Source organism: Rosa rugosa, chromosome 4, assembly GCF_958449725.1.
Source record: "Rosa rugosa chromosome 4, drRosRugo1.1, whole genome shotgun sequence".
In the NCBI taxonomy this organism is placed as follows: Eukaryota; Viridiplantae; Streptophyta; class Magnoliopsida; order Rosales; family Rosaceae; genus Rosa; species Rosa rugosa.
The window spans coordinates 19,508,909-19,579,187 of record NC_084823.1 but is presented as its reverse complement, the minus strand read 5'-3'; the positions used below and the strand labels follow the sequence as shown (position 1 = coordinate 19,579,187).

General features: G+C 38.8%; 6 protein-coding genes across 11 annotated transcripts in view; 3 read left to right on the top strand and 3 right to left on the bottom strand.

The window, feature by feature from the left end:
* Nucleotides 1-2,549, bottom strand: part of LOC133745735 (uncharacterized) — a 5,443-nt gene extending 2,894 nt beyond the window's left edge. The window contains exons 1-9 of one of the 3 annotated variants that reach the window (XM_062173853.1): nt 2,445-2,549; nt 2,225-2,304; nt 1,647-2,095; nt 1,242-1,418; nt 1,008-1,132; nt 790-925; nt 422-571; nt 280-339; nt 1-13 (exon numbers count right to left, since the gene is read on the bottom strand). The exon at nt 1-13 is cut by the window's left edge and continues 83 nt beyond it. In XM_062173853.1, the coding sequence (XP_062029837.1) occupies nt 1-13; nt 280-339; nt 422-571; nt 790-925; nt 1,008-1,132; nt 1,242-1,418; nt 1,647-2,051 (1,066 nt within the window). In that variant the 5' untranslated portion in view covers nt 2,052-2,095; nt 2,225-2,304; nt 2,445-2,549. The remainder of the gene's footprint in view (nt 14-279; nt 340-421; nt 572-789; nt 926-1,007; nt 1,133-1,241; nt 1,419-1,646; nt 2,096-2,224; nt 2,305-2,444) is intronic. The other 2 variants (XM_062173854.1, XM_062173855.1) reach the window with 2 other exon arrangements.
* Nucleotides 2,550-5,718: 3,169 nt separating this feature from the next.
* Nucleotides 5,719-7,362, top strand: LOC133745736 (ADP-ribosylation factor-like protein 2). 2 transcript variants are annotated; one of them, XM_062173857.1, is made up of 4 exons: nt 5,719-5,832; nt 5,932-6,093; nt 6,565-6,645; nt 6,960-7,362. In XM_062173857.1, the coding sequence occupies exons 2-4, from the start codon at nt 6,064-6,066 to the stop codon at nt 7,095-7,097; spliced, it is 249 nt and encodes an 82-aa protein (XP_062029841.1). In that variant the 5' UTR covers nt 5,719-5,832; nt 5,932-6,063; the 3' UTR covers nt 7,098-7,362. The 2 variants fall into 2 exon arrangements, with proteins under 2 accessions (XP_062029841.1, XP_062029842.1); XM_062173858.1 differs by having other exon boundaries at nt 5,720-5,829.
* Nucleotides 7,363-8,406: 1,044 nt separating this feature from the next.
* LOC133743702 (uncharacterized) lies at nt 8,407-13,759 on the bottom strand. 3 transcript variants are annotated; one of them, XM_062171733.1, is made up of 7 exons: nt 13,704-13,759; nt 13,498-13,593; nt 12,260-12,794; nt 11,363-11,673; nt 11,202-11,258; nt 9,724-10,187; nt 8,407-8,924 (listed from the first exon to the last, which is right to left on the bottom strand). In XM_062171733.1, exons 3-7 carry the CDS (start codon nt 12,676-12,678, stop codon nt 8,661-8,663), a joined length of 1,515 nt encoding a protein of 504 aa, XP_062027717.1. In that variant the 5' UTR covers nt 12,679-12,794; nt 13,498-13,593; nt 13,704-13,759; the 3' UTR covers nt 8,407-8,660. The 3 variants fall into 3 exon arrangements, with proteins under 3 accessions (XP_062027717.1, XP_062027718.1, XP_062027719.1); XM_062171734.1 differs by having other exon boundaries at nt 9,724-10,178; XM_062171735.1 differs by having other exon boundaries at nt 8,721-8,890.
* Nucleotides 13,760-17,550: 3,791 nt separating this feature from the next.
* Nucleotides 17,551-21,592, top strand: LOC133706873 (uncharacterized). Its single transcript, XM_062132422.1, has 8 exons — nt 17,551-17,699; nt 18,077-18,242; nt 19,428-19,518; nt 19,605-19,663; nt 20,187-20,247; nt 20,392-20,482; nt 20,588-20,664; nt 21,217-21,592. The coding sequence occupies exons 1-8, from the start codon at nt 17,672-17,674 to the stop codon at nt 21,331-21,333; spliced, it is 690 nt and encodes a 229-aa protein (XP_061988406.1). The 5' UTR covers nt 17,551-17,671; the 3' UTR covers nt 21,334-21,592.
* Nucleotides 21,593-23,643: 2,051 nt separating this feature from the next.
* LOC133742088 (WAT1-related protein At1g25270-like) lies at nt 23,644-34,271 on the top strand (the record flags this gene model as incomplete). The annotated part of the gene is made up of 7 exons (XM_062169776.1): nt 23,644-23,885; nt 23,982-24,098; nt 24,178-24,445; nt 24,539-24,697; nt 25,061-25,212; nt 25,348-25,417; nt 34,215-34,271. Coding segments are annotated over exons 1-7 (1,050 nt in total), but the record flags the coding sequence as incomplete, so codon positions are not given.
* Nucleotides 26,560-30,099, bottom strand: LOC133744003 (partner of Y14 and mago). Its single transcript, XM_062172103.1, has 4 exons — nt 29,813-30,099; nt 29,591-29,719; nt 27,461-27,706; nt 26,560-26,894 (listed from the first exon to the last, which is right to left on the bottom strand). The coding sequence occupies exons 1-4, from the start codon at nt 30,008-30,010 to the stop codon at nt 26,769-26,771; spliced, it is 699 nt and encodes a 232-aa protein (XP_062028087.1). The 5' UTR covers nt 30,011-30,099; the 3' UTR covers nt 26,560-26,768.
* Nucleotides 34,272-70,279: the final 36,008 nt, after the last annotated feature.

Sequence of the window (70,279 nt, the reverse complement as noted above, 5' to 3'; positions counted from 1 at the left end):
TCATCATTTTGACCTTCAGTAAACATAAGATAATAGTCAAAACAAATGAGAAATGCACTTTCCAGTGTCAGTTTTACAACAAACTACATAACTGTATAGAAAGAAAAGAAACACAGAATTGTTATACAACAAAGTGGTTTGTAACTGAATCTCTTCTTTACAGGTATTATTGAAATAAGACGGTGTTCCAATAATGGTGAGCAATAACTTTCTCTACAAGTGAAGCATGTCTGTGTACTTTTTGAATTCTACAAATGTAAAACATCAATAGTTATTTACCTCAAAGCGTTCAACTCTTGTACTATTTTGAAGACGGGAGAATAGCTTCTCAGCGAATTCCTGTGGAGAATGAGATCTTAAATATCCTTAATAAATCACAGAAAGAAGACAAGCAAGATGTAGATAATAAAAATAGACAAACCTGTGGATCTCTCAAATGATTAAGTGGCGTATGATAATTTGAAGTACTTTTTTCTGATGTTACGCGTTGCTGTTTTTTCAGGCTACGGATGGCACGCTGCAGTTTTGCTTTCTTTTTCTTCTTGCTAGCAAGTGTACCCTTATGGTGTGCCTGAAAGTAGTTTTATTTTTAGTTTTGTACAAAAAATTACCATTTGCAAGAAATAATGAAATTCATCCTATTTACCTAGAACAGATGGGATACTGTAGTATACAGATTATCAACAAGCATGTGGTAAATGTACAAGCATCAAAGTAAAACTCTTGAAGTATCATTTACCATGATACAAACTAGCTAGAAACAATGCTCATTAATAGAGAAAAACTGACCTTATATATATCCTCTCTATTAATGGCTAGATGAGATTTAATAGGAGTGTCCTCATCACTACTTGACGTATCACTATCATCCTCCTCCTCAATCTTCTCGTAATCAAGCAGAAATGAGAGACAAGCAATCATTATCCTGAGACATTCAAACAAAAAATGTTATCGGTTAAACCCATGATTGGAAATGACACAGAAAATAACAAAAGAGCAATGAGCACCTCGACGATGGATGAAAACATGCAGAGCAGATTGCGTTCGCTGTATTTTCATCAAACCACACCTTTCTCCGGTGAAGCTCACGCAGAGTGATAAGTGCTCTCTTTGCTTTTGTTTCATCCTCTAGCTACAAAACAAAAAGAACACAAACATTCACCAATTCAAGCACTCAATCCCCTGAAATTTTAACAATCATATGGCAGCTTGTGAACGTCCAGAAATGCATTATCACGCACCTGTAGCATCCGAAACAAGACATTCTGAAGCACCCGATTCTTAGCTTCGTTCTTATGCTTCATATTCATTCGCTTTATGCTATGTATGACATGATTGTATGCCAGGGTCTTTAAAGCCTTATCGCCATAAGTCTGTATCTCCATGAACAAACCTAGATTGTCTGCAATATCCACCATCTAGAAGACCACCAAAAAGCACACACATTATAATCAAAACCAAAAACTAGTCTACCAAGCAACTTAATTCTTATACTCCAAAACTTGGTCTGCAATCAAAACCCAGTTCATAATAAAGTTCCAACCTTTCTACACATTGAATAACACCCTTTTAATTCCAATACTCCACATTCATTGAAATCGAAAAAATGAATAAATAACACCATTCAATTCTGATAAAGTTCATACCTTTCTGTTCATAAGAAGAATGAGAGCTTGCGCAACATGCAATCTGAGACCAGAGGGAAGCGTTCGGGCGGAGGAGTGCAGAAACTCGGAGAGCTGTGAGGGGAATTGGGCCAATTGGGCCAGGTAAAAGGGGGTGACGTGGGCGAGAAACAATGCCCGGTCGGCGAGGTCCTTTGCCACGGTGGGGTCGCTGCCGCCGCTGCCGGTGACGGACTTGAATCCGAGATCGGCTTGTTGCTTGAAGAGCTCCAGCGACGACTTGAATTGGTTGTACACAAGGAGGAGCTCCGTCTCGTAGCCTTCCGGGTCGCACTTCATCTTGGATTGAAGTGTCGGCAGGCTCATCTTCTCGGAGCTCCGACCCGAGGCCGAGAGTGGCTCCGGCGTCATGTAGTGGGAACTCATTTTTTGGGGTTTTAGTTTTAGCGCCTCTTAAAATCTGATAAACCCTATACAAGTTTTAGTGGTTTTATCAGTCAAACTTGATATGGCAAACCAATGTTAGTAATAGTTCTTTCTACACCACCAGAAAAATTTCATTCCTTTACAAAGTGCTTAGTGGCCAAGAAGAAGATCACCTTTGGTTGAATGGTAACACTATTTGAAGTAAAACCTGATTACCCAAAAACAGTAACACTTCTTTTCACTATTGACACACCTGTTCTAAACAATAAGCTCATTATAAATTTTCTCTTGTTCATAATTCTTCCTTTTTCTTCTAATAAATCTGCAAATACAAAAGAAAAAAAAACACCAACCTTGACTTGGCAGAACTGGAGAAAGCAACAAAACACATACCTCTTTTACTCCCAAAGCCCGTCTCCTAAACTCGATCACAATCTCAGCACACACCTCTTCCAAAACGAACCCAAGCCTACCTCGCAGAGATATCCAACCAGCCCTATATCCACCAGTAAAAGCACATTAAGTTCATTGATTAAATCAGAAATGTAATTAGTTTAGGACAAATGGTGACCAATAGAGTGTCTACAGCTTTACCCTAAACAATGGAGATCACTTGGATCTTTTATGAAAAATAAGGATCCAAGTTGGCTAATCATAAATTGAAAATATCTACTACATAGACCGTGTCCAAGTATAATGCAGTCTTCACCCCTGACAAAGAGTAATGTATATGGTTGACTGACTATCAAAACAAAGAGGAATTGAGAACTGAACCAACTTGTCCCAAGCTCTAACACTCGGTGAAAATCTTTAAACACTAACTTGGCCTTGAAATTCGGTTTATAATCACAGGTATGATAACCTCTACACAGGTACTTGGACTTAAATTTAAAGAATGCGGCTATTAACTAACTTCTTTGTTCACCAGCAAAATCAACCGATCAATCATTTGATATCTCTGTGATCTTTTTGTTTCAAAAAATCCTTGGCATAACTCAGAAAGAGTAGTCACATTCTTTAGTACATCATGATGAGGTACATCAGACTCATAAATGATCAGCTCGCTTCTCAAAAATCCTTGGCATAACTGACATGATGTTGCTCATTAGATGCAAGGGGTGTACTGTTATTCTAATCTTCTCTTATTTTCTTGAGCCATGAATCAAGAGTTTTTGCTTTCTTGGTTGGTCGATTATGATCAGACATTATATTTAAATACCTAACCATCACCAATTGACAAATGCAACAATAAAATCAAGTAAGCAACTACCTAATATAAAATCAAGTAGCACACAAACACTACTCTAACAACGCATTAAACGATAAAACGAAGAGCCAATTGATCAGCAAAAACAAACAAACCCATAATCCCAAACCTTAATTGGAAAAGAAAAATACAATCTAAGAAACTGATTCAAAGCCTTTGAAGAATTGAAGATGCCGCTGGGGTTAATTATATATGTATATATACCTAATATACCAACGCATCTACGCCTTTCAAACAAAGTCAGAAAGCTAATATAGTATATTAATAAAGTAGCAATAATGTGATGGGACTCATGGATTTGATTACGCAATTGTGAACTAAAAACAAAAAAAACATATCAATTAAAAGATGAAGAGGTGCAAAAGATCATAAAACCAAGAGGAATAGAGGATGAGCTTGTACCTGCAGAGTGAAGAGGTCAAGAGGGAGAACGGCGGTCGACAGAATGACCAAATTAGCTTTTCATCTGACGTTTGGGACTAATTGATATTGGAGAAACAACGAGAGAAAAAAGAGAAAAAAGTTGACCTAATTTACTTTAAAAAACGAGCTTTTTATGTGACTATATCTTTTAAAGCAGAATAAAAAATAAAATCAAATCAAATACTTCAAGAAAAGAAATAATATATATCTGACTAAAAGAAGAAAAAAGATAATATATGGACCAAGTTTAATAATATATGGGCTAAGTATAAAAATTTGGGGTGGGCTAATTTTTAATATTTAATTTTTTTTAACTAAAATTAAGCTACTAAGTAATGTTTTTTCAAAATTTAAGGTGGGCTGTAGCCCACCGGAGCCCGTGTGTAGCTACGCCTTTGGATGGATAATTGGCTATGTCAGTCTGGCGAGACAAAAAGCTACGTGTAGCCAGGGCTGATGTGTTTTTGCTTGCATTTGTGAAGGTTGCTTTTCTTCACCAGCTAATGCAACCGCATATTTCTCCACATATAATCTTCCGTGCTATTTCTGTTTTTGGATACACTTTGATGCGCAACTTCATGCGATGCCTTTATGTTTATTTTGCAACTAGTCAAACACAGCATTTAATAAATTCACTGAACTATGATGTCAATTGCGATTTAAAATATCAGAGTGTACGTGGAAAACAATTGATAATTTTTCTGTACTGTCATTAAACAGCACATTCAAGAAGAAGGCTCCTAATGCCATGAAGGGAGATTAAGAAGTTCTCCCAGAAAGCCAAGGGGACAGATGACATTAGTGGATGTGAAGCTGAACAAGCACATCTGGAGAACAATGATGAAGCTATACTCTCTTGTTCTGAGTGTTGTGAGAACAAAAGACTTCGTATTGTTGTTTCGATATTTTGATGTATTTTGTTTGCCTAAAGATTCAGCTTCAGTAATGTACTTTTGGTTTTAAATGATGTGGTCTTTTGGTCTCGTAATTGCCCTCCCTGTTCAGTGAATTATGTTGAATGGGTGATTCCAGAAATGAGTTAACTGATCAGAAAGCCATGTTGGTAGGAGGATTGTGTTCCTTAAGCTGTTTTCAAGTTTTGAAAACGTGAAATGACAGCGATAATGAATTTTCTGTCACATGGTCACCTCCTTCCTGGAGACCAACTCAGGTTAGCTGTTCCTTCTGCTTTACCCAAAAAAAAAAAGAAGGTTTATTTGAAAATCATTTCCCGCCTTGTTTCGTTGGTGTTGTTTTGGAAGAGAGATTTGAAAAGGCTGTCAAAGTCTGTAAAAATCCTATACAATTCCCAATCCTCTATTACCATCTCCCTCAGCCAACTCTCTTTTATGTCCAAAACAGACTAGTGGTGCCCTTGTTAGACCGGTACATCCCATGGTTTTGACGCAAACTATTACACCAAGGTATGGGATCGTGACTTGAAATGGGAGCAAAGTTTTTTTTTTCTTCTCAATGCACTTATTTCACAAAGACTTGCCATTCCCTCGCAAGACCAAGCGATCAGCCTTGCTACCCCAAGTCATAGGAGCACTGATACACGAAAATGAGAGCGAATCCCATATCAATAAGGCATACGGGTTGGGACTGACCCTCGGTTTCAACATCAAGACCCTCACTTACTAAAAGTAACTATATGCCTATCAGCTATCATCTGGTTTCTGCTATCTTAGTTCCATGACTTCCATCAGCTGTCTCCGGCAAAAATAAATGAAAATGCTGATGCTGTTTCTTCATCTTTTAGTTCTATAGTGAAAAAGTTCACATGAACTAGTCTAACAATGACTCCAGACTCAAATTGTTATTGCGTTTTCTAGTGTTGTGGGCTCAAAAGATGAAATGTAGTTTTGTTGGTTATTCAGTTATTCTTTTAGATCTAGGTTGCAAACCCCGATCAGTCTATGATCTAGCAGGGAACTATAGGAGCTGCACTCCGACCTGCAGAACAACTACTGCGTCTTAGTAAGAAAATTGGGAGCTTATTTTAGATTATTCGTTTCTGACTTGCTATGGCAGGAATCAAAGTATAATATGCTCTTACCCTTGCAATTTCACTGGAGCTGTTATATAGTGGTGCATTGTTTCATCTCCCAGATCATATCAAATTATGTTCAAATGTGGTTTCCAGGTCTCATACTTTCTGTTGATTGAATTTCTATTTATATGATTTAGGTATACACTCAATATATGGGATGGGGGGGTCAAAAAACAATACGATCTTATTGGAGAAACTATTTTGAGCAAACTGATGGTCTCGTATGAGTAGTTGACAGTTCAGATCTTAGAGGATTAGATGACTGCAAAATGGAGCTCGATAATCTTTTAAAGGAAGAGGTAACTGCAAAGTGGATCTTTGCTCATTAGTTAACTGTGCACCGTAATGTTTCCAACTGCTATATCTAGTATACAATACGACCTGTGTGCTGCTTTTCATATTCTTATAATGTTTTTCAGTAGTTCATCTGTGTCTCATATTTGTGTATGCTGTGAGGGGCTTTCTACGAAAGTATTTATTTGTTGGAGCAAATTCCGTGATACCTCTCAACTAATGGATTCATGTTGAATATCCTGAAAACTTAGTTTATCTCAAGTATACCTATCAATTTGTTTGGCTATTAACCGATTACTTATATTGAGATGCACATTTTGATCTCCTTGCCAGTTCAGTTAACCTATGATAATTCATAATGTTGCTGGTCTAAAATCCTGATACTAGTGTTGTGTTTTCCTTGTTTCTGACTTGTCATTTGTAACCACTATTTTAGTGAATTGTTCTAAGACACGGACTTTTTGCTCATATGACAGAGGCGATCAGCATCATCCTTATTGATACTAGCAAATAAGCAGGACATAAAAGGTTCCCTTACTCTAGAAGAAATTTCCAAGGTAAGGCTCTAGGCCAGCTTGTATTGATTGGTGAATGTAGCTTTTGTTAGAATGTATGTTGGCTTTTGTATGCCTTGACCTAGAAACAGTTTCGTTCGTTTTCTGCCTATGTTTGTGTCCACTGTTATGAAATTAAAATGCGCCAGTATGGTCACTCATCATTTCTATGTAGTTTATATGCAGCCATACTGTGTGAAATCTTTCGATATTTTTTCTTCATCTGGTTGAAACCAATTTGTATGTAGATATATCGATGTGAATTTTCATTTTTTCAATCAGGAGTATCTATTATAGTTTATATTATACTTGTCTAGGTTTTGAACTTGGAGGCTATGGATAAAACTCGACACTGGAATATTGTTGGCTGCAGAGCATACACGGGTGAGGGACTGCTTGAGGGATTTGATTGGTTGGTCCAAGACGTTGCCTCTCAGATCTATGTGCTTGACTAATGCCTGGTCTCAGTAATTCTGATTTTGGTAGTGGGCTTGAGTCATCTTTTCAGTGAACACTAGACAATCATCCACCAGCAGTCAACTTTCCAGTTTGTGTTACAGTAGTATGGGTGTGTGTATGTGTCTGTGTCTTTACACATAATGAGTCATTGTTTCAGAAACGGGATCAACTGTGAGACTCATTACTGACTGAAAATTGCAACTTTGTTACCATTTTGAAGTTCAAAATTTGAGTAGTAATCAACATTTATTCTTTTTCTCAGAGTTCCATCTCATTCAGATAGGATGAGGTAATGTTTGTTAAATAAGATTGTGAGTACTACTTTTGGCAACAAGCAAACTTGTCTTAAATCAACACTATTCACTCTTGAAAAAGGAAAAATTTGGTGTTGAACCTTCCACTATAATGATGCTTGAATCACAGTCCAATGTAACAACTCAGCATATATAACACGCCACAATCCTTCAGGTTCGTTTATACTCTCCCTCTCTCTTGCTCTGTCTCTCTCTCCCTCAACCTTTTTTAATCTCTCATTTCTCTATTGACAGTGTATTTTCTTGATTTTCATTTTATGGCTTGGTTAAGGGTTGTGCTTTTGTTAATTGCTTGATCTGCTAAGAGCCTAGAAATAATTACTGTATGGCTTACACATGTTTGTTGTTTTCATTCATTTTTTTTTTATCCAGTTAAGGGAAATAGGGTGGATTGAATTATGATTGTCCAACAAGGTTTGATTATACTAAGCACTGATCTTAGACTGTAGCATAGTTTCAAGAGCCATATGAATGTAAAGGGAATGGACTGTACATATGTGTGTGTGTGTGTGTGTGTGTATTGGATCAGTCTTTTTCTGTATGCTTGATGAATTAGACCATGGAGCGTAATAAGTCTCGAGTAATCTGTTGAGATATGAGTAATTATTAATCGGTAGCTTCGTATTGCAGCATGATTTATTTATTAAGATATTATTAGTTACAAAATAATTTCATTATACTACAGCTTAGAACATACAACAAACAGTTTTTGAGTTAAATTTAAGACATTTCACCTACAAATAAGCACTTATCCCATGAGTTTTCGAGCACACTGGGCATTTAAGCATTTTTCTATATCGAATGAGCCAAGGGTGAACAGCATACCCTTGCTCGAAGTTTTATTAATGGTGATGAATCTGATACAAAAGTGGTCTGTCGAAAATACATCAGTTTTCTCGTTGTGGCCTTACGAGGGGAGAAAAGTTTTTGTGGCCTGTTCTTACACCCAGGAATTAGTGAGTTGGATCCCTACTGAAACATAGTGCAAAACTAAAAATAAAAAGTTACATTAGAAGAGAGAAACCAATGGGAACAATTTGTGCCTGCAAATTTCTTTTTGTTCAATGGAACCCCAATTGCTGACCTCTTTGAAAACGTCAGCTACAACGATCAGTTTGTAGACTCCACTAGCACTAAATCTAGAAACCAATAATCCAACATGACTGTAAACAAACATTTGTATCAACTTATGTGAAAAACTACTGGGAAGAACTCCATAAATATCCAGCAAAGGAGATGCAACTCTCATTGGCTACCAGGCTCGCCTGAGCATTTCTTGCTCCAAACATCTGAACCGGTTCTTCGCTCCCCTCTTTTTCTCTTGTTTCTTGGAAAATTTACATCTAATCCTAAACATGATTCAACAGTTGATGAAGGAGTTGCGCAAGGCCCTTCTTGTTTGCCTTCCTCTGGTTGCTGCTGATGATTCTCTTTGGGCTCGTCAGTCATCCTTTGGAAAGTGCGCTTCTCTCCTTCTGCCGCATTATGTATCAAGACATTATCCACAATCTGTAAATTATAACGTAACATAGCCAAGATTTTCAAATTAGGTAAATAACGGAGTGTCATTAAGATTTTGGGGCTAAGGTTGGGAAATATATCAGGTCCTAGGTTTCAAATCTTGTCAAGCAAAGAAACAAAATGTAATTATTGGGTTCATATGTTACTAATAAGAGTATTCTCACCGCTATTTATGCAATTACTGTGTTAAGGAAAATATAGTGAAATTGCCACAAGGGAACTGATCAATGGGGGGATGTGAACAAAACAGCATAATTGGTATATGAAATAACTATATTCCCAGAAGTAGCTACATATGCAAACAACAATTTGCAGTATCTATTTTTTTCCAAGGAAGAGATTCTGACATCGCCTCAAGGGAACTGATCAGTCAGAAATGAAAAAGGAATGCAGATTTAAAGAAAAGTATCTTAATCTGGTTCAAGAAAGGTCGGTGTGTGGCGGTTGTTGAAGACATGGCATCCAGTATGTCAATCCTACCATATTTCATACTAGAAAACTAAAAGATTTGATCACATATGTACCATGATTGAAATTTTCATAGGATGTGGAAGAGAGGAACGGATAAACATAACAAGGTCATAAAAATGGCATAAAGCAGATTTTTGCCCTCTCTATGTTAATAGAGAGAGTTCTATTTATATAAGAACCCATAATCACACAGTAAAACATTTTCCAGTATATTTTAATTTTTAAGTAATTATCTGAAATTCAGTGAAAAAGAATGTGGAAAGGCCATGAAGAGTTGGGTGAGAATGATAATTTATGCTTTGTTGCGAATGCTTACATCTTCACTTGATTCGCTAAACTGCGGCTGATGGAAGATGGCACCAGTAGCAGACAGTAGTCCCACAGAGCTTTCTATTATATCAGGAGCAGGGATAGCGTCCCCGAAACTGGAAACTACACTTTCAGGCATTACCAGATCCCCAATATTGAACTCTGAAGTTTGCTGAGTTGTAGCATACATTCCGTCTCCATTGCCGGCAGAGAATGCTGGACTATGGGCAGAGCTGGTCTGTCCATCACAGGGTACGATAATGCTCAAATTCTCGGAGGAAGAAAATATAGCAGCCGTTTTGGGCATCACCACATCAATTTGATTCTTCAGCTTGTGAACCCAAGAGTGCAGTGTCTCGATTTTCCAAAGGACATGCTCCAAGGACTTATCACCATCTCGAAACTCAAGGAGCGACCACTCATCGGCTGTGCTGAGTTTATCATTGTAATCAGCACTGTGTTCTGTGATGACTACGCCCACAAGAATGGCAAAATAAGTTTTGAGTAATTACTGGGGAAAACACTTAAACATTCCAATTAAACAAACTAAACAGAAACATCGTAGCTTAATAAGGAATTAATATGGTGCACAGCAACACTGATTTGATCAAGATTGGAAAGAATAAAAGTATTCATGTAATGTAAGCTATCTAATGGCACGTTTACTTACTTGGAATGGAAAATAATCATGAATCGGAGACAAGTGGAATGGGAGAAGAAAGGAATCGGTATTGATTCCGGAGGAATGATTCCTAAACCCATCTCCCCCCTTCGTAATCGAATTCCTGAGTATTCAGGAATCGATTCCTGATAAATAGGTGGGACCTACACCAATTCCCATTCCTTCATGTGTTAGTAAACACAGGAATTCTTTTACCTGGAATCATTCCGATTCCTTTATGTGTTAGTAAACACAGGGGTATTTTTACTCCGTAATCATTCCATTACATTCCATTCCATTCCAAGTAAGTAAACGTGCCCTAAGAGTAAATAGTTGAAACGAATTTTGGGTTTTAAAGTCATTAAATGGGTTTTTTTTTTCATTCAGTAAAAAAAAAAATCCCCACTGTGGACCATTGCTGTTGGAGTGTTGGACAATTTTATATTTTTGTTGGAAAATAATACTATCAGAAAATAATTTTCAGAATTCAACATTTTTAAGCATAGTTATGCTTGTAACATGACCCAATGGTTAAAAATTTAAAAAAAAAAATTATTGTCTTACAGGATACTGCACATTCATTTTCACTATCAGACAGTAATCTGACCGCTTGGGAATAAGAAAATTGACTTGTCTAAATGGGAGTTTTTTGAAAAATTGACCTCATTGATTATTTTCCTTAGAACCCATGGATCACAGACGTTATCTCACCATGACCGCCGTTTCTTTTTTTGGTATATTAGTGAAGAAAGTAAATTAGGATAGCTTGATATGTCATTCAAGTGATTCAATCAATAAGAACAATACAAGGCAAAAACTATTACCTGCATTACTAAATTCGTCAGCCAGAGATGTGCTATCAGGATCGGATCTCTTATTTTCTGCAACATATACAATATTAGTCAGCAATCTTTGTGAGGAAGACTCTGCGAGGAGACCAAATGAACAAAAATATTTTGAATTACTATAAAGAAAAAGCACCAACCGAAATAGGAAAACGCGTTATGATGTGATATATACGATGCAATATCAGTTGTCTCTTCAATTCTCTTGCGTTTCCTCCGCTTGATAGATTTTTTTCGTAGGCCCTGACTAGAAAATGGCAATGACTTTGAACCAGATTCTTCTAATATAAATTGGTCGAATGCTGAACGTTTTCTTTGATCATATGCTGCAAGCGCTCGGGAATAATTCAATTCTTGTGATTCAATTTCTTTAATTCTCAATTCCATCCATTTGCACCGCCACATCACAGGACGTATAAAGGTCCTCCAGTGATTTGTCAACTTCTTCTTCCTGAAATAGAAATACAGGCAGTTGGGATTGTAAGTCAACTGAGATCCTGTTGCTACATGTCTACGTTAGTCTGAATAAGTTGAAACATAATCAATCAATTTACTAGAAAACAAAATCAACTCTTCAAATTCATATCTTAGAGTAAATGGGAACCAGAAAATTCAGTTTGCTTTCTTTTTCCTCCCTCTTATTCTAATGATGATCGTCAACATGGGCATCAATCCTTAAGGAAAGTGGATGGTCATGTCTGTTTCAGTGCACACTCAGTTATTCATGTATGCTTAACAATCAGACCAACTTGTAATATTATCTAGCTACTGAAAGAATTTAAACGTACAAAGTAGATTGCTACTCTTCAAGATAATGCAAAGAACTACTGTTCATACCAAAGCTTCACTGAAATGATTTCTACTAACAGTTTAGGTATGTTTCAACAAGAATACATGTTACAGCTTGTAACATACAAACAAAATAACAACTACACATATACTAAAAGGAAACAAACAGAATTTGATATTAAGAATTTTCATTTAGATGCTGAATAAGAAATTAGAATGACTAAAATGCAGTAAGAACTTTGACATACCTCATTTGAAATGCACTACTAAATGCATCAAAAGCAGATGTCAAACCGTTCTGCGGAAAGGACTGGGATTCCACTTCACCTTCACTAAAATTCTCAGTGTCAGACACAGTGTCAGCAAAGGAGCTTGAATATTCAGTTGCATCAGGGTCTTCAGTTTCAGCCTTCAAGCTGTGGTTATGATTATTTCCACATTCGATTATGTCAACATCCACATCCGCAATGCACATTAAAGCCTCATCTGTTCCATCCAGGACAGATTTCATCCTGATGCAGTTGTCGTCACAGTTACTCATGCACGGTATGTCCTCCAAAGATGAGTTTTCTAGGGAATTCCTGTTCTCTGTATGTAGTTCAACTTTTCCATTTACACATGGTTTACAGTCTTGGTCAATGTCTGTAAATGGTTGGGCAGGTGCCATAGCAGGAGATTCCTAGAATCAGTCTGTTTGTATTGATCAATGATGCTCCAAAACATTCCCTTCTAGCTTTCCCCAAAGGTGATTCAACCAGTTCATGCTAGCAGTGCGCCGGAGTCCTGAAGTCAAAAATAAAAATTTCATGTTCAGTCCAAAATCAAATGCAATTCAGAGTCATTCTAATTTTAAAGTTGGAAAGAAACATCACTAAAAAGATATGAACCCTAAGTATATCAGTGTGGATTACTGGAACATCCAGAGCAAAGATTGGAGGTTTGGTCATGCTTGCTAAAGGGAAGACAAAAGGTGAGTTGTAGCAACTGAATGCTTGCTACTGAGTGATACAGTGGACATATTGTGGGTACACCTCACACAAATGCTGATAAGAATGCATATTATGATTGTACAACTATTAATCGCATGTTATGAGACTCAGCAAGCGAATTTTCATTAATATATAAACAAAGAAGAATCTACTTTATTGTGCGCTCAAAAATAGCAAATGTTAACTCAAACATGAATTTTGGTATCTGCATATATAACCTTGTGTTAGAGTAGTCATCAGGTCTTGAATATGAACAACAGCATTGAAAAGAGTGCCAAATCAGACATAAACGAGTTTGGAAGTCATTTCGGTTTCAAGTGTTCTTCGTGTTCAAGTCTTGTACACTCTGTTTCATAGACTAAAGCATTTTGTAGCCTATAAAAAGTGGCAAATTTGAATCCTAAACTTGGTAAAGACAGAAGTTACTTAAGGTTGTGACTTGTGAGATTCCAAAGTTTTACTAAGAATTCATGTACACAAGCAAGAGTTGATGTTACCTGGATTGTTGGTGGGTGAATGATTATTCGAAATTGGGTGGTCTAGCTCAGCCAGCTCCTCCTGCGTTTTCCTCAAACTTTCCTTTTCAACTGAGACTGTGAAGAAAAAATTGCAAGACAGAGACAAGGATCACAAATTCAGAATCAGAATGATGATATCATTGAGAAAACAATGCGAAATTGAAGAACCTGCTACTTGCTCTTACCTTTGAGAGAGAGTAGTGATACTATGAAAGCTTGGCGGCCTTAGCCCAACTATGACTATACTTGCTTATATACTATTTGGGTTTTTTTTTTTTTTTTTTTTTTTTTTATAATGTATTTGGTTCTCTTTGATACAGACGAAAAAGAGGGAAAGACATCAGACACCAAGTCTCAAAAAATATTAATTCAAGACAAAAATACCGACTACTGTTTAAAATTCAAAAAACTTTCTTTTTCAAAACCCTAGCCCCAACGTTGCTGCTTTTGCAAAACCGTTTGTACATGCCCACTCCATTGAACGGGTCTTTTATTTGGGATTCATCAAGGTTGGTCGGAAGGTAAAATTGAAAGCGACTCTACTCTTTATTTGCTGCCCTTAATAGAGAAGTGGAGGATTGCTCAAAAGTAGGTCAAGTTTTGGAAGATTGTAAAGCTTATATGTCTACTTTTCAATTTATCTAAGTTCGACATATCTACCGAGAAACAAATAGTGTTGCTCATTGTTTAGCACATCTTGCTAGTGTTGGTGAGCTTGATAATATTTGGTTAGGAGAGACTCCTGCTTATCCAGGACGTACTCTACGAGGATATCTATAATATATAATCTGAGACTTAGGGTTTAGTTTTTATGTTCCCCCCGAGTCCTAATATTTCTATTATAAATAATAACGAGCGTGTGGTTGATTCTTCTAGTGAAGCTGAGTTCCAAACCCCTATTTCAAAAAATAATAAATAAATAAATAAAAATCTAGCCTTGGCCACCAAACGGACCATCCATTTGAGATTTTTTTTTTTATGCGACCATCCATTTGAGATGTTGCATCAATTTGATGCAATTGCTGTTATAGGTGATTTGCAAATGAAGAGTGGAGTGTTAGAGAGAGAGCTATTAAGATCGATGAATCTCCACATTTGGTTTGCTTTATAGTTGGAAAGCTCTAAACTCTTGAAAAGAAACATCACCAACAAAAAATTAAAGGGTAAATTCCTCCTATGGTACCTGAGGTATTACTACTTGGACAGTTTGATACCCGATGTATTAAAGGGGATAGTTTGGTACCTGAAGTTAGACTCTGTTTGACACTTTGGTACTTCTGTTAGTTTTTCTGTTAAATGTAAGGATAAAATTGACATTTAGAATATATGTATAAAAACATAATAAAAAAACATGAGTTTGTGGGTTGATTGCCATTCTTCATAATTTTATAGATATGAATTAATGTTTATGAGTTATGTTGAAGGTGAAATATTCAAATTTTATGTTAAAGAAATATAATAATCAGATATTTTTTTTGTACTATTCTCTATGAATCCACTGATTTTTCCTCCAAAACTTGGATTCTTCATAAACACAATGCGATGATATTATTTGGTATTATTTTAGGTCTTCATCATTTTTTGGGTCATTTAGGAGAAAATGAAAATGAATTAATGCTTTTGGGTTATGTTAAAGTTGACATAATTGAATTTTATGTTTAAAAAAATTTAGTTGTACGAGACTAGTTTCAATAGAGTACTCTCATGGGTGTTCACTATATGATTTCTATATTTCTTAAACATAAAATTTGAATATTTCACCTTCAACATAACCCATAAGCATTAATTCATACCTATAAAATTATGAAGAAAATCAACCCACAAACTCATGTTTTTTTATTATGTTTTTATACATATATTCTAAATGTCAATTTTATGCTTACATTTAACAGAAAAATTAACAGAAGTACCAAAGTGTCAAACAAAGTCTAACTTCAAGTACCAAACTGTCCCCTTTAATACATCAGGTATCAAATTGTCCAAGTAGCAATACCTCAGGTACCATAGGAGGAATTTACCCAAAATTAAATCAAGGTTGCATTTAAAGCTCAAAACATAGGGCAAGTTGTGGCTCGGTTACCAAATTTTTGGGCCTGGGTGAAACTGAAACGACACCTATCGGTTAGCCCAAATTCAAAAACATTACCGAACCCAAAATGTGGGAATCGATAATTTATAAAACCGACTGTTACAGTCGATTACAGTTCGCTTTTTTTTTTTTGAAATGACAGTTCGCTTAATATTCAACCGATCTAAATTCTGGGCCTTGACAGCCCAAATCCCTTTTCTTTTCTTTTTTTCTTTTTTTCTTTTTTAAAATTTTCATTAGAAACCACATTTTCATTTAATTCTTATCAAATACTAAAAATCACCAATAAATTCTGAAATATGCATGTTCATCGAGTATAATCCTCACTTTCTTAGTTCTTTGTGAGTTCAGACTTTTGATGTTTTTCTCTTTATAATAGTTTTTGTCCTATTTGATAATGGGTTTAGTTATAGTGGGAGAGCTTCTAATGAAAACCACTAAAATGAGGACATCATGCATACTTTCTTGTGAGATCTACTTTTTTATCACATTTTTGAAAATTAAATGTTAGATGTTTAAATATTCATGTGGAGATCATTTATGCAATTTTTCAACCAAATTGACAATCGTTAAGACATTCATAATCATGATTTATCATTTATAAACATGATCGATTTAGGTTTGACAGATTTGATTCATCCATTGATTTAATATAGTTTTGTACTTTAACGATTAGCAATTTAGAAGAAAATTTCAGAAGTGATCTACTCATGCATACATGAATATCGAACGATTGATTTGCGGTAATGTAATCGAAAAGTGGGTCTCCCAAACCGTTTATTATAAAGTCCTCATTAAAAGCTCTCCTTAGTTATAGTTACAAAAGTTTCACATTACAAGTTCAAAAATGACTGATTCCTAAATCACTAACTAGTTTTTTTTTTTTAGACAAGACACTTGATTACTAGTTAACTATTACATGACTTCAAAATGTAAGTTAAAAATTATATAAACAAAAATATGCTTGTGTAGTCTTTATTGCAGCACTTGTGATTTGAAAATGACTTCAAATCTTCAATCACTTAAAAAACAAAAATAGCAGCTACACAAGGGCACTAATAATTTCCACAACGAATTACCCATATAAGTGCCATTTTAGAACATGGATTATCAATTAAGCCACCATATAATTTTATCCCTCATTTTAGTCATAAACCACCAAAAGATAAGAATGTAAACAATTACAAAAATGCCATTGTATTTTTACTTTTCATTATTTACGCAAATACCACTACATCTAAACAACTAGAGGCATTGAGGTCAACAGCGCTGGAAAGACTCATTATCTAAGTGTTCTTTGAAATTTTTTTTGTTCAAGGGTAAAGGAGAATTTTAAAATTTCAAAAAGGCTAGGAGATCTAAATATTAACATTAGAGGTATGAATAGAAACACTCTTTCTTCATTTCTCATTAATTTTTAGAAGAACAACTTTCGGTTCATAACTCCATATTGGTCATGTCAACACTCTAAGATGACTGAGCATTTCACATCATTGCCAAATCATAAAAAACTGGGTCTAATTTATGACACGTCAACACTTAATGGTTAAAATTTACACGGATTGATTTATGGTTGGATTAGACTGATCAAATTGGTTAGTGCAGGGGTGTTGCTTATTAAATTAAAAAGTCAGGGACTGACATTGTTTCCAGGATAGGTTCAGGGTGGTAAATTGAATTTAGTCCTTCTATTCGTTATTCAGGTGTTCACTTAGTTTTTTTTTTTTTTTTTTGATAGAGTTCTTTGAGTTTTTTGGTTCAAGGATAAAAAAAAAAAAATTAATTTCAAAAAGGCTAGGAAATTAAGGGTATAAATTAAGGGTATATGAGGGAAATTAAGAATTATATAGAGATCTTTCACTTGTGATTTCTTTTAATTTTTTTGTTTGTTATAGTATGGGTTTTAGGCACTAAACCCTAAAGTCAAAATGATATATCGTAACGGGGCATACCCGACCCGTGCTTGTTGTGGTTTTAGTTAAAACCCTAGTAGCTGGGTACGAGAAACTCCTTTTGCCGCTCGTCGCAGAGAGCAAACCAGAAGCCGCCGAAACCCTAAACACCATGCCGAAGTCTAAGCGCGATAGGCCAGGTAAGGACAACAACCAATTCCAATCCTCCTTTTACCTAATTATAATTCTTGGTCTTGTATATTCTCTACAACAAGGGAGATTTTGGGTCAAAGTATTCAACTTTTGTCCCTGCAATTTGATTCTGGTTAGTTCAAGGCTGTACTGATTTTCATGGAAGCAAGGAGTTGAGGTTCCATAATTATTATCTGTGTTTTCTCTTTTAACAAGTTCACAACTTTTGACTGAACATTTCAGAAATTAAGATTTGGATGAATATATACTAGCTTGAACTTCTTCTTAACTCAGCAATTGAATGATTATGAATCTGAGAATGGTATGAATGATGTTATGCTGTTTTTTTTTTTTTTTCCTGATTGATTGGTGGTTTTGTGTGCAGTTACATTGTCCAAGACAAAAAGGAAGGGAAGGGAACACAAAGAAGCTGTAGTGAATACGATCAAACAGGCTGCCGAAGATTACAATTCAGTGTATGTGTTTTCTTTTGAGAACATGCGAAATCTCAAATTCAAGGAGTTCAGAGACCAGCTCAAATCAACCAGCAGGCAAGTTTCGGTTTTCATGTTTGCCTCGTTTTCTTTACTGGTAAATTTGGATGGGGAAATAAAACTCATGTGCTCAAGTTTCCTGCTTGTCGTCTGTTTGATGCTGAAATTGGCTTTGCAGAGTTAGGTCAATTGGGTTGATTACATAGTATGTTCTGGTTTAATATTTACTTGTGTTTGGCTGCTGATGAGGTAGAATATTGTTCGTTTACTGTTTGTTTGGCGATTTAAGCAAAGGCTGAAGAGATATGACAAAGAAAAGTAGGCAAGAGAACTTTGACTTACTTTTGATTTGCTTGGTTTTCCCAAAAAAAAAAAAAAAAAGAAGTAGAGAAGTTTCTAAAACTTTTTAAACAGAGGTGAAATGGGAGGCGACAGAAAAGTTGCAACTGATTTCTGTATGTTTTTCTTAGTTGATCACCACTATTTTTGTCTTTTTGGTCAAATAATGTATCACCTCCTTAGTTATCCAAACAAGTATCAAATTAGGTAGCAAAAGTTGAGTTTACTTTATGTCTTTGGGGATATCTGTAGTAGCTGGAAGATTTTGGGAGGTTTTCAAAACTTAAAAAAGGAGTCGTTGGCCGAGAAGTTTTCTAAACACAATTTCACAAACTGTTAATTTAGATGTTTATTGGGATCTTATATTGAGTTTAATGGCATTATCTTCCAATTTGACCAACTTTAGGGAGGCTATGTATTGTCTTAATGGCACCGTTTAACTTTCAATCAAGGTTTGAAAAAATATATCTTGTATTTGGAGCAAACTGTTCTCCTTGTATATTTTTTAGCTTGCTTGTATTGATGTAAACAATTTCATTCAGATATTCCATCACACAGGGTATGTGTTGTACTACTCATCCTTGCACAAAGATGTTTTTGTGGGGTTTGATGTCTGCACTTTCATAATTGTTGAGTATGAGTAATATGACTGCCTGCGGTTATACTTTGAGTGAATCCTCACATCAGAGTCCTACTATACCTGTCAACACCATTAAGTGTAATGGTATTTTACTCTGATAGCATGTCACTGTTTCTCTATAATAAAATTGGATGTTCTTTAAGTCCTCAGCAGTAAAGTAATTTTGCCAACTGGGAAGTCTAAATCTGACATTCTCTAAAATTTCTTATTCATGGAGTCTTCAATATGAGCACATTCTCATGATTGATTTTCTGATTGCTCAGATTTTTCCTTGGTTCTAACAAAGTCATGCAAATTGCTCTTGGTCGATCTGAATCTGATGAGATCAAAATCGGCCTTCACAAGGTTTCCGAGGTGAGACTTTTGTGCAGCTAATATCTTTAGTTTCCTCTTGAATTGGTTGCATTTCTTTTCTTATACTGTTTGTTGATCTTCCTTAGGTTCTCCATGGAAATGCTGGACTTTGCTTTACTAATTTGCCAAAGGAGGAGGTTGAAAGGTAGGAATTTAAGCTTCGTTCTGTTGTTCACTTTTTTTTTTGGGATTCCATGAGGACTCTATAGTAGATTCCAATGATTTACATGGTTACAAGCTTTGAGAATATGTTTGCTGTTATCCACTTTTGTGGTTACTTTTTCCCCCTTTGTGACTTACTTTCATGTATAAGAATAATTTATAATAGGGCTCTTTATAATATTAAAGCATTTTGTTTAAATGATTATGAAACAATGTTAATTGAGGAGTTGCTTGCGATTAGAGGAACTTGATGCTCCCTAGGTTCAAGTCTATAAAACCACAAGCTAAGACCAACTAGAAACATGGTGACGTGGTGAAGAACTATGGTACTTAAGTTATTTTTCAAAACATAAATTATCTGATCTGGTAGGGGTGACTCAAGCTTTATTAAGATTAAAGACTTGCATCCTTGCTCATGTTTAAGTCTCAAATTTTCAAGTATAATTTTCTTCAATGTGCCTATATATTCTGGTTTAAATTTCTTAATGCTTAATTTTTTCTTGCAGGTTGTTTAATGAATATGAGGAATATGACTTCGCAAGGACAGGAAGCATTGCAACTGAGAAGGTTATTTATTTTTTTGTGTAAATTGTGTAGATCAGAGCAGGCATATAAGTTTGTTGTGGTGTCTGGTTCGGAACTACTCTACTTGATAGCTTTCAATTATCCCAGCATGATCTCTTGAATTGAGCCTCGATTCAAATCTTTCAGGTCGAGCTTCAGGAAGGTCCTCTGGAGCAGTTCAGTCATGAGATGGAGCCATTTCTACGAAAACAAGGGATGCCTGTTCGTTTGAACAAAGGTACCTATTTGCATTTTGTTTGCTGGTCCTTGCATGCATACTGGTCCTTGCATGCATATAACAAAAGACTAATCATAAACCATTCTTTGTTTTTCATGCTTCCAGGTGTTGTGGAGCTTGTTGCAGACTACGTTGTTTGTGAGGAAGGAAAGCCTTTGTCACCCGAGTCAGCTCGTATACTGGTTTGTTTCATGCTCAAATTGCTTGACTATGAAGTTACATTGTTGATGTTAGGTTCCCTATGTGGAAAGGATAATTTTTAGCCTGACTGTTTACTGATGTTCTTAGCAGTCTTAATTCCTAGTTATATTTACTCTTGTTAGTGTGGAAATCCTCTGTTAGTTTACTTGTATGGCTTTATGTTATTTTATTTGCATATCCTGCCCATTATTGTTGTTGAGTCCTACAATGAATTGGCCCAAAATGCTTTTGTACACGCTGTAATATTTTACATTGGCTGATCCATTGACCATGGGTTGCTCTGACTGATCAGCCAATGTAAAATTTCATGCTGCACCTCATCCTACCACTGCCTGTGTTATGCATAGAGTTTCAAGCCTGTGTTATGCATAAGAGTTTCAAGTACGTCAAACTTTTTCCTTTTAGATTTTGCTTTCAATTTCTTGGCCATGGGTTGCTGATGCTGACATTGCCCTGATTTTTCACTAATTTTGAAATTTGTTGAAATTTGATATTAGAGAAACTAATATGCTGTAATGGTAATTTATGTACAGCGTTTGTTGGGATCAAAGACAGCAACCTTCCGTCTCCACTTAATTTGCAGATGGAGCCCTGGTGAATTTGAACTCTATGTTCCCGGACCTGGTGATTCAGGTGTAGAATCCTCATAGATGCTGATATGAGATCGACATGTATTTGAGTGGAAGGCAAATGGGAGCAGTTTTGGGGAATGTTGTGTTTGCACTACTATGATATGTAATGGTACTTCCTTTGGCCATTTTTGACCTGGGTTTATTGTTTTGGTTTTTGGCCGTACTATGTAACACATTGTACTTGACGGTTTGGTGCATATGATTTGGCCTAATGTAATATCAGGATTTTGTGAAAGTTTTAGTTGCTAGTTATTATAAGAAATATCGGTTTTGTGTGTTTTCAAAATTACTAAATTATAATCCATATGTGATCAGCTCGTCTAATCGAAAATCTGATTATAATCCTTCGGTGAATGCTTGTAGTGAACAAACGAAGTTGGTTTGAACCTAGTCAAGTTGTGGACTGTATGTAGTTAGTCTGTTTGTGGTACATAACATCCAATTTGCTCTGAGCTGAAAGGTTGGCAATTGATTTTCCCATCAATACAACGCATCAAGTAGCATTCGCTGTTTTGCTGCTATATGGCTCTTATTTTGAACAACCTTTTGTTCCAAGGTTTGTTGCTTTTAACAAAATTCCCTTGGTGCTTGGAGAGATCAAAAATGAACATTTGCTGTTTCCTTTGCCTTTGGAGCACCCAACACCAACAAATAAATATGCAAATTTCGGATTATGATTGAATGACTGATTAATGGTAAAACAAGTCACTAAACAAAGTAATCATTCAATCACTAAACAAATTTCGGATTAAGAAAAGAAAAGGATATATGATCAATGCACACCTTCGAGCTCATTAGTCTTGTAGTTGTATATCGGAAAATGATTGTTGGCATCAATGAGGCCTAAAATATGTGATCTCAATTCTAGGTGTCATGCCATGTTATACACACATATTACTTATTTGCCAAATCATGTATTCATGTTATGTAATATATGAAGAAAAAGACCATCTTATCCTTCTAAAATCTAATGACTCTAAATTAGTTTGGTTTTCTTAAAAAAAAATATATATTTTTTTTTGACTTTTTTTTATTTGTACATTTCAATACATTAATGGTACTGTAGATTATTTCTATATTTAAACAACAATTTTTTTCTTCAATTTAGAATAGAAATATTTCATGTAATTCAATCAATAGATTTGCACATACATTTCATCAATAGATTTTCATAACACATGTATGTGAATTCGAAGCTTGTTGGGTCGGTTCCTGCAAATTATGAAAATATAATGTGGAAAATATATATATATATATATATATATATATATATTTGAACGTCATATTGAGTTTATTATTTTTTTTGTTTTTTTGTTTTTCCTTATATATACATTGAATGAATGACTTCTACTAAATGAAATATTTTCTTACCTCTTAATTTGGAAATAAGTATCTCTAAATTCAAGTTATTAATACTAATTTTTTTTACGAAATTAATTCATATTTAGACAAAAAGTTAATGCCTATTTCTTGTCACCTAACTCTTTGCTAATTGGTGCTTGTTAGAATACATAGATTTTGTGGAGAATCCCGGTTTTATTCTAGGATGTTCTCTCTATGCTTATTGTAATTTGGGGTTCCGGCTCTATGTGCCCCCATTGTATTCTGCAATTTCATTAATCAAGGCTTGAGGGCAGCCGCACCAGCCCCACTTCAAAAAATAAAAAAATAAAAAAAAATAAACTCAATGTATTAAAGGGAAATTATGGAAAAGGTCAAATTAGAGTATGAAATGATAAAAAGGTCACCTAGTTTCCCACTTGATAAAAAGGTCTATCATGAATTGTTAGTAATATTAATTTAGTCCTTGTTAATAATGAGGTAATGGTAAAAAAGGTCAGTTTATGATATTTTCGTTTCCGATTTTACCCCTATTAGTAACATACCCGATTTGTGTTTCAATTTCAAAACCACATAAATTTGAAAAGAAAATTTATAGAAAATAATTTAATTAAATGAAGAAAAATATTGGTCAAAGAGATTTGTTGCCTCGTTAAGGCCCCTACCGTTGCCCTTATATATCAAAGACGAAACACGAGTATCATCCTACATGTCTTCGTTGTTACCAAAATGAAAAGGGGAGTGAGAAAAATAATTCAGATTGAAGGGCATAACAGTAATTTAGAAGCAGCAGAACATCAGTAACTGACCTTACTAACTCTGGAAGTCACTCATTTTTCAGAAAAAAAAAAACTGTGGAAGTCACTCGGTCGGTCTCTCACAACTCTAACCAAGCCAGACTCTCTCTCTCTCTCTCTCTGCATTTTGAAGCCAGTAACACAAATGGGGCAGCAGGGTGGTATTGAGATTTCTAGCAGTCCTAGTAGTGTAGTAGATGGCTTAATGAAGCCGGTGATATCGATGGTGATCGTTCAGATTTCATATGCAGCAATGAATATATTTTGCAAACTTGCTGCAAACGCTGGAATGAATCTCAATATTCTCGTTGCCTACCGTCTCATGTTTTCCTCTGCCTTTATCGTTCCTCTTGCTCTTATACTCGAAAGGAACAGCAGGCCCAAACTCACTCTAGTCGTACTCTTTCAAGCTTTTCTCTGCGGTTTGTTTGGGTACTAATTCATAATTTCATGACTTAATTAGTATTCTACCTAGAACTAATTCACATAACTCGTACAAGTTAATATATTGCACGATCAATATTGCAGGGGAACATTGTCACAAAATCTATTCGTAGAGGCACTGGTCTTGACATCTTCGACATTTGTTGCAGCCAGTGCAAATCTGATTCCGGCGGTCACCTTCATCATGGCCATCTGTTTCAGGTTTCGATTTATTTTCATTTTTTAATGAATTGATTTGGAAGTATATGTGTGGTTAATTAATTAAGGAATTAATTCACAGGTTGGAGAAGTTGACACTAGGAAGCCATGCAGGGAAGGCAAAGCTTGTGGGGACAGTGATGGGTATCGGTGGTGCTATGATCTTTACCTTCGTCAAAGGACCAGAGTTCTCCATCTGGTCAACTCACATTGACCTTCTTCGAGGTCACCAGGCGGCAGCACCATCACCGTCAACGTCCTCCTCCCACAGAAGCACCGGTAGTTACTTGCTGGGCTGCTTCTTGGCTCTCGGATGCACCGTTTCCTTTGCAATGTGGCTCATACTTCAGGTTCGATCGAGCATATATATTTACGTAGTAATTTTGTCGAGTGTACGTTTGCTTTAATTTTGAAATAATGAATTGGGTTTGATGGAGTTTCAGGCAAAAATGAGCAAGAGATATCCATGCCATTACTCGAGTACGGCTCTAATGTCGGTTATGGGATCGATTCAGTCGGTAGTTTTTGCACTCTGCGTGGAGAGGGATTGGAGCCAGTGGAAATTGGGTTGGAACATCAAGCTTCTTGCAGCTGCATATTCGGTAAAATCATCACTCATTGAAAAATAATATAGTAACAACTTGGTTTTATTGTTTTAGCTCGTAGGGCGCTAACAATTTAAGCTTTAAAATAAGTACATATTGTTAGTGTTCTAGGTAGCAACTCTATCTATACCACGTATCCAAATAACAATTTCTCGGATACACCAGATGATGAACATTCTCACATTGTATCCGATTGATATAAAGATACTAAATATCGTAGCATGATTGGGTAGAAATTCCATCATCTATGACAATCTACGACAATTTTGATATTTAGTGAGCATTAATGAAAGATTAACAATGCCTATTCGATCATGTATACGTATGTAAATTATTGTGTCGTGTGATCAATCGATGTAGGGAATTGTGACTTCGGGGATGGCGGTGGTTCTTGTCTCGTGGTGTGTACGCAAGAGAGGTCCATTGTTCGTGTCAATTTTCACTCCGCTCTGCTTGGTGATTGTGGCCATTGCTAGTTCTTTGTTGCTCAATGAAAAGTTAAGCCTAGGAAGGTAAGCAGCAAGCTTTTCCATATTGCATATCATGCATGCAGGCCTCAAATAGATGTAGCTAGTGTATGTAAAGCGAATTTCAGAAATTAACATGTATTAATGTGTTCTTGCTTGTTTGGTGATGATCTTTGACAGCGTATTAGGAGGGATTGTAATTGTATTGGGGTTATACATGGTGCTCTGGGGAAAGAGCAAGGAGATGAAGACAATTGATAATGTGAACAGTGATCAAGAACAACCAGCCGCAGCAGCAGTACTACGATCTTCAACGAGACTCCAAGATTCCCAATTCATTGAAATTTTTGCAACAACTCAAGCACCGGACACTAATACCTCCGGTGACAATAACAGCAACACAAATGTTGTGTCTAGTAGTTGATGCAATATTAGTCTCAAATATTAATTGTATTTGCTAGTTTATCTAAATAAGTATTAGGAGATCATATGAGAGGGAGTGAGTCAGTGAGAGATCAAGATGACTGTTTCCTTTTTTCATTCTTTTTTTTAGGTGTTAATCAACTCTGAAATACATGATCCGATTGCTAAAGAATGTTCTCTCTGTGGTGCAATTTACACCAGTCATTTTTGTTCTATCTCTGTGGTGCGATTTCTAAAAATTGAAAATTACAATTGTGGGCAAAAAGGTTTACATGAGCAAAAATCATAGTACTATTCCAATAAGGAAACTTTAATTCAATTAATGAAGAAAATCCTCTTTAATTTAGTATAGAGCCCAAAAGTAGGCTTGTTTTCAAGACACTGATTACAGATAAGAGAAACAGTCAGTAAAAAATTAGATATTTCTTCAGCACGACCAAAAGATCATAAATACTCTCGAACTGTAACAAATAAGATATTGCTACTATCTCAAAGTGAAACAAATAAATACTTCTACTGATGGTTAGTAATAAATAAATACTGTTACTGACTCTCAGTAGTACTATGAAAATTTATCTACTACCAAATATAAGCTGCCTCCATAAATCAATATTAAACAAAATAACCAATTAAAATTAACAAGATGAACTGTTAATGCGAGCCTTCAGAAGCTTATAAGAAATAATGATATTCACACTCAAGAACTAAGATGCAATTGCTATTGAGAGTCAGTATATTGACTTAATCGATATACTTATTGACATTGCTACTGACAGCTACGAACATTTTTATTCAGTGTACTTAATGACATTGCTACTGACCATCAGTATACTTGGACAACATTTGCTACTGAGAATCTGTGCTTGCTAAAAAGCCATAACAAAGACTATAAAGCATTCAAATTAGTACTTACTGCTTCTCAATCACCACTTGCAATTGATTCCTCAACAAAGATATAATGCCAAAAAATGAAGAGAACAAGCAGATGAAGGCACTAAAGAGGAGCAAACATGGTACAGCACATATAAGGGGTGGATCAGGTCATATAAAGCACATAATGTAAGCTGATTAGAAGATATTAATAGATGAACCTCTTTCAACAATTACGCATCCATGTATTCCTCAGAAAAACATAAATGGAAACAACATGGATTCATGATACTAGCACAAACCCTCATTCATGATTCAGCTTTCTTTTTATCCTCCAAAAGCTTTAGCTCCTGACGCCATCCTTCAAGTTTCGTTAACTTTTCCAACTGCTCTGGCTGATGAGTTTTCTGCTGTTGAGCTTCTGCAAGTCGAATCTGCAAAAGTGAACCATCAAGTAATAAGATACTGCATGACTTTCAAAATCATGTTAAGAAACAGTAACTTCTAATGTCTTGACACTAAATAGTAGACTAACGAGTGGACAGAAAACTTTAATTACTGCAGTACGAGGAATACGAATAACTATATAAAAAGGGAGTGAAATCTGGCCACGTATTGTTATGAACCCAGAATTCCTTCATCTTATGCTCAATACTTTAAATTATGGCATCCGTTTCTCTTCATTCAGATTCTTGTTTAAAAGAAGAGTTTAAAACCTTATGATCTTAGATTCTTACAACTTACTAATGCTTAGTTGGCATAACTGTGCTTAAGCAATAACAAGCACGCCAAAGCTTCTCAATCAAAAGTTGATACATAGGATTTGTTACTGACATCTCAACGTAAAGAGCAGAAAATTATTTTGACAAAATTATGGGATCCAAAAGGAAAGGCTACATATTTCCTCACCGGCCAAAGCAACTTCATAGTCAGATTGGAATGCGGAACACAGATAGCTAATAATGTTTCCAGGCAAGGCTAAATAGTTAATAAATTATACCTTTTTTTTTAGAGCTCGGATTTTTTTATCAATATCTTGAACTGGAGCTCCTGGATTTGAATCCTCTGTTGAGTCAGAGGAAGGGGTAACTAGAGCAGAATTAGAAGAAACACCAAGCTCGTTCATCTGAGATGTCAATGACTGGACTGATGCTGGTGCATGACCTACATCTTGAGCAGGTAGCTCTTCCTCCTTAGTATCCCCAGTTTCCGCTTCTTCTGAGGTTTTCTCCTTTTCAAGAGCAGCCTGCATAAGGAGATGAACAAAGTAAAACAAGCAGCTTTAAATAGAAGTAAAAACTTTGCAAACTACAAAGAAATTTCTGTTTTGCTGTTATTTCAACTGATGCCAAAACCATAAGTAGTGACAGACATGATCGTGTCAAGAGCACAAAAGTACTGGAAAAAGGGGCCATTTTGTTCTCCTTTCTTCTTTCTGTCATTTATCGTGCACATTATTACCACCCACACTCTTTATTTTCTTAAAAAGCATCACTGTTTCAGATCACTTTGCAACCCAAATCAAAGCTCTTTTTGTTATCTCATTTAAAACCAAACCTTGCCTCTGCAATCATTCGATTGAAAATCCATTCAAAAGCTGACTTCAATGCCATCAGATACCCGGCAACCACTTTTAATAAGATCAGCTTCAAATATAGCTCCAAACACAGCATATTTTACAAATTCAAAACTCCTTATTAAACTTGCTATTACTCCTTAATTAAGGGGATTGAAATTGGCACCCCTTTTTTTACAAACTACCATCCCCCTCCATGAGTAATTTTCCAATGGACATGTGCATGGAGGTGTGTTTTGTAGAAAAGGGTGGGCTAATTTCACAAACAAATTAATTAATCTTCATGAGCACCAACAGTGAAATTAAAGTTCCTCAAGACAAGAAGTATAGGGAAACATAATCAACAGCCATATGCTTCATAAAGTAAAAAAGGGGGCCAAAAGAAAGGAAAAGCAGAGAGAAAAGAAGGCGAGTGTTAATTGGAATTGTTGTTAACAGTCTCTAATAGTCAGTCTACTCCTTTTCCTTTTGTTTTAGTCTTATGAACAACTTTCTCATTTCAATTCCCATAAAACCCTCCCTTTTCTTGTCAACCATGAAAAGAGGGAGGTTACATAAAACAACCAAAGATAAAAGGGGAGTGTAGATTGACGACTGGGGAGTATTAACAACCCTAATACAAAGCAAAAAGGGAGGGCTACCCTATTGAAATTCCAGGATGAAAATACCACAAAATCAGTTGAAGAAGTAGGCTCCAGTATTTGAAAGTTTCTACATGGGACATTTTACATACAATAAACAGTGACTGTGATCTTCAAAGCACATCCATTACAGAACTGTTAAGAATACTTTTAAAAACTAGAGTGCGCAATATAAAATTTATTTACCACTTCAAGTTGGTTTCCCTAGAGAGGAGAAAAAAAACACTAAATAGATACCCCCAATCTCCATTTCAAAGGAAATGGAGTAATAAGTAGTTTACAGTTAGTCTCCTTTGCATACTACACAAACACCACATGCTCTCTCTTGACAAATTATCCAAAGTTAAGGTCTTTCCAAAGGTCTCCAAATAGAAAACGCCACATTGGGTGGTGCACCAAATTGCCTTCCAAGAGAAAGGACACAGATGTCATAACAAGACTTTAACATCTAAAACTCCCTATTACTCAGTCTCCACAGACTGGTAATCTAACAAAGGACAACCTTATATTTAGGACATGTACCATTTCTAAGGGACATGCCTACTTGTAAGACTAATCCAAGAGAGCTCATTCAATCCACACAGGATTATTAATTACAAACTTAGCATATGCCTCGGTACTTCCATACGATGTCCAACTAATGCAAGGGGGTGGAAGACAGAGAAATGTAAAGACTACCTTTGCTTCTATATGAAGGGAAAAAGAAGACTTGTATATAATCTGTCAGTCTTATAAAACCCGTCCTCCCCATATATAACATTCATTGTAATTCCAAAAAAGTTGTGGTTCTGCACCAAATAGATGATGGCAAAGAGCCCAAATAGAGGAAACCAACTATAAGAGTCTAGTTACCATTTCAATCATTCCACCAAATAGATTCCATCCAACAAATAACACTACTCCACTGACATACCTGCAGCCGCTTCTCCTTCTTTCTTTCATTCCTCTTTACAGACTTGGTCTTGGGTTTGGCATCGGCGGCGACGGGAGTAGTATCATCAAAACCTGGGGGACCAGCCTGTGAGGACATCTCCTTTTTCCACTGCATTACAGAAACAAAACCCAAAACCTTTGACTTCCCTCCCAAACCGAAGCATGAAATTAAGAGAGTGAGAGAGAGAGAATGAAATCATACCAAAGCACCTTTGGATTGGTAAATGGCGACTTCCTCCTGGGGAACATAACCGGCGCGAATGCGGATGGGTTTGCGGAGCGTGCCGTCGGGTCTTCGGGTTGGCGCCAGAATTCTCTCCCCTTGTTTTAGGGTTTTGCTAAGCTCCTCCGTCAATTGCAGATCCTGATCTCCTCCTCCTCCGCCTCCGCGATTCGCCATCGAATTCTCACCCAATTCGACAATGATCAGCTAGCTACTTCACTCTGCTTGTTTAATCCTAGCAAGAGGAAGACACCAGGGTTTCAAAATCTTCTTATTATACCCTAAACCAGCTTCGCCCACGAAACAGTTGTCGGTAAGCCAATTACCCGGATCCGATTTGTCCTTTTTTTTTTTTTTTTCTCTTTTTTTTTAGGGAAAATTTTAGGAACAGTGCATGAAGTTTGGCCCACTATTAATTTTCGTACACGAAGTCACAAATTATGAACTTTGGTACACCAATTGTAAAGCCCGACCCATTTCTCGTACATGACGTTAGTCAGCCCGTTAGGCCGTATGCCATTTTGCATACAATGAAGGGTAGAATTGACATTTTACCAGAAACCCTATCGATACTTAAGGCCCAAAGGTCCCAGAAAGTCAATCTCATTTCTCTCTCCCTTATCTGTTCGACAGCCACAGTTCTGAGATATCAGAACATGTATTGACCACATCAATGGAAAAATACACAGAACAATTCATGTTCTGATATCCTAAACCGCCACAGCCACAGCCACAGTTCCTAAACCCTAAACCGCCCGAAACGATGAGCAGCGCCGGCATCGGATCCCCAGCCACAATGTCCCACCGCACCACCCAAACGACGTCGTCGCTCCCCCTCGTCGTCACTCTCAACTGCATCGACGACTTCGCCATGGAGCAAGACTACCTGTCCGGCGTCGCCGCCGTCGAGCACGTCCCTCTCAGCCGCTTGGCCGACGGCAGGATCGAGTCCGCCTCCGCAGTGCTCCTCCAGTCGCTCGTGAGTCTGGGTTTCTGTTTCTCTTAATTTCTACTTCTGGGTCTTCACTCTTTAATCGATTTATGGCTTCCTCTTAATTTCTGCTTCTGGGTATTCAATTTTCAAGTCTGGGTTTGGCTCGAACTCTACTAGGTGAAGCAGCTTCAATTTCAGTTTTCGACTCGATTTCGGAAACTTCAAGCTTCGTAAGTTGCTGCCATCTTTCTTGCTTCGATTTATGGGTTCAAATTGCATCTGTTACTTTTGCTATACGCTATACATATGACTGATATGAGATGAAAATTGGATATGTGATCTGTTTTGTCCTTCTGGATTTCTGGGTTCGAATTGCATCTGTCACTTTTTGCCTTTCTGTTTTGACTTTTGACTTGAAAATTTGAAATTGAGTTGCATTTGTAGACTTGTATCTGTTTTGGTAAAGCATCAAATTGTTTGATGAATTGTTCTGTGTATTTTTCCATTGATGTGGTTTTTTTGGTTTTGCCTGGGTTGCTGCATTTACTTACTTTTGTATTTCAAATTTACCTAGACTGAGCAAATGTATCAGGGATCCCCTGCTAGACCTGCTACCTCAGGCAAGCGAGTGAAGAGGACTGCAGGGAGGAAGTTTATAGCAAGGAAATCACCAAGGCTGGCTGCAGCTTCTGCATCTGCATCTATTCAAGCTCCAAAGCCCAAACTGCAAAGGGCCTTGTGGAAACCATGAAGCAATATATTAGGCAAGAAGCATCAATGTAGTTTTGGTCATGAAAACACCACCTGTTATTATGGCATTTGTTTTCTTCAGTTATATTGCAAATGCCATGCTTTATTAGAGCTTTTGTGTAACAGGTGGTTTTTGACCCTTTTGAGTATGTAATAGGGCTATGAACAATTTGCCTACCAATTTGGTTGGGAATTTGGTTTTCTACTCGACATTAATCAAGTACTATAATTCTGGTTTGCTGGTTTTATGCTTGGCTTTCTCTTTTTTTTTTTTTTTTTTTTAATAAAGGGCTAGTTAAGCCCTATTACAGTAGGGCTAACTAGCCCACGAAACAGTTGTCGGTAAGCCAATTACCCGGATCCGATTTGTCCTTTTTATTTATTTATTTATTTATTAATTTTTTTTTTAAGGGTCTTTCCGGTCGGTCTAACTTTAGCCAAATTTTTTCCGATAAGTACAATTTTTTGGTTACGAAAAGACATTAGACATTCGTGCCTTTTTCTTTTCGAAAAATTTCTTCCATATTCTGAGGGCGGATCGCTATATACTTAGTTTTTTTCTTCTCACTGACATGTGCTGGACCGATGCTTTAGGCCACCGACTCTCCAAATCCTTCGTGCATTAGTATCAAAGTCGACATATGTGGAGGCTATTTTGATTTGGAGAAAACAAAATCATCATTTTATTTTTGAGCTTAAGAGTTTGATTGCTTTGTAGCCTTTCGGCCTTTCCTAATAGTATTTCGTCAATTATGATTTTCGAGTGAGTTTTTGCCATATGCACAAGCTGACATGCATACTAACTTGAGAGTGAGGTATGCAGTGAGATTGATGATTTTGATTTTGCATATATGTTCTCAAACAACAAGAAAAAAAGTCTATATGCTCTTGTCAATGATTATTCGGAGAATTTTTTTTTTTGAAGCAAACTGACAATAAAAATATTACAACCAATAGATGTCGAGACTATATCGAATTGAGAAATGTCAAAAACAATAGGAAAAGCAACAAAAATGGATGCAATTAAGCATTTGATGAGGCACCGGACAGAACCCGGGCTATGTAAAAAGGTACCAACGATATGGTGCACCATCCCTCAATGCAGAGATATGCGTCGAGTAGCAGGTAACCTTCCGTCACCGACCTTATTTAAGAAACCAAAAAAGGTACCAAAAAAGGTACCAACGATATGGTGTACCATACCTCCACACCCTGAAATGCGTCGAGTAGCGGGTAACCTTCCGTCACTGACCTTATCTAAATAACAAAAAGCAAAACCAAATGAAAGCAACAAAACCCTAAACGGACCCCAGGTCTAACTGCAGATCCGATCCAGACCCCAGGCCCAATCCAAGAACTAGAACCCAACTCAGATCGAACCCGGATCCTAGATCTGGATCCAAATTGGACCTGGAACCCAAATTCGGATCCCAGGAGATGCGACCCCATCCCAGACGATCGCTAGCGGCCGACTCAATGACGTCGTCCACCATCGCAGATCCCAAAACCGGATCCTAGCTAGAGAATCCACCTCGCATAATTAATTAATCAAAGGGAAAATGATCATTTACCCAATTTTGGGGTTAATTAACCCCACTTACCCAAACACTCTAAGAGATTGCCCACTTACCCAATATTTAATATATATTTTTCCCTAATACCCAATTAAGTATTTTTTTTTATTCCTTTTTATTTATTTTTGGGACAATTTTGCCCTCTCATTCTTTGTCACTTAGAGAGAGAAGTCATCGGAGACCTTGCCGGACTCCGGTGACCAGTGGCCGGCCGCGAACTCCAGCGACCGGTGACCGGAATCCGGAGACCGGTGACTGGAATCCGGAGACCGGTTACAGGAATCCTGCGACTGATCATCGGAATCCCGAATCCGGCTACCGGATTCCGGGTCTGATTTTATTGCCCCCTAATAATACCCTGTAATCATAGTATTGCCCCCCAATACTCATATTATTGCCTCCCAATAATCATATTCTTGCCCCCCCCCCCCCAATAATCATATTATTGCCCTCTAGTGAATTGCATAAACTCCCAAAACCAAAATGAATAACACTACAAGCACAATTGATCAATTTATATGTTCAATTCTACATGTTCATTTTTTTTTCCTTCCCCAATTCTACATGTTCATTACCTACTTGTGACAGAAAATAAAGCCACTGATATAAATTAAAATTAATTCCAAAGTAAGTGCCTTTATAAAGCCTTAGTGTATCTACATGTTCACTTTTTTTTTTTCCTTCCCCATTCTCGGAGCTCATAGTATACCAAAAAAAAAAAAAAAAAATTGGCCACCCAGAATTTGCTCTGGGCACCAGATCGGTGTTTGGCGCGACCGGGACAGGTGGTCGGTGGAGACAAAGAAGGAGTGCGCTGGAAATCCGACTATTCAAACGGTCTTGTCGCTCGGCATCTGGCAGTTCGGTTGGAGAGAGAGAGAGAGTGAGAGAGAGAGAGTGCAGAAATAGTATAGATCGGAGAGAGAATTCTGATTCCTTGCCGTGCCGGACTCGAGAACGACGTCTAGCAGGGGCTGGAGGTGGAGATTGATAGCAGGGCTGATCAAGGTCTGTGTCGGCGTCGAGCATCTGTCGGATTGTGCCGGAGTGGAGCAGAAACAGTTTTTCCGGCTGTCTGGGTTGTAGTCCGGTGAGCTGGCGGCGTCGAGTTCTGGTATGGAGTAGGATTTCCGGTGTAATTCCAGCGACGGTGGAGAGAGAGAGAGAGAGAGAGAGAGAGAGAGTCTGGGAGGAGAGAGAGGCTGAGGGGAGTCGAGAGAGAGAGTGTATGAGGGGAGTAGTTGTTAATTAAAATGAGGGCAATACTGTCAATAGATGTTAGATTGGGTAAATGAGAGTAAAAAAACTCTTAGTGGAGTAAGTGGACAATTTTTAGGCTAAAATTGGGTAAGTGGTCACAGCCCTTAATCAAATGATTAATTAACACAATTGTATCTTCTTCTTCTTTTCAAGCACATCCACATCATCGCTCGTGTTGACTATGGTTGACTAATGTTGACTTTTTGTCCTTTTGCCGAAAACTCCAATTAGCTTCATTTTCCCACGATTTCTTCCGAAATCCACAACTCCACTTATATACTACAAAATAAATAAAAATGACTTAATAATATAATAATTGGTTTGAAGATTAGCTGAGTTCTAGTATTTAGAATGGAATTACACACATAGAAATGCATGTAATCACACATCTACATGTTCATATCGACGAATGAAGGCTAATAGAGAAATCAAGTGCTCCAAAGATGGCCGGATGCACCAGCGCAAGTGTTCTGAGATACCATTGATCTTTGATTCTAATTCGAGTTTTTATGCCATATTTCCTTTCAAATTTAGTTCGTCCTTGCAATGGGTTCAATTCATGAAGTATCATCTTCCATCTTGACCCAAAATTTAGATATTTGATGGTCGGTGTAAGTACAGAATGGGTATATATTTTCAAACTAATGAAAATGAGTCAATGTGTCAACAACTTTAAGAATCAGTCTTAGGAGTGCAGGCTGGTTCGCATCCTAAAATAGGATTGCAGTATAACTTGAATCCTAATTTAAACTGCAGATCGATCTCAATATCTCTAATGATGTTATGACTTTCTTGAATTACCAAACCATCAACAGAAACTAAAACATCACACACAAACACCAAATTGTTGACGCAGTAAAACCATTAGAAAAGGGAAACAACTGCGGGCACTATGCAGGTAACAAATCCACTAAAGAAATCAGTACATAAAGAACTTACTGACACTCAATCTTCCTAGACCCAATCTAGAAGGCAACTTTGTCTCTGCTTTTCTACTGATTATGAATGATGGATATGAACTTCCTTCATCAATCTTCAGATGGCATAACTCTCCACATAGTCGTCAATCATCTCAAGGCACAAAGGCATGTATGCAACACACATGAAGACATACACACAGATGGTGTTTTAAAGGTATGGTTTTCTGGGTTTGACAATCCTTTGGAAGCTAGACATGGAACAGCTTACCAAGACATTCTCAAAGAAGATTTTTTGGCTCAGTGCATTTCTAGAGAGATCTGAGGATAAGGGAAACTGAAGAACAGAACAGTGTGAGAACCTATTTATATGGAAAGACTTGAGCTAGGGCTGACTGTGTATGTGTAATAAAGATAACTCATTTGTTTAAGATCAGATACATTAAAAAAGCAAGCTTAAGACAAGCTGCTAGCTCAGCTTAGACACACAGGATTGAAACACAAGTCTCATCCTAAGCTAGGCTAGATAAGAACCTTCCGTCCTAAAACAACAAGCAATATGAATGCAATTTATACCGGATGATAATGTGTTGAGGAGAGTGGGACTTGAAGCTTTGAAATCTCCATATTTATGAAGTCCCAAGAGATGAACAAGTCCTAGTTATAATGACTCTTGATTGTTGAGCTAGGAAATTCCAATTTGATCTACAATATTTTGCACTAACAGTCGGTATATTGGCTTGAACCATTGTAATTTCTGAGCTCGTTTCTTGCTTTTGAAAGTTGAAATTAGATTGGTAATACTCATATCTGTCAGTTGTTAAGTATATGTGATACTAGTAAAATGGTGACTAATTAGACACGCTGTGTATTGTAGCATGATTCTCCCTGCTTCCTGGAATTTAGTGCTTCCCGCATTGGATCTGTCTACATATCGAAAGAAGGCAGCAATGTAACTTAAAATGTAAGGGCCTAGCAACACAAAAGAAAATGAGACATATCATTGGGACCAAAATTTTAAAAAGACAAAAAAGAATCGAAAAAAAGAAAAAAGAGAGCAATGGCTGCAAGATAGAAAATAGTTCGAGAAAACAGAATATAGTAGTGTTAGGATTGAGAATAACTAACTTCCTTTTCAGCCTCAGATTCAACATCGATCAGCCTTGTATATATACAGCCATCTCCAGTACTTTATGTATTGCAGTAAGATCTAATCTTGAGCAAGCTTCACCTGGAGGTGACAATTGCTTCAGAGGCACATTTCAGTATGGAATATCCATCAAAACGAATGATGGAACCTGCTACAAAACCACTACATTAGATATAAATAAATATATATCAAATGCCACGGCATAAACTAAGTACTAATATTTTAGAATATATATATATATATATATATATATAATATATATATATATATGAAAATATGAACAATAGTCAAACAATTTCCAGTTTAAATAGAAAAGAAGAAAAAGGAATAAAAGATTCTACATCGCAAAATTTCTTATTACCATCAATTAGTATAAACAAAAGACTGCCAGGTCAAACCTACATGTTTGGACTTTGGAGGAATGAATTAATTTGTACAAAAGGTCGTTTGGATAGCTCTAAGCTAGAAGTACTTTCTTTCAAGTTTTGTTGGTATGTAGATCATGGCAGCCATTTTCTTGTTATAAAATTACAAGACGTATATGCGATAACAGTAAGCAAACCTTTCGAATTAGCTAGCAATTAGAAATTCATCATAATCTGATCCAAATACAGAAGCTATAAAATAATAAGGTAGAAAATAAATAAAAAATGACCAAAAGAAAAAAGAGATGACCAATAAAATCCAAACCCTAAGAGCACAGCAGCAAAGACCAATATCGACTGTGATCTCTACAAAAACAAAACAAACAAATCGAAGAGGAAAGAATTACACGAACACGAAACCAAAGAACAAAAGTTCATCGATCAAAAATCTATGTAGGTCAAAAACAAATAGAGAATTGATTATACAAAGATGATAAATCACCTTCGTCAGTAGAGATTGGAGAAAGATTGAGATTACTTCTCGACATCAAGGTCAGTTCGTCGTCAGTTCATCATCTACTGGTTGAGGTTTTTTCATCTTCTTATCTAGAGCGTGGATTTCCGATAGAGTTTGGTATTTATACCAAGCACTCTAGAATTCCTCCACAATCCAGCATCTAATAAAATTCTTGAAAGTCGTTATTTAGAATAATTTTTTTTTTAAAAAGTCTTAATTGAATACCCATATAGTTTTAAGGGGTCGTGACCACTTACCCAATTTTAACCAAAAAATTGCCCACTTGCTCCACTAAGAGTTTTTTGACCCCATTTACCCAATCTAACTTCTACTGACATAATTACCCTCCTTTTAATCTCTCTCTCTCTCTCCCCCCCTCACCGATCTCTCTCTCTCTCTCTCTCTCTCTCTCTCTCTCTCTCTCTCTCTCTCTCTCTCTCTCTCTCTCTCTCTCTCTCTCTCTCTCTCTCTCTCTCTCTCTCTCTCTCACTGAATTCCGTCACGCTCGACGAATCCGGTGACCCAGACCGCAACGACTTCTCTCTCTCTCTCTCTCACTGATGCTCAACCCAGGCCTCCGGCGACCTAGGCTTCTGACGAATCAGATCGTCGAACTTCCAGTGCCACTGGAGCATCTCCACTGGTTGTACATGTCCAGGTCCATCGGGTTGTCAGAGACCCGAACCGTCGGGACAAACTGCTCCTCCTCGCCGGGCACGTCGGGTGCTATCGTCGTTCTCCTCCTCGCCGTGGACGACGTCGATCCGCGTCAGAGCTTTCTCCAATGACCAGTCGAAAGAGGTCGTCAAGCTTCTGGAGAAGCAGTCGACGTGCACCGCCGATGAGCTCCACCATCAACCTCGTCCCAAATCCAATCAATTCTGGAGCTTCAAGGTCCGGCCATTTGCACCTGCAATTTCACAGTTCTGGCCGGCCGATCAGACAGCAAATAGTGCGCCGGTGCCTCCGTCCCTTGTCCTTCAGATCCGGTGCCCAGAGCAATTTCTGGGTGCCAGAAGCATTTTTTTTTTTTGTACATTGTGAACCCCGAGAATGAGGAAGGAATTGCAATGTAACTGTGGGGTTTGTTTGATGGTCTACTGGGGGCAGTAGACACATTATTGGCCCCCAGTAGACTTCGATATGAGGGACAGGGATCACTATAGTGTGGTGTTTTGATAAGTTATATGTTGTTTTCTGTGTATTAAAGTCAAATTATCTGTGAATCCTACAAAAAGGTGCATTTTTGGTGGTCTATTGGGAGGCAGTAGAAACATTAGACTTTGTATTGGGGGGCAATAATATGATTACTGGGGGGCAGTAATATGATTATAAATTGATCAATTGTTCCTGTAGTGTATTCATTTTGGTTTTGGGAGTTCATACAATTCACTGAACGTCAATAATATGATTTTTGGGAGGCAATAATATGATTACTGGGGGGCAGTAATATGATTACTGGGGGGCAATAATAGCCGGATTCTGGAATCCGGTCACCGGTCGTCGGAATCCGATCACCGTTTGCCAGAGTCCGGTCACCGGTCGCCGGAATCCGGTCACCGTTCGCCGGAGTCCGGTCACCGGTCGCCGGAGACCGCGCCGGCCACTGGTCACCGGAGCACAGCAAGGTGGAGGGTGACTTCTCTCTCTAAGTGAGAAAGAAGGAGAGGGCAAAAAAGTCTCAAAAAAAAAGAAAAAAGAATTAATTGGGTAAAGGGGAAATAATCCCTTAGAGTGTTTTGGGTAAATGGGGTTAAAAAACAGTTGGTGGAGCAAGTGGGCAATTTTTAGCCTAAAATTGGATAAACGAGCATTTTCCCTAGTTTTGAAATCCAAAACAATCCGATAGACTTTTTTTTTTTTTTTTTTTTTAGAATTAGAAAACCTTTTATTCCAAAATAACAAATTACAGAAGACGGGAATGATCGGTGGTGGATATAGGTTCCCCACTCTCCTCCCTAATAATAACCTCAGTTACGGGTCCGTCATTCACAATGACATCCATGAGCCAAATGGGCCCAACCCCTAACCAAACTAATCGCCCCTCAACTTGGGCTTCAGAATAAGACCAATTCTGAGAGTCACGATAAAGCCCTGCAGCCAACATTACGAACAGCCACTTCTCATTCATCAACACCGTGTCCCAAACCAACCAGACCACTTGCAAGAAGAAGCCACTACCATATTGACAACAAGAAAACACCGAGAGTAAAGCATGTAGTCCCCAGAAATAACGCCATATCAATGGCACCTCATCCACACTGACCCAGGAGTCAAAGTACATCCTCATAGCCGACCTCAAGATGAAAAATACTCCCTTCGACACCATGACCCAAAACTGCCAGACCATGTGCAGGAGCTTTTCCCCATTACTTCGACCACAAAAAAGTACCAAGAGTAAATTGAGTCCCTGGGAATGACACGACACAACTACCAAAATAAGACTCCAACACCCTACCTCGAAAGAGTAGGGACTTATTAGACTAAACCAAAAAACTAAACCTAAAAAGAAAACCCTAACAAAAAACATAAATAAACCGCCACAACCCGCTACACTTCTCTGATCAGCCAACGTTAAAACTCCACTATCAACGGTCACCAGTGCAAAACCAACCCACATAGTTACCCTACCTTCAATTATGGAAATCACAAACCACCATCCTATCCAACACCCAATCCACAGGCTCCACTTCCTCTCCACACTTATCCACCCACTTGGATACTCCCACAAAATAACCCAAAAAAACCCATCAGAACACCGTCAAGAATCCAAGAAAACACCACACCAACGTAGCATCATCAGAGGAAGTTGGAAATACCAACCCATGCATCCACTGCAGAGAAGAGTCTGATCACCAACCATTGGGTCAGATCCGTCTAAGACTCACTGCCGCATAGATGAAATAATCTGTCATAAGGCAGAGAGCCAAGCAGCTCGATCGGAGGCCAGAAGCCACGATATTTCCCCCAGCCGTCTGTGTAGAATGAGGCGGCGCAATCGAGTCCACCTTTCCGTCCACCATTATTAGAAGTGAGAGCCAACCAATTCCAGAAAAGCTCCGACTTGTGTACCAACTTTCTCTCTGAGAAAACCAAAACAATTTGCCGCCCGTCCGGCTGCACCTACCACATGCCGACGAGGCATGGTGCCATCGCTGACACGGGGAGCCGCCGGACAAGCCCCAAAATATTTTTTGCCTCTCTCAAACCCTAGCGCTCCGTGTTTTCAGGGTGATATTCTTACGTAATAATCTGATAGACTCTTAATTGAATACACCTCTTTAAAATGAAGAAGACTCAAAAGTTGCAGTAGAGCTCATCAATAGTGAAAACAGATCGGCTCCCGAGTTTGGTGGCGATGGTGGCTATGGGGCTCTCGCACACCTCATGAAAAGACTCAATTACCTTGTGATTCTCTACTGTTGCATTTGAATATATGGTAATTAAATAAAATTGACTAAAGAATTAACTGTTGGCAAACAAAAAGAAAAAACCTTTGCGTCATTCCTCTGTGCATCACGTGGTCAGAAGCTGGTCCCTCTTCTTCATTCTCAATTTCAATTTCGCCCTCTAGAGGAATCACCGTATTTGGGCTTGACAAGCCTCAGCTTCAGATTGTCGTTGAGCTTCAGCTAGAAGACTCACTCTCGGGTGAGAAGATTTGGTTATGATATTACGGTATTACCCATTGAAATTCATTAGCAATTGTGTTGAAATGGTTCACTTGGTCAGTGGCGTAGCTAGAAATTTCATCTAGGAGGGTCAAAATATAAACAAGCTATTACATTGAAAAAAATCGTTTACTAACACATAATTGAAATATTTACATAATTACCTTATACCTTAATAAATTACATCACGAATGATACTGATTTGTTTGGCAATTAGATTGATTTATTGAAGAATATTAATTGTGATTCCATTTGCATTAATAGAAATTGAAAGAGGAAAGCATCAAATAATAAAAACTGAAAATAATTAATGTATTTAATTAGGTCAAAGATGAAGATGATTAGCCGAAGAAGCATTCTTTTCATTTCTTAGGAGGGTCATTAAAGTATTTAATATCTATCTATGTGGAGAGTTCAACCAATCAAGAGTTAGAATGAAAATTTGAGAAGGGTCAGCTGACCCCTCTCGCCCTATACTCCCTACGCCCATGCACTTGGTAGTCCATTTACCTCATGAAGCTATACTTAGAGGTCCTATTACCTTTCAGTGGATGTATCCTATTGAGAGGAATTTGGGAACATATAAAAAAATGTTACATATAAAGCTTGACCTTAAGATTTTATTGCAGAAGCATATATTGTTAATGAAGCAGTTACATTATGTTCTAAGTATTTTTCGTGAGATTGAAACCCATTTTAATCAAGCAGAATGGAATGTTGATGTAGAACATAACCAAATAGATTGTGGTTTATTAATGTTCTCTCAAAAAGTTCGTTCATGTAGTAGGAAAAAACTATATATTGCTGGACGGAAAGGAAGTTGTTAATGCTCATTGATACGTGCTATACAACTGTGACTAGGTGTAACCTTATCTCAAGTAAGTGGCTATTGTGCATTTCTGTTTATTAAGTTCAATTTTTTAAATCAAATTAATTATTTAATTGTGTAATTTACGCATGTAGTGAAAATAAGAATGAGTTGAGGCAAACAAGTAATGCCAACTTATATAAAGGACAAGAAAAAGAATTTTCAACTTTCTTTGAAAAACGAGTAAGTTATCCATGCTCAATTTTAAATAGTAACTTTTAAATTTATTTCTACAAATATGCTGAATTTTCTCAATGTTATTCATAGATGATTAACATGATGGAAAACCATATTGGTGGATGCAACTGATAAACTTTATTGTTTGGCTTGTAAACCTAATTTACGTGTCCATACATACACTGGTTGTGTTGTTGATGAAGTTTAATTTCACACAAAAGATCTGGACGATCATAGCACCTGTTTGGACCCAAAATAAGCATTTTGGCCTGACAAGGCGTGTCTTGGAGAAATTGAGCCAATGTCAGTGGCTCAAGCTATATATTGTCGACAAGTTCGAAATATATATTTAGAGGCTAAATAAAGCCTACTATGAAAGCATGGAAGCATGGAAACATGAAAAGTCAACTTTAGCACATTTTCCTACTTCGGCTAGGAGAAACCGAGCTAAACAAGGAAGGAGGGGCGGCAGACTGACCAAATGAACTTGAAATGAGCTGAAACTCTGCAGATCCATTCTAGACAGCCCAAGGATCATTTCTTATGAAGAGTGTAAGAGCGTTTTTTGAGTGGAAGACCTTCAAAAAATCAGCCCAATTTTCTACAGAAGCAAAACTGGAAAACTGGACCTGTAAGAGGTCCAGCAGCATTTTCGGCCCAACCACATAGAATAAAAATCTGAAAATTTGTCAGGATGATCTACACTCATAGTGGAACATTTCATATGAAGAAGTCGAAGGCATATAATGAAGTCTTGTTGGAGAAATAAGGGAAAAATTTGGTAAGTGGACCTGAACTATGGACTACTACGAATTTCAGTACAACAAGTTTCAAAACATAAACTTTGGTACATCAGATTCCAAGTCTGACCCAGTAAACATACACGACGTCAATGACGCCGTTAGTTTAGTGACAGGTGTCATAATTTAAAGGGTAATTTAGTCTCTTCAAGTTTTTTACTCTGAGCACCCAACCCTCTCGCTTCTCTTCACACACCGTGATAGTGCCGGCGAGTGTGCTCTGGAACATCTCCAGCCTGAAATTAGCTCTCGCCCCCTCTTTGAAGGCCTGTAGTTGTCCTCATCAGTATCTGCAATAGAACATCAACCTCATCACCACCACCATCGTCTAACACATTTTTATTCAATCCCTATTTCCTAATTGTATCTACAAAATTACATGAACATCACCACCGCCATCATCTAATAAAGATGCATTCCATTTCTATTTTATAATTACAATCCATTCCCAATTCCTAATTGTATTGAAACCCCAAATTAACTACAACAAGAGTTGGATGAGAGTACCTCGGCCGGAAACGGATTGGTGCTCAGTTTTTGCAACTGGGTCATCTCCGAAAAGCAAGCATCTTGGAGGTGTGAAGTGGGTTAGGGTTGAAGAATTGGGTTTTGGAAAGGGGTTTTGAAGGAGGGAGTGGGAGAAGAGCCAAATTGGGTATCTCCGGCCTCTTGAACCCGTACTTCTCATCGTCAGAGGCGGCAGACAAGGTGGAGAGGTCGTCAGAGGCCATTGCTTGGCTTGGGGGTAGCAGATTCGGTAAGCGAGGTTTAGAGAGAGAGAGATAGTAATCACTATCCCAAATCAAAAATTGCAAATTCACCAATAGATCTGAGACTTGATGGCCATGAGCAGAGGCTTGTTGGGATCAGAGCCGTCGTACTACTTCAGCTCCTCAGCGGAGATCTCGCCTAGCTGGACCAGCGGCAGCAGAGGCTGCGTCTCCTCCAAGTTCTTGGGGCGATGGTGGGTCTCGGACTGCCTAAAAATCCCAGAAAAGACATGGTAAGAGGTAAAGATCAGAGCCAGGAGTGTGAAGAAGGTTGCCGGAGATAGGTCCGTGTAGACCACGATCGCCTCCTTCAGTTGTGTTCCCAGAGTTGCAGAGCCATTTCTAGAGAGAGAGAGAGAGAGAGAAGGAGTCAGAGAGTGTGAGAGAGAGGAAAGCTGTTGACCAATGAAAAACCAATTCTGCCCTTCATTAGGTGCATAATGGCATGCGGATTGACGGAGTCATTGACGTCATGTACGTATATTGGTCAGTTTTTCATATTTGATGTACCAAAATTTATGTTTTGAAATTTGCTGTACTGAAATTCGTAGTGGGCCTTACTTCGGGTACTATTCATGAATTTTCCCGAGAAATAATTGAAGGAATAAAGGGGAAGAAACTGACCTAAAACCAGCTCAATATTCACATGTTCATGTTTCCTACCCACATGAAGAAAGCTAGATGCTTTTCTCTTTTTCCTTGGATATATTTTTCTTCTACAATCTCTTTAATAGATCATCACCACTTCCATGTTGCTGCACCTTCATGCTTTGCTTTCATTTCATCTTTTCTCTATCTTTTCCATATTTTACAAGTGAACTTAGATCTACTTTCATTATTTTTCTTCCACTCATCATTTCACTCTTCTTTTTCTTCCCTATATAAACACCTTCTCCTCTCATTCTAAAACACACATTCACATTCAACAACAACATCTCTAAGATGATCTAAGTTCTCTCTAGAGCAAACCTCTCTAAGAGCAACTCCTCTCCTTCTCTTTCTCTTACCGGTGATCATACTCCTAGTCCTAGTCTTCTCAGAAGCCGACTTTCAGTGCCACCAAACCCTCTGTCAACGTGCTTCGGTCCTAGTCTCCTCGGGAGCCGACGGTAGTGCCGCGACCACAACGGTTACAGAACCAGCCAAGCAAGGGTAACGCCCTAGCAACCCAGCCAAGCTAAAGTCACGCTTTAGCAAGTTCTCTCTACTTCCCGGTGGTTCTCGCTCTGCTCGATCTACAACATCGAGTATCGATTTGGTGACGCAAGAAGATTAGCAAAAGTCCTCACCACGAGGCACAAAGAATCCCACGACGAGGTTGGTGCTCTCCTCGTCCACAATTGCTTGAAAGAAGTCAGGTCAAGGGACACCCCCGACGACCGCACCCGAACGGTGCTGGCACGCCCGCGCAGAAAAGAGACTGTTGACGAGCTGCAACAAAATTGGAGCCAAACAGCACCACACAAAATAGTGGGGTATATGGGCCCATAGTTTTTCATTGGTGGAAGTCATGACTACAATGGTGTTTTGTTAAGTATTGTGAAGTTAACATACTTAAATATGAATCAGGTCTTCGATCTTATTCAAGTGTAAATGGTTCAACACTGATGAATCAAGTAGGGACCCAAGGAGGAGAATGATACAATATGATTATATCTTATGAGCATTAATACATGCTCTACGCGGTATAAAGATGAACTCTTTATACTTGCTAAGGAAGCACAACAAGTATTTTATATTGATAATTATAAGTTGGGTTCTCACTGGAAACTCTTACAAAAAGTGCAATTGAGACATGTGTGGGATGTCCCAGAGGTAGAGGATGTCAATGAAGAAGTAGATGAAAATGGTACTGATCTTGTGGCAAATGATGCTTATCAATAAGATGAGTTTAATGATATTTATTGGTTAGTTCAAGAGGAGGGTCTTGAAAATCTTGAATTGCATTTGGACGATATTGAGTCGGAAGTTATTTTTTCATATGTTGTGAGCAATGAATGGATGAATGATGGTAGGGTGAATAATTTAATGTGTGAAGATATTGAAGAAGAAGAAGATACTAAAGACAGTGATAATGAAAAAGTCATTCCAGGTGATGAGGATAGTGATTAGTTTGTAATATAGTTTCATATTATATTTTTTTTGTTATCCAATTATATCTGAACTAGTTATACCGCTAATTATATAAGTTGCTTTATTGATGGAGGATGAGTAGCTTCATATAATCTAGATTCATTTTATTCACTGTATTAGTTAGGTAGTTGATCTTTATAATATTAAATATAATTTGTATATGTTAAGAATCAATCAAAACTTTCCTTATTTTACCTTGCCTTATCTTATATATTGTCTATATTCATTGTACTCAATAAATGCATAGTGCAACAATAACTTCCAATGAAATCCAACTCAAACTCTAATCACCAAAGATTTCTGAACCTTAAGCCAAAGCCAAATACCATTAGTTATGCTCAACTAAGATTGGTTCGTTTAGCTAGGGGGATCCAGATTGATATGTTTTTATTGTTCTTATGCCTGAGGGTGAACCAATTAAGTGGATTTGTTACTACACATCAATACTTTCCCCATCAAGTGGATATGCAATTCGATATGATCAAGAGATCCTAGCTTTTCTTACCCAAATATCACTACTACAAAAACTGCATCACACAACACCCATTACACAAGAGAATAAAAGTTTACCGTTGTCTGATAACGTGAACTCCATTGTACAACGCTTTTAATAAAGTTTTGTTGTGGGAATGCTACCAAATTGAAAACTTTTTCTTCAGAATTTTATCACACAACACAATTATGCATGTTCTGTTGTATAAATGACAAAAAATTTAGAGGCAGGCCGGTATCCCGCCATCACTGAACTCAAAGTTCCCTCCCAAGACAAGTTCCCCAATTTTATCACACAACACAACACAATCATGCATGTTCTGTTGTGGAAATGTGCAACAAGGTACAACAGTCTAGTTGTTTCCGTTGTATGATTAAAAATTGGGTGCCAAATTTTGAAAAAGCTAGCTTGAATGTCTTGGTTGCAAGTTCTACTAGGCACACCTAGTGCTAGATGCAAAAATTGTACAACAAATTTTAGCCATTATGTTGTCTGAACGAGGAACATAGGCGGTTATTTTGGCTCAAATCTATTTGAGTTCCTACCACCAAACCTAGGCAGCAACAAATTTCCCTCCCTCTTTAGGAAAATATCTGTTCATGTATACTCTCCTACAACAATTTTTTTTTTCTTTCGGGTTTAATCCGAAAGAAAAAAAAAGCAAGAAAGAAGGATCTAATTAAACCTATCCGTTTCCCCTCTCTCTCTATCGGTCAAAACGCGAAGCCTAAGCCTCTCTCGTCAAAACCTATCTCAGTCCCAGGCTCCCAGCTCCTTGCTTCTATTCTTTATCCAAATCCTCTTTCTCTTCAGCGAAATCGAAATCCTCTTTATCCAAAGTGCCCCGGATCCACTCTCTCTCCTCTTTAAAAGGGTACTTCAAACCCCTTTCACTCTCCGCAATTTCATTCTTAGTAAACCAAAACCTCGCCATGTCTCACTCATCAATGGACTATATGAATCTCAACGCCCCTCACTTCATGGGAACCACCATCATCGGCGTCACCTACGACGGCGGCGGCGTCCTCGGCGCCGACTCCCAAACCTCCACTGGTCAGTCGCCGCTCTCTCTCTCATCAAAATCCTAACTTTTTCTGCTTGAAATTTTCTAAATTCGTCGCAATTGTTGTTTGATTTGTAATTCTGTATATTTCTTTGTGCTGCAGATTTTGCAATTCGCAGGCTGCATATTCTCAGGTTGTTTCCACTATGTGAAGCATTTTCTTCATCAGCACACGGGAGTTTCTTTGCCTCTATGCCTCTTGTTTCACTGATTCATATCGATTTGTATCGCAGTTCGGGTTTAATGGCTTCCTGCATTTAATTGTGTGTTTATGTTTGTACAACATTCAGCTAGGGCAGCTTGCTACTGTCAAAGTTGCTGCTAATCTCATTAGGTCGTTTCAATATCGAATAGGGTTTCCAAATTCAAATACTGAAATCAAAATCAGAAATTAGGGTTTTTTTTTTTTTTTTTTTGGCAGAAGGCTGTTGCATAAAAATAGTAAATAAATATACTCAACACAATCTCACTCTATTTCATTAACGGAAATAGAGTTTTTATTATGTTAAGTTCGGACCCATTCGAGATAAAGAACATCCCTTAATTACAATCCCTTGCCTCAAGGGAAGAGCGCCTTTGATCCCAATACGAAGGCAAAAAAAATCCATGGAGAGGAGTGTGTTTGTTTGATTTTGCGGCTGCACCCAGAGTGTTTATCAGGCTACCTACGTACCCCAGAAGGGATCAAGCCACTCGTAGTTCAGATTTTTGGGAAGGTTTGGATGCCTCGATGGGTAAATGACCCACCAAAGAATTTTGGTTAAGTGTTTGGGTGACTTTAAGGTCATTTGACTTTTGTGGTCACAAGGATTTGGTGAATTTGGTCTAGAGAAAACCAGGGATTCGGTTAAGGTCGCGGTTGCATCCAGATTTAAATATAGACTGCCTACATACCTCGTGAAGGGATCAAACCACTGTAGTTCAACTTTCGGGATTTTCGGTTTTGTACCAATTTTTACTCAACGGATATGTATTTTGAACTCGTCGAGAAAACATATTTTGGTGAACACCCAACTGAGCCCAAAAAGCCTTCACTTCATGAGTACCGATCTAAACTCTCATGACTGTCATATCCAATTTGAAACTCAGTTGGTGTCTTCCCCCATCTAAAATTCCAGAAGCCAGACGTAATCGCTCTTGGCCAACTCGATAAGCTTGGAATCCTTCGGATAATATCTTAGCGTGATCATTAGATTGTGATAGAGATGATATTTAGGATGAATTCGAAGCTTGGTTCTTATAGTCCAATTCGGAGAAGAAGTTTGGACCTTGGGCTCTGTATAAATAGGAACACCCCCCCACCTTGATTCTGCATTCTCCATCAAGAACTCATATTGGGTAAGGCTCTTTCCTTCAGAAATCCTTTGTTTTGGGATGTAATTTTAATCGATCTGCATGTTTCCATTTGTCAGTCCTGCCTGTCAAAGATTCGAAGCCTCGTCTTTGTTGAGATTGCATCTTTTTGGAACTCGGGACTGGTAAGAAGTCATCTCCTTTTAACTTGTTCTCACCACTTGAGATTGACCGAGCACCGATGCAATTAAACTTATTCAATTACACCACCAATTCAATTGCATGCTTTATGTCTCTTTTCAAAGGCTTGGACTTTGGCTTTTGGCCTTTTGCCATTCAATTCCTATTTTAGAACAAAGCTACAACATACTTTTCCATGCCTATAATTAATACAAATAGACTCAAGTGTTTGTCTCTTGCATTTGATAACCAATTATACATGTCTGCAGCACACATAACCAATTACATATTTTGGAAGCTTTGACAAACTTATGTGTAAAGCTATTTGTAATTTTCTGCAGATTTTGGACATTCCTGCACCGCCAAGCTTCGTGGCTACCCGAGAAGTGATTTCTGCTTCTTTAATTGAATGTGATTGCCGCATGCTTCTTGATCTTTTGGTTTTTTTGGTTTGTTCTGAATATTCTGAAGCTTCTGCTCTGCTGCAAAAAAAATTTTCTTTGAGTGTGTAGCCGGGACCATGAAACCAAAAGCAAGGACTTCATTTTCCTTTCTTGCTGATCATGAGATTGCTTTTCCATCTTGCAGACAAAATTTTGAAGGAAAGTATTGCAGGTGATGTTCAAACCATTGCTTTACAGAGGTAGTCTTTTAACTTCATCAAATGTTGCAGCTTGGCCACATCTTTTTTAGGAGTGAATAGGCATGCTCCATCTTTTATAGAAGTTGACCTACCCCTCCAACATTTCTGCCACTATCTTGTGCCAGGTAATGATCGGAGTAATATTTTCTATGATTTTAATATCATTTTCCCTACATTTTACTTAGTTATTCTCTTAACAATATCATTTCTAACTTACTTTGTTGTATTTAGGTATAAATGAACTTCAAACACAAGAAATGAGCTAAGGAGAGCTGGAAATGAAAGAAATGAAGGCAAGGAGAAAATGAAGCGCAGAAATTGGAAAGAAATGGAGAAATGGAAACTTTCCTAATCCGAAACAGGAAAGTCCTAGTCGAAGTAGGAATCCTAATGCAACTAGGAGTGAGCTCAGAAAAATGGTGTTCGGAAATGAAGAAATGACAGAGTCCTGGTTGGACTAGGAAACCTGATGACACTAGGAGTCCTGGTGGTACTAGGAGATGTTGTGGCTTCAAGATGACTCAAGATAGTTCAAGAATGTTCTAGAATGCACAAGGAATTTCGGCAACAAAAGATTGGGCTTTGAAATTGTCAAATTGAGAAGTCTGGCCCAAAGATTGAAGCATGTGACTTGCACATGAGGTTCTAGATTCTTCTTGACGTTTTGGGAGAACCCTAGATCGATTATTATTGGTTTTTGCCGAAAATTAATAGAAGATTCATGAAGATTTCGGCAAGAGTCCAATTAAGGTTATTTTCGATTTCTTTGGATATCTTGGAGAGAAAATAGAGGAATAAGAGTTGAATTATGATTCTTTATTCAAGGAAGCCGAAATTGAGTCTACATACATGGAGAATTCGGCCAAAGAGAAGGTGACTTGTTCTCTAATTCAAATGGAGTTTTCTTATTGGTTGGATGATGTCATAAAAGAGAGATTTCTTAGGGAATTAAACCCTAGGCCGTGCACTATATAAAGGAAGGATGTTTTGCCGTGAAGATCATCATGAAACCTTGAATCAAAAATCGCAACACCTCCCTTTATTCTCTCAAAGTTTCGGCCTCTCCAAGTGTTCAAGAATTTGAAGCCGTGAAGCAAGTTCTTCCTCTATCCTCCATCCTTGCTGTAGCTATCCTTGCCATCCACCACCTTTGAAGATCTTCTTGCGTTCTTGAAGCTCCTTTAAAAGTGTAACCATGAACCTTAGAACTTTGTTTTCGGTTTTGTTTTCTTGTAACTTTAAAATCGAATTGTGTAGCGTTCTATCTTTTTGGTTTTCTTGGATGATGCGATTTCTTGTTAGATTAAAGTATTTGTTTTGATGTTTAGTTTCCAATAACCTTGAAGCATGAATTCGTTTTAGGATTTTTAGATTTGTAATTTGCGATTTCAATGTGTTCTTGAATGTTTGTTGATTTTGTTCTTCAATCCCATCTTTCATGTTTCGATTTCTTTGTTGACCAACTTAGGTTTCGAGTTGCATGATTGAATTCATAATGAGATGCTAGCGTCCTAGGTCTTGTTAATTAAAGTGGAAAACCTATAATTACTTAGGTAAATCAACAAAGAGAATTGCATGCTCGATTAGCGTTCTAACTTGTGTGTTTTTCTTAAATCAATCAAACTTTCTAAGTGTTTAATGCGTTGAATGTGTTTGTTATTGGATTGGTCACTGATTAGCATAACATGTTTAATAGGGTTAACTATGGTGCGTTCATCTAGTTAATTTAACTAAGGAAAGTAATAAGAACTTATGCATGCGTTCATGGTTTGTTCTTGATTGATTTCGTTCAAGAGTGTGTTTGATTCATGAATTGTGATTTGTGTCCTTGAATTCGTATTAAAGGTTGTTAACTTCATCATTGCATCTCATCCGTCCATTATATCGTGATTCTTGGTTGATTGATCATTGTAATTAGTTAATTAGATAATTAGTTTAGAAAAATAAACAAATTCGAAACCCCCCTAGTCTTTGTACATTTTCGTAAATATTGTGTAAATATATTAATATTCTTTTCTTTGACGTGTAAATGACAGGAGCACCCTCAATCCCCGGATAGAACGATCCCTACTTGCTATATACTAACAATTGACAACAGGGTTAATTTTGAGAACTCATTTTCAGCTCATCAGGTAACAGGAACCAGACGACTTTGTGATCAAGGGTGAGCACAGTCGAATACCCTTCCGTAAAAGATAGCAACTTCGCCTTCTGTGACACCATTTTGAAGATGACTTTGCTGCAGGTGGAGTGATTTCTTCCTCTGGTGTTGAAACTCTGCACGGGGATCATCTTGGAGCAGCTTCCCCACTATTGTGAACTTGAGAGCTTTGCAGATTTGTCCTTGGCGTGAACCGGCAGCCCAAGGCTTTCACTTGACGCTCACTTCCGCCACCCATATGCAGGACACACCTCAATATAGGCATCGGAAGCAATCGGAGCAAAGTACATAGGTGAGCCATCTGCTTTTCTTCTTTTGCCATCAGAAAGTTGTCGAAATCCCTCCTCCATGAGTGTGCTTCCTCCATTCTTTGAACCTGCAACTTTTTGTGAACACGAAGGTGTTTCGACAATGTTTTTTGGTTTGTTTCTTTTTTCTGATTTTTGGTGGGCAGCAGTAGTGTGTTTAAGGTTTTGTGGTTGTTGTATTTGGCTTTGGGGGGTTTCAAGGCTCTTTAGTATGGAGGATTTGCTTTCGGCCCTGTTTTGGGAAGGTTATAGAGCTACATAGAAATAAGCAGAGGAATGACCTTCTGCACTCTTGAACACATCAGCAACGATAAAGAAAAAGTACCAGTAAAAGACCATGGAGAAATGACCAGCAGGATACCTGAACTTAATGCTCTCTTGTCGTCGGGTTGTAGTCTCCAGGTAACTAGACACTGCACTATTTCTTTCTCTTGATCGTTGCCCTACTTTGATGCAGAAATTTGACTCACCCTTCTCTCTATTTCTCCGTCTCTCCTATGCAGCTTTGTCTTCTTTATATAGGAGGCAGCGAAGGCTCTAGAGGCTGGATAAACGCTCGTTTGAATTTTGAATTTCCGAGGATCACGTGGATAAGCTGCTGAACAGAGATTTCCTCCTTGACTTCAATATTGAACTTAGACACCCCCTGCCACTTTGTTCTTATCTCACTTTGAGATATTTGAATCCCAATTTGCAAGCCTTCTTTTGTTTATGTTTTTGTAGCTTTTCACGTTGGAACTCGGTCAATCATTCAACTTGTTTGAATTTGAGAAAGAGATAAATTGAATTTGTAACTGAAACATTTGATTGCTGCCATTATCCTCATCTCTTTTTTTGAATAATGTTGCGACAGCTGCATCCCTTGTACATTGTGGGTATTTTTATTTTTTTATTATTCAACAGTTGCCCCCTCAAGCATCGTGTGTGTAACAGCTTTACGCGTACGAGGCTTGACCATTTTGTCATGCTTTCTGTTTTCAGAAAATGAACCCACATGGAGAAACTTTGCACTGAACGAGTTCCTGGAAAAGGCGAACGTGTGGCCAAAAGCGGTCGGGAATACGAGAGATCTCTTCCTTTAAGTTCAATCAAGATCACCATGTCGCTTGAGAGTCGGCCAACATGGGCTACTCAGGCCAATGTGCGTTCTGGCATTCTTAGATTCGACCCTCATGCAGAGGATGAGGTCATCAAATCGTGCCCTAGTTATGCCAACATGTTTCAGGCCTATACTCTGGAAAAGGTGAACAATGATGAGCATGGTGATGATAAGATGTTGGTCGGAGAGAACTTTTATCTAGCGCTACACGGGATGTTGCAGAGTAAGCAAGAATGGGGCAATGATTTTAACTTTTGAGGTCGATCCATCTTTGGCTTTGGCGTATTAGAATGGACCGAAAATGTCTTGGAGACCTTCAAGGATACCTTATATGAAGCAGGTATATATGGAGCTGTTGCTGTTTCTCGCTATCCTTACGAGTCTTCAAAGAATGTTTGGAGGGCGTTTTGTGAATTATGGGGCCCTTTGTCCAACACATTACATTTTGCCGATGGTGAGATGAGCATTTCTTTATCTGACTTGAAAGTTATCGGAGGTCTGCCCATTTCTGGCGTTCCTTATGAAGAATTTCTTCCAACTAATAAGGATTTGCGGAATAAAGATCTATATCCTCCCACAGTCTTAGAGCTTTTACAGATACATTCTTCATTGTGTATCGAGTATGGGTACGATGACATTTACTGGGATCAATGGCTTACCCATTTTTTCTGAGGGGAACTCATATATGCTTCACCTGGTGAAGCCAAAGCAGTGCTACCGAAGCCAAGGACCCCTAAACTACCATTGAGAATTTCTGAGGAAGGGAAGCTTGCTGCATTTCTTGTATTTTGGTTGTGCAGGTTTGTCCCCTCTCTATTTCATTTTGTTTGCCAGTTTGTATTGGATGCATTTTCCTGACACTTCTTTTTTTTTTAAAAAAAAAAAAAAGGTTTGTCTTACTCGCATGGGATAAAACAATAAGGCCAGATACATTTCATATGGCGTGTTTGATGGCAAAGGGAGTTAAAGTTTCCATTGCACTGACGACATTAGGATATATTTATCACCATCTTGGAGAAGTTGCCTCTCATCCTGTGGGGGATGCCCCCCCCCCCCCCCCAAAAGTGTGCTTACCCATACATTATGTACTTGGCTGGTTCGGGGAATATTTTTCGCAGTTGTGTACACGACGAGCGGACAGTGAGTTTCCGGCAGATTATTCGCGTCTAGCGAGGTATGCTTATGTTGCAAGCAAAGATTTGTCCATTACTTGCGCCAGAATGGTCTTTCGGGATAACAAGTCTGTAATCTATCGTCCCCATACTTTTCTTGAAACTGAGGGCTGTTTTCTGTTAGACGATGAGACTCCGTCAGACGAGAGATTTGAGTTTCTTTTTGGCCTACGCTCTGCATGCCTTCCTGTGAGAGTAGATGGTCAACTTATTTTAGAGCCGTATTATCCCAACAGATTTGCACGTCAATTCGGCTATGATCAGAGTGTTCCCTCTAACCGCCTCTCTTTTAGTGTGTCGAAGAGGAAGCAGTGTTTTGTTGAGGACTTAGCGAGAGCCCAGTCTATTCTTTACAGGAGGAATACAACAGCTCGTTTTTATATCCCAAGATCGACACGTGAAGGAGAATGCACTTGGTGGTACTCTAAGTGGTGGTTGAAAGCTTGTATACCTTATCTAGGGCTTTCAGTATCGAAGACTTTCAAGACTTTCACTAAGAAATCTCTTGAGCCCGATCATTGTGTCTTTATAGTGAACAAACTTGCTGAAGTTTCTGCGGATTTGAGAATAGAAGTTCATATTTCATCTTTACCGAGGCAAGAGAGTCAGAATTCTCAAACCAGCCTTAGCAAGGTTGGGCCAGATAGTAATAACCGTATCAGTAGGAAGCGTATTAGCCATGAGAAGGTGGCGACCTTTGAAGGGACAGTATCCAGAGAGGTGAGTCTTCCCAAGACAGAATTTGGCACTCAAGAGGAAACCTGACAGTTTACATCCTCCTAATCCTTCAACAGCTGTTCCAAATGTCCAGCAAACAGAAAGTGGATTTAGCTCTAATACTGATCCTTCTAGAGTAGAAATTGTAGTTAGAACTTCTAAAAGGAAACCTGCAGAGCGTCAGAGCAACGAGCGTCCCCAAAGGGCTCAAACTACTATTGATCAAGGTGTTAAGAAAACAGTTGTGCCTCATAAAGCCTGTATTTCTAGCAAAAATCCATCAACCAAGTGCATGCCTACTGTAGAGGATGTGGGGAGCTTTCTATCAGCTATACTTGATCCTAGGATGGCTTCCTTCACGAGGAACTATCTGATTGGTCATGTGAGTGATGTTTTTGTGAAAGTTTCTTCCTCAAAGACACCAGAAGACTTATTGGCCCATCGTGAAGAAATTCAATTAGCTCTGGGTATGCTCTGTCCCGTCATTGAGTCCTTGAAGTCTGGTAAAAATCTGTTCGAAAAATTTACCTCTACCATTGGAGATATGCTAACGGCAGCAGTGGATTCTTCGAGAACTATTGCACTTCTGAAAGAGAGCACAGGAGTTGATGTTGAGTTTGCTGATAACCTGATTTCTGATTATGAGGAGTGCATGAAAGTCAAATAGGACTTAGACTCCTGGTTGGCAGATTCTTCCAAGAAGCTCCAAGACTTGCAGGCTACAGAACTTGATATCAAGGCTGACGAGGAGCGGGTTAGGAAGCGTCGTTGGAAATATGGCAGTCAGAAGACCTCCATTGAGAATACCATGAAGTTGCTGAAAGAATCCATCAAAAAGCAGGAGGTTCAAGGGCGACAACTCCTTAAAGAGAAGTCAGATTGTGTAAAGGACAAGCTCCCAGAGATCGAACATGCTATATCTTCAAGCAAGCTGGGGCGAGAAAAGTATCAGAAGTCATTTGATTCTTTTATTTCCCTTTTTCCAACTGCATAGATATTCAGATGTTGTTTCTTTCTTTATGATTTTGTTTGGGACTCTTGTTCTCCCTCTCTTTGGTTAGCCCATGCTTTAAATGTACTTCAGTTCAACTGCCTTCATTTTGTGATTGCTTTCATTCTCCTGTAATAAAAAGAACTGAAGTTATCATGATTACTTATTTTTTCCTTCCTTGATTTGCTTGTAGACCTGTGATAATTCAACATGTGATTATTGATAAATTAACCACAAATTAAATAAAGGAAAGCAAATGTGTTGGAAAAGATGGATGAATCCAGTTATTAGCAGACTGCCTACGTACCCTGTTAAGGGATCAAGCCAAACGTAGTTCCCCTGATTGATTCAGGAAATAGACTATTTTTAAAATTTTGCAGCTGTACCTAGTTTAAACTAGGTTGCCTACGTACCCTGTGAAGGGATCAAGCTATAAGCTACCCGTAGTTCACCTTATAGGAATGGAGAGATATTTTTTGATTGGGTGGCTGCATCTAGTTTTTGAAGCTAGACTACCTACGTACCCCTTTTGAGGATCAAGCCGTCGTAGTTCTGGGGTTTTGTGCTCTAGGTTTTGCCTGGACCGCCCTTTCGGGTTTTCAATCCAGCGAGCTCTTCTTTTTTTTTTTTTGGCTCAGATTTTGCCTGGGCTACCCTTTCAGATTTTCAGCCCAGTGAGCTTTTTAGATGACGAACTTCCCATTCACGCATGGGTAGATACAATCTCCGTCTGCATTTGAAAGCTCATATGCACCTTTAGTGAAGACTCTGGTGACAACATACAGACCCTCCCATTTATGCTCAAACTTCCCCTTCGACTTTCTGGTAACAATAATAGGCCTTCGGATTGTTAGCACCAAATCTCCTATTTTAATGGATCGGAATTTAACTTTCTTGTTGAAGGCGCCTGCAACCTGAGCCTGGTAGATTTCGAGCCTCTGTTGGACTGCAAGTCTCTTTTCATCAAGTGCTTCGAGTTCTGCAAGACTGATCTTAGCATTTTCATCAGGATTTGCTAGTAATGTGGCTATCCTCAAGGATGGCAGTTGAACTTCTAATGGTAACACTGCTTCAGACCCATAAACCAAGCTGTATGGTGTGCAACCAGTCGCCGTGCGGACGGTGGTTCTATAGGCCCATAGTGATTTAGGGAGACGATCATGCCGATCTCTTTTATTTCCTGAGACCATTTTCTTTAGAATGTTGCAAAGCACTTTATTGAAAGCCTCTGCTTAACCATTAGCTGTCTGATTATAACTTGCCGAAAATGCGTGTTGGATGTTGTACTTCTCGCATAATGTCACCATGGGCTTACACTTGAAATATGAGGTGTTGTCAGATATTATCTTTGAGGGGACTCCGAAACGATGTATGATGTGAGCCTTGATAAAATTTGCAACGTCCTCTGCTCTTACTACCTTCAGGGGAATTGCTTCACTCCATTTAGAGAAATAATCTATTGCAGCCAATATATACTGATGCAGGCGTAAGGATTTAGGGTTTCTAGCACCTATAACATCCAACCCCCATGTTTCGAAGGGGTATGAGAGAGTTGCAGGATAAAGAGGGACTAGAGGCTGGTGTATGAAATCCCCATGTAGCTGGCATGCCTTGCAGGCCCGGGCATAATTTACTGAGTCCTGTATCATTGTCGGCCAGTAGTAGCCTATTCGTTTAAGTTGGGCTGCGAGTTTTGGACCAGCCGGATGAGCTCCACAAATGCCTGAATGAGTGTCTTTAAGAGCTTTAGGTGCCTCTTCTTTCGACAAACACCTTAGAAGTACCCCATCAAAGGACCTTTTGTACAGGGTATCATTCAAATAAGCGAATCGAAGGGCTGTTCGTCTCACATACACTCTTTTCTTCGGATCACTAGGGAGCTTTTTGGTTTGGCAGTACTCAATCATATCTTTTCACCAATCTGTTTCTTCTTCGACTTCGAGCACTGAGACTGCATGTATTTCTTGGGATTCCTCCGCCCGTTCAAATGCGGGAGGTAATAACCGACGTTCCCCAACTGTGATCTGGACATCTCTCTCATCTGGGAGGGTCAAGGATGCTGCCAAATTAGCCAGTGCATCTGCTTTGTCATTCTTGGATCTGGGAATGTGGCTAAAATGTACTTCTTGAAACTGCGTCATGAGATATTTGACCCTCTGATGGTACGGGATGAGGTTCTCATTTTTGACCGCATATTCATCATTTATTTGCCTGACAATTAGTTGAGAATCTCCATAGACTTGCAAAGTGTCAATGCTCATTTCCAGCGCTATCTCAAGGCCAATGATCAACGCCTCATATTCTGCCACATTATTTGAACATATGGCCATGAGAGAGAATGAGTATGGGACTAGTCCCCCAGATGGTGTAATGAGCACAATGCCTGCCCCTGCCCCCCTTTTTCTAGCTGCCCCATCAAAGTAAAGCTGCCATGTAGATGCTTCTGTTGAGAAAACTTCTTCATCTGGCAAGTCTTCAGGTAATTCCATATGATTAGGCACAGGATGTGCTGCTAAGAAATCAGCAAGTGCTTGCCCTTTGATAGCCTTTTGGGACACGTATTTGATGTCAAACTCTGACAGGCACAAAGACCATTTTGCTAAGCGTCCAGATAGCACGGGCTTTGACATTAGATACCTGAGTGGGTCAGCTTTGGAGATCAAGGTGATGTTGTGAGCAAGAAGATAATGTCGTAGCTTCTGAGCTGCAAAGACCAAGGCTAGGCAGACCTTTTTGATGGGAGTGTAGTTGTATTCTGCCCCCACAAGTGTCCTGCTTAGGTAATACAAAGCGTTTTCTTTCCCCTCATCATTATTTTGTGCAAGTAATGCCCCCAAGGATCGCTCAAGTGCTGCGATGTAAAGAATTAGAGGTCTTCCTTTGATGGGTGCCATTAGTGCTGGAGGTTTGAGCAAATACTCCTTAATTCTATTGAATGCGTTCTGACAGGTTTGATCCCATACAAATGGAATATCCTTCTTCATCAATCTTGTGAAGGGTTGACATATTCCAGAAAGATTTGAAATGAACCTTCTTATATAGGCCAGTCTTCCTTGTAACCCTCTTATCTCTCGCAAGTTCCTGGGGGGAGGCATTTCCCTGATTGCCTTGATCTTGGTGGGGTCAATCTCTATTCCTCGATACCAGACAATAAAACCAAGGAACTTCCCATATGTTACCCCGAATGCGCATTTCAAAGGATTTATCTTTAGTTGATATTTTCGGAGCCTTTCAAACACCCTTCGCAAGTCGGCTAGGTGATGCTCTCTTTTCCTTGTCTTGACTACCAAGTCGTCGACATAACACTCGACATTATTGTGTAACATATCGCTGAAGATGAATTTCATGGCTCTCTGACAAGTTGCGCCTGCATTTTTCAAACCGAAGAGCATTACAGTGTAGCAATATACGCCTTTTGGTGTCCTCGTCTTCCGGTGCCATTTTAATCTGATTATAGCTAGAAAAGCCATCCATAAAGGACAATGCGCCATATCCTGTTGTGGCATCAACCAATAGCTCTGTGATTGGGAGTGGGAACTCATCTTTTGGGCATGCCTCATTAAGATCCCTGTAGTCAATGCAAATGCTGATCTGTCCGTTCTTTTTCTTAACAGGGACGATGCTTGCCAACCATGTGGGATACTTAACTTCTTGGATGAAGCCAGCGTCAATGAGTTTATCAACCTCAGCCTTGATTTGGATAGCGAGCTCTGGGTGGAAGCGTCGAGGAGCTTGTTTTACCCAGCGTTTCTGATCTGAGACAGCTACCTTGTGAACTGCCACTTTTGGATCTAAACCAGGCATGTCTTGATAGCCCCAAGCGAAGACGTCTTTGTATTCCTAGAGAAGAGATCTGTAGCCTTCTAATTCATCTGGCGTCAACAGAGCACTCATAAATATAGGCTTTGGGTCTTCAGTTGTCCCAAGGTTGATCTCTTGGAGGTCGTCAATGGTTGCTTGTCCTCCATCTTCCATTTGTGGGGGAGTAGGCTGGGCAGTGTCAATGAATTCTGGAGCCTGATCTTGGTCTGGATCCTCTTCAAACGAAACACAGTTTGCTGATACTGACCCCTCTACGTCTTCATTTGTCATGGAGTCCACCTTCTTGAAGATTACCTTAGTGTGTCGTTTAACCCTCCATTTTCTGTTTGCTTGCGGTTTGTTGGAAATTTTGCCCAACCACTGGAAAGTTGAGACATGAGGGTGAGTTTCAGTTGCCAGGCGCTGAAATGGAACATGGGGTGGATCCTTCCTTCCTAGGCGTTGAAAGACATAAACACATGATGGATTTTCTGCAACCTGTTCCTCTTGGAAGATAGTCTTTTCATGATCGGTAAAAATTTCTGTCTCAGGAGCTTCTGATTCGGGAATCTTTGCCTTAAGCATGCCATTGACCTGCTGAACCGTAATCTTGAGTGCATTACTCTTTGGGTTGCTTTTGAACCTCTTAGATTTCACCCTTACTAAAGTAGATGATGTACTTCTGAATGAGACAAAGCGCTTGTTCTGGCCTTTATTATTCCCAAATATTGTAGAGATTACCACCCCTCGGGATAGACTGATCAATCTTGCGAAGAGGCTTAGTGTAGCTTGTCATGAGCGCCTCCATCGTATCCCTGACTGGAACTAGTGCCTTTTGCCCAGGTTCTCGCTGGTCTTTCTTTGAGTATTTGAAGATCACTTTAGGCTTTACTGCTTTTGAGCTCGTCTTATTTTCATCTTTTGGGGTTGTCACTTTGACTCGGACAGGCTTTAGTGGCTTCGCAACTTCAAGCTTCTCTTTTTCGGTCTTTTGTTCAGCTATGTTATCCTTTAGTGATCGACCCAGCCTTTGGTGGCTGTGCAAAACTAAAGGTCGGAGGTTTGTAGAACTTGGCATCTGAATAGTTAACTTCTTAACCTTTAAAAGGATCTACATCTGCCAGTATCTTTTTGACCTCCCCATCCGCAATAAACTTGAAGCATTAGTGTAGAGTCGAAGGAACAATGCCATATGTATGGAGCCAAGGTCGCTCTAACAGTATGTTGGATGTTGGAGCATCAATCACATGAAACAAGGCGTCTGAGTACAATTCCCCAATTTTCATCTGTAGTGTGACGGTGCCCACGGCTTTCTCCCCAAATTGATTATACCCTTGGATTGTCAACATGGATGGGGATAGTTGTTTTGCACTCATTCCCATCATGTGGAGTGTCTTGAGTGGCATGAGGTTTACAGCTGAGCCACCATCTAGGAGAATCCGATTGAGAGTCGTATTGCCCACAAGTCCTGTGACATAGAGAGGTCTATTGTGGTACTCGGATCCTAGCTGAAGGTCTTCCTCACCAAAGGTAATGCACTCCATGCAGTTGGTACAAACTCTTGGTGTGGTTATGGCAACCTCTGCAATTTCTTCCTTATACATGTCAGGGCTCATTAAAGCTTCAATGAGTGTTTCCCTCAGTTCCTTTGACATCAGTAGTGCATCATAGACACTCAACATAGCCGGGACATGCTTCAGGTGAGCCAGCACATTGTATTTGCATTTGTGTGATGACTCCCTTCCTCGTTTCTCGTTCTGTTCCGGTTTAGAGTTCTTCGATGTTGAAGCTATTGTAGTCCTGTCCGCCGTGTTCTCTGGAATGATTTTCACCTTCGACTTTTTTGGGCTACCAGATGGGACATCTACTTCTTTCTGCTTGTCATCTCCTGGAATACTCAAACCAGAGCGTAGAGTAATTTTATTAACCTCGGGTTCTAACTTATCTGAACTTTCGTCATCTGCCTCGGTATTCGATCCCTTAGGACCCTCGATGGTGACCATACAACAATCAAGCACCTCTTCGCCATCCTCTTGTTGTCCGTCTTCAAGAAGTTCTTTAGGTAAGAATTCTCGAAGAGTGATTGGCACCCTTGGTGGTTGTTCATATTCTTCCTCTTCAAGGATTTGAACTTTCTTGGGTGCTTTCTTCTTCTTTTTCTTATTTTTCAAAGATGGCCTTCCCCTGATCCTAACTCCGGATTGAGCGGAGGACCCAGTGTTGACAGGGCGGTGCTTGAACACTTTAGCCAATGTTTTCCACTCATCTGCTGACCCATCTGACTCTTCTGAGTCTTCCCAAATGTCAAAACTTGGTGCAGTCATTAGCTCATACAGACTCGGAATTTTTGGATTCCCAAGTCGAGGCATATCTGGGTATGCGTGAACAATCTTGATTTTGTTGTCCACTTGAAAAGCCACACGTATAGCACCCTCTGGTAGCGAGACAGTTGCAGCTTTTGTTGGTGGGGTAGCCACTGCAAGACTTTCTTCGACCACATTAGCTGATGCAGTTCTGTTTGGAGACGAGTCGATCTCTATTTCATGGTTATTGATCATCTCTTGGACTATATCTTTGAGGACATAGCGGTCCTTCAGTGTATGGCTAACCAAGCGATGGTACCTATAGTACTTGGGCTCATTGGTCCTGTTCATCTCAGCAGGACGCTTTGATTCTGGAAGCTTGATGGCTTTTGCTGCGAGAAGCACATCAAAGATTGAGTCCACATCATCATCGTCAAAAGAGTACTTGACTTGTTTCCTTTCCTTCAATGTGAGTCTTCGCGGTCGCTCATCTCTTCCTCGACCGTTGCTGGTACCCTCACTCTTCTTTTCAGTTTCGGTGAAGGTGTCCATGGACTCCCCCTTCTTTACCGTAGGTTTCTTGGGATCAGCTTTCTTTTCCCCAGCCTAAACTTTTGGGGTTATTGTCTTCTAGCGAGCTATCTGCCTCTCTACATTGCTTGCCTTTGACACTAACGCATCAAATGTTTGAGGCTCTGCGGTACCAACAAATGTTGCAATATCTGGGAGCAGATTGTTGGCACACATTTGGACCGCAGACTATTCGGTCAACTTCTTAGGGCACTGGAGGTTTAAGCTTCTCCACCTTGTGATGAAGTCGTTGGAGTTTTCCCCTACCTTTTGTCTTGCGTCAGCCAAGTCGATTATTGAGACCTTTTTCTTGGAGCTGACAAATTGTGCCAAGAATGCTCTCTGCATGTCGTCCCATGTGGTGATCGACCCTGGCTGGAGCTGGGTGTACCATGTGAAGGCCGAACCCTTGAGGGACTGGATGAATTGCCTAACCAAGAAGGCATCCATCTGAGAAGTCTCTCCACAAGCTGAATAGAAGTGGGCCAAATGTTCATGGGGGGAGCCGTTTATTCAATTGAATTTATCGAAGGACGGTCTCTGATACCCCTTGGGAAAAGGTATGGCGTCATAGTGAGGAGGGTATGGCTTTCTGTATCCAGTTACATGCGGATTCAGAGATAACTGAAATTCTTTAATCCCCTCGGCTATCATTGTCTTGATGTCTTCCGGGGAGAATGTGTTTGAGCCGCATGAAGAACTTGCTCTTTCCTCATGTTTCCATTCTGAAAACTGATACACCGTGTCCTTGTTCTTGCCTTTATCATTGGCCATAAGGGCTAGTTGTGTTACCAATGCAGCTACTTCAGCCTTCTTTTCTTCCAATTTTTTGGCTGCTACTGCTTCTATTTCAGCTCGCCTCTTGGCCTCCTCTTCCTGCCTCCGGATCGCCTCTAACTCAAGTTGAGCCAGCTTCCTCTGCAACTCTTGCATCTGCTCTTCTGGGCTTTGTGGGTTAGCTACCAACACTTGTGCACCGTCGGGCTCTTTGCTTTCACTGCTTTCTGAACCCTGTGGAGAGCCATCAATTTGCGATCTTCGCGGTTGGGACACCCTTTCTATTACAGATGTCTCATAGACTGGATTGTCTTTCCACATTTGCCCCTCATCTTCTGATGCAGTACCCACTGAAGAGGTATCGTTAGGTGTCATTCTGTGGGCCTTGTTGGGGGTAATTGGCCCTGAGTAAGAGTCGTCTCTGAAAAATCGGGTATTCTTTGTTTTTGGCCCCTTTTGGCCTCCCTGCACGTTTTGCTGGTGCGTCAAGAGCCTTGACTACACCTTCAGCTATTTGCTTCGGGTTGATGATAACTTGTTGTGAAGAAGTGGTGGACTCTTAAGCCACTAAAACTCCATCTTCATTCTCCTCCTCAGTAGAGGTCACCATCACATTTCGGTGCTAGGTAGGTACACCGGGATAGTGCCAACCATGAAATGGGCATGTGGGTCTTGGTGGCTGGAAGATCTTGGGGACCTTGGCAGTTTCAGCCACGGACAGCGTCAACTGAGCGATCTCTGCTAGAATGGCCTCAATTGTCTTGGCCTCAACATCCCTCTTTCTTTGAGCCCTGGCAGCTCTCTTCCTCTGGTTTCTCAAGGCATTTTTAGAAGGGGTCTTGACAATTTGTGTCTTGACAACCTTCACGGCCTTCTTGACCTGCTTTGCTCCGAGCTTCGACTTTGTCATGCTACGGGTGACTGGTGCGTGGCTAAGTACGAAAGACATGCGATGACCGGTTCTCTTAGCATTGTCGCTGGTTGCTGGGAGCTTGTGGAAGAATACAGTTACTTGTGGTGCCATTTGTTTGTTTCCTGAGAAACACACACAATATATTAGTATCTTCATATAGGAGATGAAAGGAAGAATGGGTCCCACTGGGCGTGCCAAAAATTATGTTGCGTAAAAATAGTAAATAAATATACTCAACACAATCTCACTCTATTTCATTAACAGAAATAGAGTTTTTATTATGTTAAGTTCGGACCCATTCGAGATAAAGAACATCCCTTAATTACAATCCCTTGCTTCAAGGGAAGACTCTTTGATTCCAATACGAAGACAAAAAAAATCCATGGAGAGGAGTGTGTTTGTTTGATTTTGCGGCTGCACTCAGAGTGTTTATCAGGTTGCCTACGTACCCCAAAAGGGATCAAGCCACTCGTAGTTCAGATTTTTGGGAAGGTTTGGATGCCTCGATGGGTAAATGACCCACCAAAGAATTTTGGTTAAGTGTTTGGGTGACTTTAAGGTCATTTGACTTTTGTGGTCACAAGGATTTGATGAATTTGGTCTAGAGAAAACCAGGGATTCGGTTAAGGTCACGGTTGCATCCAGATTTAAATCTAGACTGCCTACATACCCCGTGAAGGGATCAAACCACTGTAGTTCAACTTTCGGGATTTTCGGTTTTGTACCAATTTTTACTCATCGGATATGTATTTTGAACTTGTCGAGAAAACATATTTTGGTGAACACCCAACTGAGCCCAAAAAGCCCTCACATCATGAGTACCGATCTGAACTCTCATGACTATCATATCCAATTTGAAACTCAGTTGGTGTCTTCCCCCATCTAAAATTCCAGAAGCAAGACGTAATCCCCCCTCTTGGCCAACTCGATAAGCTTCGAATCCTTCGGATAATATCGTAGCGTGATCATTAGATTGTGATAGAGATGATATTTAGGATGAAGCTTGGTTCTTATAGTCCAATTCGGAGAAGAAGTCTGGACCTTGGGCTTTGTATAAATAGGAACACCCCCCCCCCCACCTTGATTCTGCATTCTCCATCAAGAACGCATATTGGGTAAGGCTCTTTCCTTCAGAAATCCTTTGTTTTGGGATGTAATTTTAATCGATCTGCATGTTTCCATTTGTCAGTCCTGCCTGTCAAAGATTCGAAGCCTCGTCTTTGTTGAGATTGCATCTTTTTGGAACTCGGGACTGGTAAGAAGACATCTCCTTTTAACTTGTTCTCACCACTTGAGATTGACCGAGCACCGATGCAATTAAACTTATTCAATTACACCACCAATTCAATTGCATGCTTTATGTCTCTTTTCAAAGGCCTGGACTTTGGCTTTTGGCCTTTTGCCATTCAATTCCTATTTCAGAACAAAGCTACAACATACTTTTCCATGCCTATAATTAATACAAATAGACTCAAGTGTTTGTCTCTTGCATTTGATAACCAATTATACATGTCTGCAGAACACATGACCAATTACATATTTTGGAAGCTTTGACAAACTTATGTGTAAAGCTATTTGTAATTTTCTGCAGATTTTGGACATTCCTCCACCGCCAAGCTTCGTGGCTACCCAAGAAGTGATTTCTGCTTCTTTAATTGAATGTGATTGCCGCATGCTTCTTGATCTTTTGGTTTTTTTGGTTTGTTCTGAATATTCTGAAGCTTCTGCTCTACTGCAAAAAAAAAATTCTTTGTGTAGCCGGGACCATGAAACCAAAAGCAAGGACTTCATTTTCCTTTTTTCCTGATCATGAGATTGCTTTTCCATCTTGCAGAAAAAATTTTGAAGGAAAGTATTGCAGGCGGTGTTCAAACCATTGCTTTACAGAGGTAGTCTTTTAACTTCATCAAATGTTGCAGCTTGGCCACATCTTTTTAGGAGTGAATAGGCATGCTCCATCTTTTATAGAAGTTGACCTACCCCTCCAACATTTCTGCCACTATCTTGTGCCATGTAACAGGAACCAGACGACTCCCATCTTCCTTCCATTTGTGTGGCTGCAGTCTAGTGATCGTGGGTGAGCCAAGTGAACACTGCAAACTTTGTGATCAAGGGTGAGCATAGTCGAATACCCTTCCATAAAAGATAGCAACTTCGCCTTCTGTGACACCATTTTGAAGATGACTTTGCTGCAGGTGGAGTGATTTCTTCCTCTGGTGTTGAAACTATGCACGAGGATCATCTTGGAGCAGCTTCCCCACTATTGTGAACCTGAGAGCTTTGCAGATTTGTCCTTGGCGTGAACCGGCAGCCTAAGGCTTTCACTTGACGCTCACTTCCGCCACCCATACGCAGGACACACCGCAATATAGGCATCGGAAGCAATCGGAGCAAAGTACATAGGTGAGCCATCTGCTTTTCTTCTTTTGCCATCAGAAAGTTGTCGAAATCCCTCCTCCATGAGTGTGCTTCCTCCATTCTTTGAACCTGCAACTTTTTGTGAACACGAAGGTGTTTCGACAATGTTTTTTGGTTTGTTTCTTTTTTCTGATTTTTGGTGGACAGCAGTAGTGTGTTTAAGGTTTTGTGGTTGTTGTATTTGGCTTTGGGGGGTTTCAAGGCTCTTTAGTATGGAGGATTTGCTTTCGGCCCTGTTTTGGGAAGGTTATAGAGCTACATAGAAATAAGCAGAGGAAGGACATTCTGCACTCGTGAACACATCAGCAACGATAAAGAAAAAGTACCAGTAAAAGACCATGGAGAAATGACCAGCAGGATACCTGAACTTGATGCTTTCTTGTCGTCGGGTTGTAGTCTCCAGGTAACTAGACACTGCACTATTTCTTTCTCTTGATCGTTGCCCTACTTTGATGCAGAAATTTGACTCACCCTTCTCTCTATTTCTCCGTCTCTCCTATACAGCTTTGTCTTCTTTATATAGGAGGCAGCGAAGGCTCTAGAGGCTGGATAAACGCTCGTTTGAATTTTGAATTTCCGAGGATCACGTGGATAAGCTGCTGAACAGAGATTTCCTCCTTGACTTCAATATTGAACTTAGACACCCCCTGCCACTTTGTTCTTATCTCACTTTGAGATATTTGAATCCCAATTTGAAAGCCTTCTTTTGTTTATGTTTTTGTAGCTTTCCACGTTGGAACTCGGTCAATCATTCAACTTGTTTGAATTTGAGAAAGAGATAAATTGAATTTGTAACTGAAACATTTGATTGCTGCCATTATCCTCATCTCTTTTTTTGAATAATGTTGCGACAGCTGCATCCCTTGTACATTGTGGGTATTATTATTTTTTTATTATTCAACAAAGGCGGCTGGGTATTAGGGGTCATGTATTCCCTTTTGCGTTTTTCCCTGTGTTTTTTCTTTTACCTCTTAATGGGTAATGCTTTTCTTCTTCAGGGTGGTGACTGCGCTGAGAGCTTGAAGGAGTTCAGTGCTAATAACATTAGGGACACCTTCAGAGTTATGCTTGAGATGGGTGTGGTTCTTATGTTCGGAGGACAAATGAATATTGTCAAGGTTAGATCTCTCGGTAGTGATTATTACAAGTTTCATTGTTATGTTCGGAGGACAAATGAATAATGTGACGAAAACTGTGCGGTTGATTGATTTTTAGGTGGGAAGAATGGTGGATTGGGTCAGACGGGCATGGCAGCCCTCTGAAGATCAGCTCTTGTCTGTCACACCAGTTTGGTTGTTGTGGTCTTCATTGATAGGAGCATTTTAATGCGACGTTTTAAATGTTATTTTATCATATTTAGTTAGTTATTTCCTTAAATAAATCCTTCTTGTTTAGGAAAGTTTCTATTTTTAGTAATTTTAATAAAAGTTTCTATTTTTAGGTCCCATGGAGCAAATGGAGCTTAAATGAGCCTAAAAGAGAAAGCGAAGCTAGAGAATGTTGGAGATAGCTGAGACAAGGCACAAGGGCTGCAAGAATGTGCTGAAAAGAAGAAATGAAGTTTTCCTGGTCCAGCCAGGAAATCCTGTTCAGAAGAGGAAACTTTTTCAAAGCAAGACTCCTGAGTCATCTGGGAAAGCATTGTTGAAGAAATAAAGAAAAATGGTGAAATGTGAGGAGTCTTAAAGGCACTAGGAGACCACATGGCTTGAAGAAGATTCAAGAAAGCCCAAGATCCTTCTAGATTAAATGTGGATTTCGGCAAAATGGGAAAAAGCCAAATTGATTTAGGGTTTTTGGACGTAAAAGAGATATTTTTGGGGAGAATATATATTTTTCCTTGAAAAATGGATGGAAATCATGGAGTTAATGTCAAAAATCAAGAGAGGATCAAGGATAATGACGCCATGGAGAGATTTAAGGGAGAAAATGTCCAAAACAAGTCTAGATTCATTCCTATTTTCACTCAAGAGTATTTTGGCCGAAAATTAAGAGAAAAATCAGATAAAATCTTGGGAAAATCAGCAATAATATATTTTGAAAGATTATGGACTTATTTTGGAGCTTTTTGATTGGTTGGATGACATAACAGGGCTGACATGGCATTCTGTGATTGGTCGAAGCTGTGTGGCATGACTAGATAATTATTTGGGAAATTAAAAAGAAGATTCATGAAGCTTGGCCGTTCCCCTATATATACGCCCCTCTCTAGACGTTTTCCAGACACCACTTCAAACACACCTCTCTACCTCAGAAAATAAACATCAGAAAAATTCTCTCCATTCTCTAGTCTTCAGAAGCTCTGTGTCTCAAGCAAGGAGGAGAAGAAGTCATGCAATACATCAAGATCCTAGCCACCATCCATCCTTGTGTCGTCCCTAGAAGATTGCTTGCTTTCAATGATCTTCAAGTTCTTCGTCTCAAGGCTTGTCATCCATCTGTCACGGTGTATTTCATACTTTCTTTTATTTTCCTTTGTTTGATTCGTAGAGTTATGAATTCTAGTTAACATGACGTTAAGGACAAAGTTTAAAGCCCGTTTATATGTTTTGAAATAAAGTTGTGATTTCTTTATGTTGATTTCTATGTTGCTTATGTGAGATTGCTTGATTGATTTTGGATTACAGAAAACTTTTGCATGATTATGTTCTTTGGTGGCCAACTTAGGATATATGCATGTAATTGGTGCTAGATTTAGGTTAACAATTTACCTAATAGTTTTGTGAACCTATTTCATAAGTAGTAAAGGCTTTGGACAAAAGTCGAAATCAATTAAGGAGGATTGCAAATAGATGAGCTTTTTCATACTAGGTTGTGTACTTTGGTTGACATCCTTTCTTTGTTCTTCATGCGTTGAATGTGTTATTGATTATCTAGCTTTCTAGACTATGATTGCATGTTCAATAGGTTTAATTTAGGTGTTTTCACTTAGATTATATATTCAAGGAAAGTAAAAAATGGGAAATCGTTTGCTTTCTAACGTTTCACATGGTCAACTTCTTTCTCATGACATAGAAGATCACCTATAGGATTTGTGATTGGATTTCATGCATATGAATGTGGTTTTGATCTTTGTTCATTGCGTTCCACCCTTGTATATATGTTTTTACATTTTCTTTATTTTAATTTTCAATTTTATAATCCTAAACCCCCGTTTTTACATTAACTTGTATATATTTCTATTCTTTGTTTTATTTTTGAAAATAATACTTTTTACTTTTGTTAATTCTTTATTTGTTTTCGCAATTACAGGTGTACTCTCAATCCCCGGCTAGAACGATCCCTACTTATTCTATACTGACAACTACATTTTGCAAGGTTAAATTGCGCGCTTGTTTTTAGCGTGTCATTCATGCGCATTTTCATCTTCAGGTTAATAATGGAGGGACTAGTAGTGTTAAAAGGGTATATTGAATATTTGAATTTAAGTTTGATTTTGAAATGGGTTTATTTTTTTTATTTTGTGTGTGTGCAGTTTGAGGGTGTTTGGGTTTACTGGGATTATGCTACCTTACATGTGAGAGCTTGAAGGAGTTTGATGCCAACACTATTACATTTGGATGCATATGCTACCTTCATGGTTATAATATATGGTGTCTAATCCTGATGCATTTTACCAGACAACATAGTAGGCTATTCAGAGAAGCAAGGCTTCAAA

Excerpts from the sequence above, each read along its gene's own strand:
- LOC133706873 (XM_062132422.1), top strand. The coding sequence starts at position 17,672 with ATGCCGAAGTCTAAGCGCGATAGGCCAG. Across the intron at positions 17,700-18,076 it reads GTCTAAGCGCGATAGGCCAG|TTACATTGTCCAAGACAAAA; the intron begins GTAAGGACAACA and ends TTTTGTGTGCAG. Across the intron at positions 20,248-20,391 it reads GAAGCATTGCAACTGAGAAG|GTCGAGCTTCAGGAAGGTCC; the intron begins GTTATTTATTTT and ends CAAATCTTTCAG.
- LOC133743702 (XM_062171733.1), bottom strand. The coding sequence starts at position 12,678 with ATGGCACCTGCCCAACCATTTACAGACATTGACCAAGACTGTAAACCA. Across the intron at positions 11,259-11,362 it reads TAACGCGTTTTCCTATTTCG|AAAATAAGAGATCCGATCCT; the intron begins GTTGGTGCTTTT and ends TATATGTTGCAG. Across the intron at positions 8,925-9,723 it reads TTAGCGAATCAAGTGAAGAT|ATTGTGGATAATGTCTTGAT; the intron begins GTAAGCATTCGC and ends TATAATTTACAG.
- LOC133744003 (XM_062172103.1), bottom strand. The coding sequence starts at position 30,010 with ATGGCGAATCGCGGAGGCGGAGGAGGAGGAGATCAGGATCTGCAATTG. Across the intron at positions 29,720-29,812 it reads ACCAATCCAAAGGTGCTTTG|TGGAAAAAGGAGATGTCCTC; the intron begins GTATGATTTCAT and ends TCTGTAATGCAG. Across the intron at positions 27,707-29,590 it reads AGAAGGAGAAGCGGCTGCAG|GCTGCTCTTGAAAAGGAGAA; the intron begins GTATGTCAGTGG and ends CTCCTTATGCAG.
- LOC133745736 (XM_062173857.1), top strand. The coding sequence starts at position 6,064 with ATGGAGCTCGATAATCTTTTAAAGGAAGAG. Across the intron at positions 6,094-6,564 it reads ATAATCTTTTAAAGGAAGAG|AGGCGATCAGCATCATCCTT; the intron begins GTAACTGCAAAG and ends CTCATATGACAG. Across the intron at positions 6,646-6,959 it reads CTCTAGAAGAAATTTCCAAG|GTTTTGAACTTGGAGGCTAT; the intron begins GTAAGGCTCTAG and ends ATACTTGTCTAG.